General features: G+C 47.6%; 1 protein-coding gene and 1 long non-coding RNA gene across 2 annotated transcripts; one reads left to right on the forward strand and one right to left on the reverse strand.

Moving 5' to 3' along the window:
• The first annotated feature begins 11271 nt into the window (after positions 1 to 11271).
• Positions 11272 to 28867, forward strand: LOC143828855 (potassium channel, subfamily K, member 16-like). Its single transcript, XM_077319028.1, has 6 exons — positions 11272 to 11483; positions 14452 to 14652; positions 20275 to 20383; positions 24503 to 24669; positions 26547 to 26715; positions 28365 to 28867. Exons 1-6 carry the CDS (start codon positions 11364 to 11366, stop codon positions 28649 to 28651), a joined length of 1053 nt encoding a protein of 350 aa, XP_077175143.1. The 5' UTR covers positions 11272 to 11363; the 3' UTR covers positions 28652 to 28867.
• On the reverse strand, positions 26367 to 55403 carry LOC143828856 (uncharacterized). The gene is made up of 3 exons (XR_013227937.1): positions 55298 to 55403; positions 39795 to 39852; positions 26367 to 26647 (listed from the first exon to the last, which is right to left on the reverse strand). It is a non-coding gene; the product is annotated as an uncharacterized LOC143828856 (long non-coding RNA).
• Positions 55404 to 71303: the final 15900 nt, after the last annotated feature.

Below are 71303 nucleotides of genomic sequence, written 5' to 3' on the forward strand. Positions count from 1 at the left end.
CAACAACGTTCTATTCTGAGTATTTCATGTGCACACGCTCTTTTCCAGATACCAACAAAATTTTATTCTGGGCATCAGCTTGCATGTACACACAGTTCTTCACATATTTGAAGAACTGTGCGTGCACAGGAAAACCCTTGCCAAGAATGCATCTCTGTTCGTCTTAAAGTTGCCACCAGATTCAAACTTGGTTCTGTTGCTTCAGACCCAGAAGAGATTTGATTATTATATTTTTATTTTTTTTAATTTTCAGTAAAAAAAATACAATAAAGCCCCATAAAACACCCCTTACGAAAAATAGACAAAATAGAAAAAATAGATGGCAACCTCTTATTCAACCTTCTCTAGTACCCATCTCCTCCCTCCCATTCAGCCAGAGGGCCAAGCCTTCTTCCACTGGGAATGAGGAGCCAAATCTAATAGGTATAAAGGGGAAGAAGGGCTGGGTTTTTATACTTTTCACTGCCCGAAAGAGCCTCGAAGCGGCCTACAATCACCTTCCCTTCCTCTCCCCACCACAGATGTCCTGCGAGGTAGGAGAGGAGGAGAGAGGTCTAACAGAACTGGTCTGTGAGAACAAGCCTGTGACTAGCCCAAGGTCACCTAGCTGGCTGCGTGGGGCGGAGTGGGGAGTCAAACCCAACTCTCCAGATTACAGGCTGCTGCTCTGCACCACGACTCCACATTGGCTGTCCCAGCTCTCCACAAACACCAGCCCACCTCAATCACTCCCACAGCCTGCAGTTCTTGCGTTCCAGGGTGTGTTTTACAGACTAGGGATAAGTGGCAGTGCAGAGCAAACAGTGGGCTGTGTGACCTCCTCCATGATTTATGAGCATGAAGAGAGCTCCAAGGACCTGTTTTGCCAGCGAGGAGAGGAGCAAAGGGTCAGTTCTCTCGTTCATATCCCTTTCCACAGTTCTAATTAAACTTTGCTAACAGACGTAGTGGGACCTGTCAGGTCGCTCCCAAACCACTGGTTCTTTGGGGAAAATCATGTGTCTTTGTTGTATTTTGCTACCACCCCCAGTTTAGGGGCATACGCTCCCAGGAGCCCCCCCCCCCTCCCGCGACAAAGCAAATTTAATACATTTGGTGCCATTTTTAAATTACCTCTTAAATGAGGACCTCTTTTGAAGCAGGCATTGTCTGTGTTTATTGCAGGGGTAGTCAAACTGCGGCCCTCCAGATGTTCATGGACTACAATTCCCAGGAGCCCCCTGCCAGCGAATGCTGGCAGGGGGCTCCTGGGAATTGTAGTCCATGGACATCTGGAGGGCCGCAGTTTGACTACCCCTGGTTTATTGTATGTGCTGCCAGATCGCCAGGCAAGCTAGGCAGTGGGACTCAATAGTATTTGGATGGGAGACCACCAAGGAGATCCAGGGTGGCTACGCAGAGGTAGACAACGGCAAAGCACCTCTGAACTTCTCTTGCCTTGAAAATCCTACGGCAATGTTCCCCCTCCCTCCCCATCCCCTGCTGGCAGCTATGAGAATTAGGACCCATCTCCAGATGATAGAGATCAGTTCCTCAGGAGGAAAGGTCTGGTTGTCTGGGTGGACTCTATGGTGCTACACCCCGCTGGGGACCATCCCACGACCTTTGCTAGGCTCCGCCCCAAATCTTCAAGGACTTCCCACCCCAGAGCTGACAATGTTTGATTCACACCCAATCCACTTTTGTCTCCTCGGTAAATAAAGCAAGAGGAACCACTTGGCTGACTATGCCCCCCCCCCCAAAGGACACCAAGATTGTCCAGCTTGAAGAAATTAGGGATTCCAAAGAAGTACATCTAGCCGCAACCAGGGACAGGGCCTTTTCTGCCCTGGCCCCAACCTGGTGGAATGAGCTCCCGGAAGAGCTAAGGGCCCTGACGGAACTGAGTCAATTCCACAAGGTGTGTAAGTCGGTGCTCTTCTGTCTTTGATTGAGGCCAGGGCTAGTAAGATCTTTGGGCCCTCCTCACCATAGCTGTAACATCAAGCTAAAGGTAAAGGTATCCCCTGTGCAAGCACCGGGTCATGTCTGACTCTTGGGGTGACGCCCTCCAGCGTTTTCATGGCAGACTCAATACGGGGTGGTTTGCCAGTGCCTTCCCCAGTCATTACCACTTACCCCCCAGTACTCATTTTACCGACCTCGGAAGGATGGAAGGCTGAGTCGACCTTGAGCCGGCTGCTGGGATTGAACTCCCAGCTTTACGGGCAGAGCTTTCAGACTGCGTGTCTGCTGCCTTACCACCCTGCGCCACAAGAGGCACTAACATCAAGCTACCTTCCCACTTATCCCCCCTCCCCCCCAAGGCATGGGATGTAGGGATATCTGTCGAGTTGCGGGTAGTGGGAGTGGGCAGGGGGGTTGCATTTGCTGCCGCTACTGTTGCTTTTAAGGGTTGGGGGTTCTTATATTTTATTGTCGGGATTTTTTAACCCGCCATGAGCCGGCTAGCCCAGGAACAGCGGGCAATAAATCAAATAACAAATAAATAAACCTCACATATGAAGCATTTAATTAATGCTTCTTCCTTTTGGGGGTTAAAAGGGTGTGTCGAACACGTCCGACAAATCATCGAAAAGAAATCGTCACAAAAGAATAGAGGAGGCCCCTAAGACCACGAGGCCCTTCCTGTTCCCCATGACATGCATAATGCTTTATGTGGGTGAAAAATGGGGTTCCCATGACTCCTTATCAGGGATCGTGTGTGCGCGCATGACATTTTAATGTGGCAGGAGAGAAGCATGTGCTGAATGATTGATCTGTTTGTGGTACCTACAGATGGCCTTCCCCCCCATTGAACGGCTGGCTTATTTCTGGACGGCTGCTTTGCCCTCTCGGGTGCTTTCAGCAAGAGGCCTCTAGCTGGCAAAACAACACAGGGATCATTTTCATTCAATTGTCTGGGACGGCGGGGGACCCTTGGAAAACGGGAGGAAGGATTCGGAGCCTGCCCAAAGAGAGTCGATAGCCACCGTCTGCAAAGTCCTCCGAAGAATTCTTTCGGATTGCCAGCCGCTGGCCTAAACAATTCCAGTATTAAATAAACAAACCAACCTGCCTATCCACAGGATGGGTGCAACCAGCTTTTCTGCTGCAAAAAAAGGGAGGATGAGGTTCTTTTGGGCCAGTATTAATACGGTTGCCAGCTCCAAGTCAGCATCGTAGAATCATAGAGTTGGAAGGGTCATCTTGGGTCATCTAGTCCAACCCCCTGCACTATGCAGGACACTCACCACCCTCTCGCTCACCCACTGTCACCTGCCACCCCCTGAACCTTCACAGAATCAGCCTCCATTTAAAAAGTTCCAAATACGGAGAACCCACCACCTCCTGAGGAAGCCTCTTCCACTGAGGAACCACTCTCACTGTCAGGAGCTTCTTCCGGAGGTTTAGACGGAATTTAGAATCCTAGAATCATAGAGTTGGAAGGGACCTCCTGGGTCATCTAGTCCAACCCCCTGCACTATGCAGGACACTCCCAACCCTCTCGCTCATCCACTGTCACCTGCCACCTCTTGAACCTTCACAGAATCAGCCTCTCCATCAGATGGCTCTCCAGCCTCTGTTTTAAAATCTCAAAAGATGGAGAACCCACCACCTCCCGAGGAAGCCGCTCTAACTGTCAGGAACTTCTTCCGGAGGTCTAGACGGAATTTCTTTTGAATTAATTTCATCCCATTGGACGGAATATAGAATCATAGAATCATGGAGTTCAAAGGGACTTTCTGGGTCATCTAGTCCAACCTCCTGCCTCATGCAGGATAGTTATAACCCTGTCACCTGCCACCGCTCCCCTCCCTTATTGCCCTCCCCAATTCTGTGAGTTGCCAGTTGCTAATAGGCAATTCTAGTGATATGGCGGAATGGACCATCATGGACCAAGGGATGTGTACCTTGCTGTTAGTTGTCCAGTATTTTTGTGTCTTCAAAACGTATTCTATATCCAGCTTGGTTTAGAGCATGTCCCACTACTGCTGATTTCTCAGGTTGTTTTGGTCGGCTGTGCCTTTCGTGTTCTTTTATTCTTCTCTGAGGTGGCCAAACTGTGGCTCTCCAGGTGTCCATGGACTACAATTACCAGGAACCCCTGCCAGCATGGCCAGTGGGCAGGGGCTCATGGGAACTATAGTCCATGGACATTTGGAGAAGCCACAGTTCGGCCACCCCTACACTAAAATCATTTGCAACATTACAAATGTATGTATCAAAGCAACTAAAAGAGTTTTTTCCTATGCAACCGCTGCAGATAGGTTAATAGTAGCAGCGAAATGAAAGCAAAAGGGTGCCATATAGATAGAGGATGTAGCAGAGTTGTTGTCTCTTGCCCCGGAGGGACAGACCAGAACGAATGGGATGAAATTAATTCAAAAGAAATTCTGTCTCAACATCCGGAAGAAGTTCCTGACAGTTAGAGTGCTTCCTCAGTGGAACAGGCTTCCTCGGGAGGTGGTGGGTTCTCCATCTTTGGAGATGTTTAAGCAGAGGCTGGATAGTCATCTGACGGAGAGGCTGATTCTGTGAAGGTTCAAGGGGGTGGCAGGTGACAGTGGATGAGCGAGAGGGTTGTGAGTGTCCTGAATAGTGCAGGGGGTTGGACTAGATCAGTGGTCCCCAATCCGCGGGCCACGGCCCGGTGCCGGGCCACGAAGGCCTTGGCGCCGGGCCGCGGCTCCTTCTTCCCTCCCCCCCGAAGCGAGAAGCTCGCGGCCCAGCAAGCTTCTTGTTTCGGGAGGGGGGGGAAGAGAAGCTTGCCGAGCCGCAAGCTAATCGGCTGTTTTGGCGGCTGATTTGCTCGCGGCCCGGAGGGGCCGGGAGGGGGAGCCGCGGCCACCGGCATGGCACCGGCGCAAACGTGCATGCGCAGACTGCTGCAGAAGTCCGCGCACGCATGTTCGCGCTGGGGCTGCCGCGCGTGCGCGGAACCCCGGACCGCCCACTCCCCCCACTCCGAAACAGCGGTCCGCAGCAGCCAAAAGGTTGCGGACCGCTGGACTAGATGACCCATGAGGTCCCTTCCAAATCTAGGATTCTATGATTCTACCAGTCCCAGAAGTTGAATAATGGTTGGACAAGATGGGACATTTTGTATCGATGGCAAGGCTGACCAGCACAGTACGCAAAGAACCTCCAGAGAAGTTTCAAAACCACTGGAAATGCTTTCTGGATTATCAAGAGACAAAACTATCCATAGAAATACATAATCACTGTAATTAACTAACTAGTAGACTGAATGTTAAGATGAGACTGTATTTGAAATATTGACTTTTCCCCCTTTTCCTCCTCCCCAGCACTGTATACTGTATATCAACCTCTTCACTCCCCTTCCTTTCTATGAAATAAGAAGAAGAGGAAGAATAGTTGGTTCTTATATGCTGCTTTTCTCTACCCGAAGGAGTCTCAAAGCGGCTTCCAGTCACCTTCCCATTCCTCTCCCCACAACAGACACCCTGTGAGGGAGGTGAGGCTGAGAGAGCCCTGAGATTACTGAAGAAGAAGAAGAGCTGGTTCTTGGGTGCCGCTTATCTCTACCCAAAGGAGGCTCAAAGCGGCTTACAGTCACCTTCCCTTTCCTCTCCCCACAACAGACACCCTGTGAGGGAGGGGAGGCTGAGAGAGCCCTGAGATTACTGAAGAAGAAGAATTGGTTCTTAGATGCCGCTTTTCCCTACCCGAAGGAGGCTCAAAGCGGCTTACATTTGCCTTCCCTTTCCTCTCCCCACAACAGACACCCTGTGGGGTGGGTGAGGCTGAGAGAGCCCTGATATCACTGCTCGGTCAGAACAGTTTTATCAGTGCCGTGGGGAGCCCAAGGTCACCCAGCTGGCTGCATGTGGGGAAGCGCAGAATCGAACCTGGCATGCCAGATTAGAAGTCCGCACTCCTAACCACTACACCAAACTAAATAAAATTGTTTATTGAAAAAAACATTACGAATGTATGAGGGAAAATATTTTTGCTCTTCCTTGTTGCATCTCTAAGAATCGTACTGTTAAGCATTAACTTCAGTCTGGTAAATTCCTTCTAGTTATTTTTTTTTAAATGTATTCAGAGACCCCCACATAACCTGGGGCCTTAAACTGTAGTGTACTTAGTGCCTGCATTCATTCTGATCTGCTTGAAGCAGCTCCTGGCAATTCTGATCCCCCCCACACAAACCGGAACTTTGTCTAACCGGAAGGAAGGAAGGAAAGTGAAAAGACAGAGAAAGAAAGACAGGAAGGAAAGGAGGGAGGAAGCAGAGAAGGCTGAAATGTCTACAAAAGGGAGGGTGACGGAGGGAGGAGCGTTCATGTTCTTATTTTATCTCTCCTCCCTCCCTTCATCAATTTATTCTTAGAGAAAACAGATTACCTGGCTTCTTATTAACTGCTAAAGAGGATCAATTCCCACGACACCATGGTGATCCATGGTGCAAAACGTCATCAATCTGCATATCAGAGTAAACCTCATTGTAGGTTTTAAGTTTATTTGATTATAGCTGCAGGGCTTTATATTGAGGCTACATCTTGTTTGGTTGCTCCGAATTTTGTTTAGGAAGGGAGATAAAATAGCAACAAGTCCAGACATCTCCTGGAAGTGATATCAGTGTCTCCATGTTGTCCACATCCCCAACCTTCCCACTGGTTGCCAGTCTTGGCCCAGCAGCCATAATCTCTCTGCAATGCCCTAGTCTTGCAGCCGAACACATGGACATAGGAATTGTGCTGTGGCTTTCACAAGCTTACATCTGAATAATGTGGGGTTTTCCATGGATTTCCCATTGATCCTGGGCTGTGCGTGTCAGAAAATGCAAGATCCACCATGTGCATGATTCAAAAGTTAAAGGTAAAGGTATCCCCTGTGCAAGCACCGGGTCATGTCTGACCCTTGGGGTGACGCTGTCCAGCATTTTCATGGCAGACTCAATATGGGGTGGTTTGCCAGTGACTTCCCCAGTCATTACCGTTTACCCCCCAGCTGCAAGCTGGGTACTCATTTTACCGACCTCGGAAGGATGGAAGGCTGAGTCAGCCTTGAGCCGGCTGCTGGGATCGAACTCCCAGCCTCATGGGCAGAGCTTCAGACTGCATGTCTGCTGCCTTACCACTCTGCGCCACAAGAGGCATGACTCAAAAGCACATGAATAATATCCTACAGGGGACATGGAGGTGGTGCGTATTTAGCATAGCTAGATTAGGGACGTCCTGGTATTTCTCAAATGCCCGAACTTCCACAATTCTGCAGGGCCTGCAAAAGGGAGCTCCTCCACCAGGCATTCGCTTGAGGCCGACCAACTCGGAACATCTGCTGGCCCCCCCGCCCTCCGACACCCTTCCATGATTGAACAATTTGATCTCCCCGGTGTTGTTGTTATTCATGTTGTGTTGTGATTGTTACCTGATAGATTATTGTGATGGACTATTGAAATTTGTATAATGTTATAGATTGTTATTCCTGAAGATGAAACTCAAATACTTTGGCCACCTCATGAGAAGGAAGGACTCCCTGGAGAAGAGCCTAATGCTGGGAGCGATCGAGGGCCAAAGAAGAAGGGGACGACAGAGAACGAGGCGTCTGGATGGGGTTACTGAAGCAGTCGGTGCAAACTTAAATGGACTCCGGGGAATGGGAGAGGACAGGAAGGCCTGGAGGATCATTGTCCGTGGGGTCACGATGGGTCGGACACGACTTCGCACCTAACAACAACAACAACATAGATTGTTATAATGTTCCATGTACATTTATGCAATGTTCCATGGAAACTGCCCAGAGCTGTAAAGAATGGGCGGTATAAAAATCCAAATAAACAAACAAAAAAACTCTCCTCCAGTGTCCTTATTGGATCAGTTGGAGACTTCTTTCTCCTCTGAGCACACTTCCTCCCTGATTGCCTCCAGAACAACAGTTAGTCAGTTAGACTGTTAGGACTATCCCTCTCCTCCCTTCTTTGCAAGGTTGTTTCTCTTCTCAATGAAACTATTTATTAAGCAGCTGGTGCTTTGTACGTCCCTTGCATGATATAAACTCTGCCAACAGTGCGCATATGAGCCCCCTCCACCTAATTGTAGGCAAGGGAACAGAGAGACCGTCCCAAGACACTTAATCATGCAATCAGAGGTTGGCACCAGAGAAATGGAAGGGAATAGTAGGTATCTTCTAGGGGGGAAGGGGAGAGTTGGGGGAAAAGCCTGGAGAGGACAGGGGCCTCAGTGGGGGGCAATGCTCCAAAGCAGGGGAAATGATCTCTGCAGTTTCTGGGGATGAGTTGTCATTCCAGGTCTCACCTGGTGGCTGGACTCCCCCCTAATATCTTTTGGCTGTTTTGAAACTTCCCTGCAAAACAGGGCAGGATATCATAGGGAAAACAAGTGCTTGCCTTTTGTGCTTGTATTTATACCCCACATTTCTCTTCAGTGGGGACTAGAGTTGCCAGCTTCAGGGAGATTTCGGGTGGGTGGAGCCTCAGGGAGGCAGAGTTTGGTGAAGAAGAAGAAGAGGAGGAGGAGGAGGAGGAGGAGGAGGAGTTGGTTCTTATATGCTGCTTTTCTCTACAAAGCGGCTTACATTCACTGTCCGTTTCCTGACCCCACAACAGACACCCTGTGAGGGAGGGGAAGATGAGAGAGCCCTGAGATTACTGAAGAAGAAGAGTTGGTTCTTATATGCCGCTTTTCTCTACCCGAAGGAGTCTCAAAGTGGCTTACAGTCGCCTTCCCTTTCCTCTCCCCACAACAGACACCCTGTGAGGGAGGGGAGGCTGAGAGAGCCCTGAGATTACTGAAGAAGAAGAAGAGTTAGTTCTTAGATGCCGCTTTTCTCTACCCGAAGGAGTCTCAAACAGCTTACAATCCCCTTCCTTTCCTCACCCCATAACAGATACCCTGTGAGGGAGGTGGGGCTGAGAGAGCGCTGATATTACTGAAGAAGAAGAGTTGGTTCTTATATGCTGCTTTTTTCTACCCGAAGGAGTCTCAAAGCGGCTTCCAGTCACCTTCCCTTCCTCTCCCCACAACAGACACCCTGTGGGGTGGGTGAGGCTGAGAGAGCCCTAATATCACTGTTTGGTCAGAGCACTTTTCTCAGTGCCGTGGCGAGCCCAAGGTCACCCCGCTGGTTGCATGTGGGGGAGCGCAGAATCAAACCCAGCACACCAGATTAGAAGTCCACACTCCTAACCACTACACCAAGCTGAGTTCTCTTTAAATGCCGTTCTTATCTTACTTTTGAGGGGAGTGGGAAATGCTTTCCAGAGTGACTGTGCGTGCTTAAATTTGGGGTCAGAAAAGTAATGCTAGAGAATTTAGAAACGAAAAGGACAGCCAAGGTCTCTTGGCACTTATGCTAGGCAAAGCCTGAGAAATCCCAAGTTTTCAAACCTCTGGCCTCGGGGGGGTGGGGGGGATGGACACCATATAAAGATGAGAATCTAAATATAGCTTTTATCTCAGGGATATATGCTTGAGTATCTATGCAAACAGAGCCTCTTGTGGCGCAGAGTGGTAAGGCAGCAGGCATGCAGTCTGAAAGCTCTGACCAGGAGGCTGGGAGTTCAATCCCAGCAGCTGGCTCAAGGTTGATTCAGCCTTCCATCCTTCCTTGGTCGGTAAAATGAGTACCCAGCTTGCTGAGGGGTAAACGGTAATGACTGGGGAAGGCACTGGCAAACCACCCCGTATTGAGTCTGCCATGAAAACGCTAGAGGGCGTCACCCCAAGGGTCAGGCATGATCCAGTGCTTGCACAGGGGATACCTTTACCTTTACCTTTACCTTTATCTATGCAAACACAAGCATTTTTAACGTCTTACATCCATGCCACAGAAGAAATGCCTTTAGTTACAATTCAAGAGGCAGAAGGATAGTTCTACTTGTCTCTAATAATTACGGACAGAAGAGCCCCTTAAAAGTATTAACAGGAAAACAGACAACATGGGATTTTAAGAAAATATGGGAAGCCATTTTGGATCAAGCTAATGGTCCATCCAGTCCCATACTCTGTGTCACACAGTGGCCAAAACTCAGGGGTCATCTGGAGGTCCACCAGCAGGGCCAGAAATGGTACATTTTGATGGCCCATTTGGATGGACCATTAACTGTAATTTCCATCAAACACACACACACACAAAAAACACTTTATTGTGATTGGAATTTCCAGGCCTAGGCACGAAGGAGCAGCACTTATATTTTCAGTCCAACAAAAGAGTCAATGATGTGAGGAAAATCTGGGACTTCTCATTTCGGAAAGGAGAGGAACACAATTAGAGTTGGCAGCTCTAGGTGGGGAAATATCTGGAGATTTGGGAACTGTAATTTGGGGAGGGCCTGGAGAAAATGGCCACATAGGAAGGAGGACTTTCTGGCATTATAACCACAAATCTCCAGTTATTTCCCAATCTGCAGCTGGCAAACCTTCTCAATAATCTCTTAGGAGTGTCATATCAACACAGCCCCACCTGCTTTGTTCATGTAGCTCCACCAACGGAGACGAGAAACACCCAAAGATAATTAGCAGGGTTTCTGGATTTGACAGGCTGGATCAGAGACTGGCAAATTGCAAAGTGCAACATTTGAACTGACTGAGATGATTTTTAATCAATGAACCAATTTGGGTTGCCAAACTACTGGATGAAAAGGTTTGCTTATCAAATCTGTCTTCTCTTTTACCAGATAAAACCCTGGTCATCATTCTAGTTAAACGCTGCCACCTGCTGGTGATTATGGGCACTACATATTTTCTGTTCTTGTTTTGTCAAGTCATGTCTAACTTACGGCGACCCCTGGCAGGGTTTTCAAGGCAAAAAATATTCAGAGGCACTTTGCTACTGCCTCTGCGTAGCAACCCTGGACTTTCCTATCGGGCTCCCATCCAAATACTGTCCTTATCTGATGATAATTCATCAAAATTCATTGTGCGACCAGAACATATTTGATGGACTGTGCGTGCACACAAAAGCTCACACCTTGAATAAATCTTTGTTTGTGTTAAATTGTGCCACTGGATTCAAAATTTGTTCTGCGACTTCAGACCAACACAGCTACCTACCTAAGACTGTAAATCTGTGTCAACGTAAACTAGAGAAAATAAAGATGGATGTTCACCCATATACTCATTTCCCTCCCAATTTAAAAATTCTGGTTACGGGCCCAGGAAACAACCTTTTCTCTGGCCCACAGGCTTGTAAGTAACCCAGCTGGTCCAGAGGGGTGAGGTCACAGAGGCTAGGGCACAACCACCAAACTAGATTATGTACCCACGACCTCACAGAGCCCCCTTGGATAAGATGAGCTGTCCCTCCCCAAAGAGTTGAAAGGAGGTGCTAAGTCTGCTGACAGAAAACCGAGGCTGAAGAGAGCAGGTAATTCGGAAACTTCTGGGTATTGTTGGATGGAGACACAGAGGAACGGAGGATGGGAGTGCAGAGCGCAGAGCGTCAGCCAGGACATGTACAAGAGCCATGTTCAATTTTCTGCTCTTGCAGAGGAAGAAGAGTTTTCACCCGTGGAGGTAGGAAAATAGGTTGTAAGATGGCAAATGGGCTTTGTGTGGCAGTTCTGTGTTAGGATATACCTGGAGACTTTGGGGGTGGATCTGGCAGTAGGTGGGCTTTGGGCTGGGCTGGGACCTCAGTGGCATACATTGCTATGGAGTCCACTCTCCAAAGCAGCCATTCTCCAGGGGAATTGATCTCTTTATCTGAAGAAGAGCTATAATCCCAGGGAATCCCCAGGCCACACCTGGAGGCTGGCATCCCTGAGTCCCCCCTCCCAAGCAGCCCTTTCCTCCAGGGGAACCGTTCTCTGCAGTCTGGAGAGGAGCTGTCATTCCAGGGGATCCCCAGGCCCCACCTGGAGGCTGGCATCCCTGAGTCCCCCCTCCCAAGCAGCCCTTTCCTCCAGGGGAACTGATCTCTGCAGTCTGGAGAGGAGCTGTCATTCCAGGGGATCCCCAGGCCCCACCTGGAGGCTGGCATCCCTGAGTCCCCCCTCCCAAGCAGCCCTTTCCTCCAGGGGAACTGATCTCTGCAGCCTGGAGAGGAGCTGTCATTCCAGGGGATCCCCAGGCCCCACCTGGAGGCTGGCATCCCTGAGTCCCCCCTCCCAAGCAGCCCTTTTCTCCAGGGGAACCGTTCTCTGCAGTCTGGAGATGAGCTGTCATTCCAGGGAATCTCCAGGCCCCACCTGGAGGCTGGCATCCCTGAGTCCCCCCTCCCAAGCAGCCCTTTTCTCCAGGGGAACTGATCTCTGAAGTCTGGAGAGGAGCTGTCATTCCAGGGGATCCCCAGGCCCCACCTGGAGGCTGGCATCCCTGAGTCCCCCCTCCCAAGCAGCCCCTTCCTCCAGGGGAACTGATCTCTGCAGTCTGGAGAGGAGCTGTCATTCCAGGGGATCCCCAGACCCCACCTGGAGGCTGGCATCCCTGAGTCCCCCCTCCCAAGCAGCCCTTTCCTCCAGGGGAATCTATCTTTAATTTGGAGATAAGATATAAAACTGGTGTGTGTGTGTGTGGGGGGGGGGAATCCCATCACTAGAACAGAGTACTTGTGGATTGTAAGGTAAACATGAGCAGGCAGTGTGATGCAGCGGTAAAAAAGGCAAATGCCATTTTGGGCTGTATCAACAGGGGCATCACATCAAAATCATAAGATGTCATAGTCCCATTGTATACAGCACTGGTCAGACCACACCTGGAGTACTGTGTGCAGTTCTGGAGGCCTCACTTCAAGAAGGACGTAGATAAAATTGAAAGGGTACAGAGGAGAGCGACGAAGATGATCTGGGGCCAAGGGACCAAGCCCTATGAAGATAGGTTGAGGGACTTGGGAATGTTCAGCCTGGAGAAAAGGAGGTTGAGAGGGGACATGATAGCCCTCTTTAAGTATTTGAAAGGTTGTCACTTGGAGGAGGGCAGGATGCTGTTTCTGTTGGCTGCAGAGGAGAGGACGCGCAGTAATGGGTTTAAACTACAATGATATAGGCTAGATATCAGGAAAAAATTTTTCACAGTCAGAGTAGTTCAGCAGTGGAATAGGCTGCCTAAGGAGGTGGTGAGCTCCCCCTCACTGGCAGTCTTCAAGAGAAGGTTGGATACACACTTTTCTTGGATGCTTTAGGATGCTTACGGCTGATCCTGCGTTGAGCAGGAGGTTGGACTAGATGGCCTGTATGGCCCCTTCCAACTCTATGATTCTGTGAGTCTGGGAGGAGAAGGTGATGAGCAGGGATGTCATTTGGTAGAGTCCCCTGGTTATTTTCTACAGGGGAACTGATCTCTGTCTTCTGAAATCAGTTGTAATTCAAGGAGAACTCCAGCTCCACCTAGAGGTTGGTGACCCTAAATGGGGTGTCCAAACAGGTCAGTGAAATCAGGTAATTTGATTGCTCACTTCTCCACGTGCAGCCAGCTGGGTGATCTTGGGCTAGTCACAGTCCTGTTACAGCTGTTCTCACAAAGCAGTTCTCTCAGAACTGCCCCGCCTACTTCACAGGGTGTCTGTTGCAGGGAAGGGAAGGGGAGGCAATTGTAAACCACTTTGAGGCTCCTATGGGCAGTGAAAAGCAGGGTCTAAAAGCCAGCTCTTTTTCGTCTTCCCTGGCTTGGTTCCCTTGGAAGAAAACACACTGGAGACTTAAAGCAGATACTCTCAAATGAGTTAAGAATATATGGGTTGAACACAGATGCAAGTACACCTACGAGGGAGGAGATTGCTCGATTAACCTTTGAGTTAGGGCCATAAGTAATAGCAGCACAAGGACCGAGGCCCTGTAAAGCAGTGGTCCCCAACCCGCGGGCCGCGGCCCGTTGCCGGGCCGCAAAGGCCTTGGTCCCGGGCCACGGCTCCCTCTCCCCGCCCCCCCACAGTAAAAAACTTCTCAGGCCGCAAGCTTGCGGCCCGGGAAGCTTCTTACTGCGGGAGGGGGGGGAGAGGGAATCAGGGCCGTGCCCACGCATCGCGCATGCGTGGCCGAAATCGCGCATTCGTGGCACTTCCGTGCATGCGTGAAAGTTCCGCGCATGCGCGATTTCGGCCACGCATGCGCAATGCGTGGGCGCGGCCCGGGTGCGCATGCACAATACGCGGGCGTGCTTTGCGCGGCATGCGCAGGTGGGCAGTTGCCCTGCCGGTCCCCAGCCTCAAAAAGGTTGGGGACCACTGCTGTAAAGAACGAAAGGAGATCTGTGCCAAAAAAACCCCCACATGTTTTATGGTGTGTCTAACACTCCGAATGCCTTCCCTGAGGAGGTGAGCTTTGTGTGAAGTGGGAAATCCTGCGCTACTATTATGATGTCTTCTCCCTTATATGTGCCTTTGGGAGGACTGGCACAAAGGTCAGTCTGAGTTCCCAGAGGAAATGGAAGCCATCCAACTCTGACTTCCCGCTCTGGTGTTTGGCGTCAAGGGGAAATACAAATAAGGGCTTGTTGACCGACCGGAATCCGGCCTGCTCCTTCCTTGGCTCCCGTTCCCGTGCAGATAGCCATGATCCACAGCAAGCTGCAGAGCTCCCTCCTGGTCGCTGGCTACCTCACTTACCTCCTGATCGGAGCCAGGATCTTCCTGGTGCTGGAGAAGGATGAAGAAATAAGACAGCAAGCCGCCGTGGTCAGGATGAAGGAGGATTTCCTGCAGAACTTCACTTCTCTCTGTCCCGCGGAGGTGGAAATGTTTGTGAAGGTAAGGTGCCCCAAAACTGCTAGACTGACAGCCGGTCTCCTCCTCCAAATTATTATTTTATTTATTATTTAGACTTTTATTCCATCCGGTCTCAAAAGATTCAGGGCGGATTAATTTCATTTATTTACTTGTGTTCAAGTGTTCTTTTACGTTGTTTGGAAGCATAGACTCATAGAGTTGGAAGGGAACTCCAGGGTCATCTAGCCCAACCCCCACAGAATGTAGGGAATTCACAACTACCTGCCCACCCACAGTGATCCCAATTCCATGCCCCGATGATGCCCCCCAACCCCCCCCCGAATCTCTGACCAGTCTGGCCTGGAGGAAATTTGCCTCCTGACCCCAAAGTGGTGAATGGTATTTCCCTGGGCATGCAAGAAAGGACCACAAGAGCCAAGCACCGATACAGTCTCTTCTGCCCACCCACTCACAATCTGTCTAATTTTACAGAATTAGCATTTCTGATGGACGGCTATCGAGACTTCCAAAGACGGAGAACCCACCACCTGCCGAGGAAGCCTGTTCCTCCGAGGAACCGCTCTAACAGTCAGGAACTTCTTAGAAAAAGAAGAGTGGGGTTTTATACTCTGCTTTTCACTACCCAAAGGAGTCTCAAAGTGGCTTACAATTGCCTTCCTTTCCTCTCCCCACAACAGGCACCTTGTGAAGTGGGGGGGGCTGAGCAAATGTGGAAAGAACTGGCCCAAGATCTCCCAGCAGGATTCTTATGGAGGAGGAGTGGGGAATCGAACCCAGTTCTCCAGATTAGAAGAGTTGGGTTTTATACCCCACTTTTCTCTACCTGAAGGAGTCTCAAAGTGGCTGCCAATCACCTTCCTTTCCTCTCCCCTCAACAGACATCTTGCGAAGCAGGTGGGGGTGAGAGAGCTCAGAGAGAACCGTGACTGGCCAAGGTCACCCAGCTGGCTTACGAAGAAGAAGAAGAATGAGTTGGTTTTTATATCTCACTTTTGTCTACCTTAAGGAGTCCCAATCATCTTCCCTTCCTTTCCCCGCAATATGTACCTACTGAGACTATTGGGGGCTGAGAGGGCTCTGAGAGAACTGGGACCGACCCAAGGCCACCCATCTCCTGTAGAAGGGAATGGGGAATCAAACCCTGCTATCCAGATTATAGTCCCACTGTTCTTAACCATGACGTCACCTTGGCTCTCCATGGAGACTCAAAGTGGCTTACCTCATTCTTCCTGCCTTCATTTTATCCTCACGACAACCCTGTGAGGTAGGTTCATCTTAGAGCCCAAGGCCACCCGGCAATCTTCTATAGCAAAGTGTGGATTTGAACCCAGATCCAACCTTGCTTACAGGTCTGAGTGGGAAAACTCCATGTAGGGTGACTGCAGAGTTTTCTGCTCTAACTGGGCCAGACCCACTCATAAACCTGTCTCACTGTCAGCCTGTTGTGAGGATAAAATGTCAGAGAGGAGAAAGAGGTAAGGCCCTACAAGGTCCCCGCTGGGGAGGAAGGCAGAGTATACCTTATCTAGTAATTTATAGTCCACCTTTGCATTCAGATTAGGATTACAGAATAAATGCATTCTGACTAGGATTACAGAATTAATGCATTCTGACTAGGATTACAGAATTAATGCACTTGGACTAGGATTGCAGAATTAATGCATTTGGACAAGATTACAGAATTAATGCATTCTGACTCGGATTACAGAACTAATACATTTGGACTATGATTACAGAATTAATGATTACAGAATTCGGAATAGGCTTACAGAATTAATGCGTTTGGCCTATGATTACAGAATTAATGAGTTGTTGTTAGGTGCGAAGTCGTGTCCGACCCATCGTGACCCCATGGACAATGGACAATGAATTAATGAGTACAGACTAGGATTACAGAATTAATGAGAGATTCAAATGGGTAGCCATGTTGGTCTGAAGTAGCACAATAAAATCAGAGTCCAGTGGCACTTTTAAGACCAACAAAGATTTATTCAAGGTGTGAGCTTTCGAGTGCAAGCACTCTTCGTCAGACTATGAATCTACCATCATAACAGTAAGAATATATAAGCAAAAGTCAATCCGGTTACATTAGTAAACTGTGTCACAGCATCCAAACACAGCCACATGATAATTCCCTGCCAAACCAGGCTTTGACAGTTTTATTTCTGATATATGTCTTTGCGAACTACAAATGGTCTTTGTAGGTCTTTGCGAACTACAAATGGGTTCGAGAGATTAACTTTTGCTTATATATTCCTACTGTTACGATGGTCAGTTCATGTATTGTTCTTATGTTCTATGTAAACGGCCCTGAGCCTCCGGGGAGGGCGCTATATAAATATAATAAATAAATAAAAATAATAAATAAATAATACTCTGAGGAAGAGTGCTTGAACTCGAAAGCTCACACCTTGAATAAATCTTTGTTGGTCTTCAAGGTGCTATCTGGACTCTGATTTTATAGAATTAATGAGTACAGATTAGTGTTACAGAATTAGGTAAATACCTTGTGCTGCTGGTGGTGGTGTAAACCAGGGGTAGTCATACTGCGGCCCTCCAGATGTCCATGGACTACAATTCCCAGGAGCCCCCTGCCAGCTGGCAGGGGGCTCCTGGGAATTGTAGTCCATGGACATCTGGAGGGCCGCAGTTTGACTACCCCTGGTGTAAACAAACAAGTCTCCGCCAACTTGTGATGACCCATATGGTTTCCAAAGCGAGACACTTTTAGAGACAGCTTGTTAGTTACTGCCTCCCTCTGTGAAGCAACCCTGAACTTCCTTGGTGGTCTTCCATCCCAATACTAGCCAGGGTTTAACCTGCTTAGCTTTGGAGATCTGATAAGATCAGATTTGCCTGGGCCATCCGTGTCCTGTCAAAAGTCACTCAGAGAGGGTTTTCCATTGCTTGCCTCTCAATATTGACTTTGGAATCCCTTGGTGGTCCAAGTACTTGCCAGAGCCTACCTTACTTAGCTTCTGAGATCTGATCAAGCTAGCCTGGTCTAGATCTGGTCAAGCTAGCCTGGACCATTCAGGTCTGGACAGGTAGAAAATGCCATCTAGTGGCTGCCCAGGGAGGTGGTGAGCTCCCCCTCACTGGCCGTCTTCAAGCAGTGGCTGGACAGGTGCTTCTCATGAATGCTTCAGGCTGATCCTGCACTGAGCTGGGATTGGACTACATGGCCTCTGAGGCCCCTTCCAACCCTATCATTCTAAGCTGCAGCCAAATTATGGTGACCCAGTGGACCTTTCAAGTCAAGAGAAGTTCAGCGGTGATGTGCTATTACCTGCCTCGGACTGACAATCCTGGGCTTGGTGGTCTTCATTGGCTGCCAATTTGCTTCTGGATCAAGTTCAAGGTTTTAGTTTTGACCATTCAGGCTATACTCGGCTTGGGCCCTGCCTACCTTTGGGACCGCCTGCCTCCTTATGCCCCCCACAGAGCACTTTGCTCTGCAGGTATGAATCTGCTGAAGGTCCCGGGGCCTCAGGAGGCCCACCTGGCCTCGACCAGGGCCAGGGCCTTTTTGGTCCTGGCGCCTACCAGGTAGAATGAGCTCCCAGGTGTGCTGCCAGCCCTGTCGGGACTCTGAGTTCCCCGGAACCTGCAAAACGGAGCTCTTCCGCCAGGTGTTTGGTTGAGGCCGGGTGGGAGTACCGGGGTTTTCGATCGGGTTCCCCCACCCTCCTAAGGCCCTATTGAACTGCAGTACAAGACTACTGAGGGGCCTATTTTCATCCTCTAGTCAGTTTATTCCATCTTATGTTATGCTTTCAGCTGCTATTTCATCTACACTGACCAATGCCTGGAATAGGGGGGACGGTTATATTAGGTCGCCACCATTGGCTATATGATCTAAACTGTTTTAATTGTTTTATTGTTTTATGGGGATTTTAAACTGTATGGATGTTTCTATTTTGTTAACCGCCGCACCGGTATAAAAATCAAATAAATAATAATAATGATGAAGAAGAGTTGGTTCTTATATGCTGCTTTTCCCTACCTGAAGGAGTCTCAAAGCGCTTACATTGGCCTTACCTTTCCTCTCCCCGCAACAGACACCCTGTGAGGGAGGGGAGGCTGAGTGAGCCCTGAGATTGCTGAAGAAGAACAAGAGTTGGTTCTTATATGCCACTTTTCTCTACCCGAAGGAGGCTCAAAGCAGCTTACAGTCGCCATCCCTTTCCTCTCCCCACAGCAGATACCCTGTGAGGTGGGTGAGGCTGAGAGAGCCCTGATATTCCTGCTCGGTCAGAACAGTTTTATCAGTGCTGTGACTATCCCAAGGTCACCCAGCTAGCTGCATGTGGGGGAGTGCAGAATCAAACCTGGTATGCCAGATTAGAAGTCCACACTCCTAACCTGGTATGCAGGTATGTAGGTAAGTACTAAGAGTGCCATCTTGGTGTGGTAGTCAAAAGTGGTGGAGAGCTGGATTTGATTCCCCACTCCTCCCCTAAATGCAGTCTCAGTTCTCTCAGAGTTCTCTCAGTCCCACCTGTCTCACAAGGGCCCATTCTGCACCAGGATCAATGTGGCAAATTGGTTTCGGAAAGAAAAAACCCAATTTTAAATAGTGGAATTCATCATTATGCATATCTGCCTTTGTAGTGGAATCCAGTTGCGTTTCAATCATTTCCCAATCAGGTTTCCAGTCTCGGCAAAAATTGCTAGGAAGGAAACGATATTTGCCGTGCTTTGTCCCGCCCCTGGCCGTCAATCAAACGAGCAGCCAATGGGCGGTTGCTACCATGCTCCGAAAAAGCCCCTTTAAGAACAGGTTTAAAAAACAACAACATTGCAACGAATCTGCATTGATTCGTTGCAACGAGAGACCCATCTAGCTGGCAGGTGGTGTCTGAGCTGGTGATTCATTGTTGCCACGCTCCCCCGTGCACGGGTGCGATTTTCTGCCGAAAATAAAGGGAACTAGCAAACGGGGCTTGTGTTGTGCTTGGTGACTTGAGCCAAGTTTTAAAGCAGCTCTGTGTAGGGACTGAAGCCGGAGAAGCCTCGCTGGATGAATGAAGGCTCGCCGGTTCGTTGCTCTCCACTCGCTCCGAGAAAAAAAATGGCGATCGCTTCGCCAGAAGTTCAGAGGAGAGAGCCAGGGGGAGGGACTTTGCTGAAACCGCAACAATGGGAATGCACAGGTCTTTTTCGGAACTGTTGCAGATTGCTTACAAGAGTGTAGCACTTTTCGGAGGGTGAATCCACCTTTTGGGATTTCCCTTTAAGCGCTACAAAGAAACGCTTTTAGCTGATCGTTTGCAGGTGTGTGGCAGTTTGTGTGCGACGTTGTGCATAACTGCAAATTAGTAGCGATGACAATTTGCCACACTCCTGTGGCAGGGTATCTGCTGTGGGGAGAGGAACAGAAGGCGATTGTGAGTCACTTTGAGACACGGGAAGCCTGCTGGTTGACTTTGGGCCAGTCACAGTTCCTTTAGAGCAGGGGTAGTCAACCCTGGTCTGATTCAGCAGGGCTCTCCTGATGTTCTTAAGGGCCTGAATCACAAAGTTAAACATGACAGAATGGTGCTATTTTCGTTAGAGACATATGTAGGTATTTTGATCCCTGTTGGCTGGGTGAGTCTTGGTTGCTGAAACCTCCCAACAGAACTCTGCCTTCCTTTACAGAATCTCATTAAAGCCATCCGGATGGGGATGGATCCGACGGGAGAGGAGAACAGCGACTGGGATTTCAGCAACTCCTTCTTCTTCGTGGGTTCTATGTTATCCACGATAGGTAAATCTACAGACAAACGTTCCAATTGCCCAACTCCTTCCCCTTTAAGGTCTCCCAAATGACATGCAGCCCGCCTTCAAGATTTTACTTTCCTTCCCAACTTTCCTTCCCCATTGTCCTTCCCATCTTACTTCTCCTATTCCCCCCTCACTCTTTGTGGCTGCAGAAAGAACAGTTTGTTGTCTGCGCTGATAAGAGCCTTGCTTCCCTGTCCTTCTCATGGCTCTGGTTGCGAATATTACGAATCTTTCCCAAGGGTCCCTGTCAGATCATAAAAACTGGGGGTGGAGGAAGGTGAGGCAGAGAATCTATCCCCTTGCCGGAAATCACTGAAATCTTGTTGTTTTCGTTCACACGCGGAAGGGTTTGCCTTATCAGCGGCAAAAATGAAAAAATGCGAAGCCATGGAAAAGAGACTCTCTTTTAATAAAATATCACTATGCAGTGTTTTTCTTAAATGCCCACAGTCATCTGGAGTCTGGTTCTAAAAATAAGAAGTCAAGAATGTCTAGTTTCTAAATGTCGGCTATATTATAAGTGGGTTTGGGCAGATTTCTTCCCATACGGAACAGCACCGTTCCTTGCTGTCGTTTTCATGGGTCTTGGCAGAAGCCTCTGAGATTAAAAAGGGCTTAGAGGATGCCAAATATGCATATTGTTAATATTAATAATGTCATTTCCCTCTCTCTGTTTCTCCAAGGAGAGCTGTAGGTTCAGGTTTCCTTCTTAATCTGTCCCACTGGCTCTTTGAAGTGAGCCAGGCTGTGTTCTAATCAAGTCCTGGGTCATTCAAAGCGTATTGTGCCTGGATGGAAATTCAAACTCAGGCATTCTCCGATCCACATCCAACACTGTCTAGTATATTATAGCAGACCAGCATACTGGCAGACAAAACCACAACAGTTTACGCAGAACAGATCTTTTCTCCGCTGTGCATGGGAGTATCTGCTCCTCCGTTGCCACCAAATTTTTCTGATGGGTTGTGTGCAGAATGTCATCAAGTGTCACCAAGGCATTTGGTTGAGGTTGACCAAACCACCGCTTTCAGTTGGCCCTCAAGCTCCCCCCCCCTCTACAACCCTAATCGGTTGCCCACAGGGTCCAGTAAGAGCTGAGCTGAGGCTCTCACAATTTCTAGTTTATGGTGTTATTGTTATGATCTTGTTAAGTTATTATTGTTATTACAGCTGTTACTGTTACCTGTTACCATGTGTTAATTGTATCTTTCCCTGTTTTCTGTAAACCGCCCTGAGCCCTCGGGGAGGGCGGTATATAAATATAATAATAAATAATAAATAAATAAGTTGCGATCCTATGAATTAATGTCCTTTGTGCCTTTGCGCAGGTCTTGCAAGTTAAGGGCTGTGAGTGACTCCCTTGACTGAGTCCATCCATCTGCCTGTTTTCCGGATGCTTTCCACTTTTGCTAGCATGATAGTCTTTTCCTGAACAAAGTTCAAAACCTGTGGCAACTTTAATACCTCACCTTTAAGACCAACAAAGTTTATTTCCGGGTATAAGTTTGTGTGTGCATGCACACTTCTTGAGATACTGCACCTTTAAGACCAGCAAATTTTATTTCTGGGTATAATACCGAGATATCTGAAGAAGTGTATGTACACACGAAATCTTATATTGAGAAATAAACTTTGTTGGTCTTAAAAGTACTACTGGACTCAAGCTTTGTTCCGCTGCTTCAGATCAACACAACGACTCACCTGAATGTATCTGATGAACTATGCTTGCCTATACCTTGTGTTAAATCCACAGGTTTGAAGTATGCCAGGGCAGAGTCTGCACTTACTTTGTTTATTCCATTGTCAATCCTGCTGAATTCAGATTGCTTTGACCTCGAGTCTTCCTCTCCCCCTCCTCCCCATTGAAACAGGAAAGTCTTCTGCACGTGGTTAGGGAGGCTCAGAAGAGGGGGGGGGAGGCAAATGGAAACTCTTTCTTTGTTTTCTTGAAGGGGGGAGAGGATCCAAGAAGTCAGAGGAGGGAGGAAAAAATCCTTTCTTTTCTTGAAGGGGGGGGGGGGGTAAGAGGATCGAAGAAGGCAGAAAAAAAAAATCCAAGACCAACAGAAGTTGAGAGAAATTAGGGGCTTCTCCTTTAAGGCAGGCTTGTCACATGACCACTTGTGGCCAATCATGGGTTCCCTACCACGGAGGAGAGCCCAGATTCAAAACAATGCAATTTTAAAATATATTGAGCATTAAAAGCACTCCAAGATATCGCACAATAAAGGTAGGGTCACTCTGGATCAATCCTTCTTGCTGCAGAAGGAAAATTTAAATCGCCCCAAATCAAAACGGAAATCGCATTCTGTGTAGAGGGCAGGGACTGAATCGACCTGGGGTTGGAATAAAAGCTCCGTGCAGTTTACACCCAGGACACTGGGAGTTCAATCAGCTCTTTATTGTGATCTCAGTCTGATGTCATAAGAGGTAAAACTGAACTGAGAACTTTTATACATAAACAAAAATTGGATCTTCCCACCAGCTTGTTCTAGTGGTTAGGAGTGTGGACTTCTAATCTGGCAAGCCGGGTTTGATTCTGCGCTCCCCCACATGCAGCCAGCTGGGTGACCTTGGGCTCGCCATGGCACTGATAAAACTGTTCTGACCGAGCAGGAATCTCAGGGCTCTCTCAGCCTCACCCACCCCACAGGGTGTCTGTTGTGGGGAGAGGAATGGGAAGGCGACTGTAAGCCGCTTTGAGCCTCCTTTGGGTAGAGAAAAGTGGCATATAAGAACCAACTCTTCTTCTTTTTCTTCTTCTTTTGGTCAATTTCAGGTTTAAACTGATTCGATCTGACAGAGGGGATCTAGCCATGCATTGGTCAGTTACATTGCTCACTTCGATCTGGCCTTGGACCTCAAACAAGGTGCTTGGCAGATCTGCGAACACACCACCTAGTATAAAGCTTTGTGGGTCTGAAAGGTGCCCCTGGACTCAAACTTTTGTCCTTTTGTTTCAGACCAAAATGGCCGTCCATCTGAATTTGTCTTTTCCAGTGAGTCTTGTCTCCCCACAATGTAACCCAAGTACGATAGCCTTAGTTTAGTCGTTATTTCAGGGAGAGGTCAAGCTCGGCTAGAACGAGAAAGCTCTTATTTATCCGATAAGCGCCTGTAAAAGTTGATTAAAATATATTAGGGACCAATTAATCTGTGCCAAGGAATCTTGGAATGAATGCCATATCACAGTGTAGAATACCCAAGGATTCGGTTTGTCTGGCTCTCATGTGAGACAAACAGCTTGGCTTTGGATTTGACACAGTGCAGGCTATCTTTCTTGGCTTGGTACCGCAGTGGATTTGGAGGAGCAGATAACATTTTTTTTTTTGGTTTCGTGATTATTCTGGTGTGCCTGCTAAATCTTCATGGATTCAAGCCGAGAACAACACAGCCTGGCCCTGAAACGATGTGAAATGTGTCACTTATTCCAGCCACATACCAAGGCGGGTGAGTGAGGGAGGGGGGAATCCATCAGATTTTGTGTGAGAAACCTTCCAGTGTGAGAAAGTCCTGGTGACATGAATATGAGAATGTGGCCCTTCGCATATAAATTTTAAGTAAATTAATGCACGGGAGATGGAGGATTTATCCAGTCTAAGGAGCAGGGAGGTGAATCAGGAAGGATCGGGTAAACTAGCCGGCCTTGGTGTTTGGTTATGTCAGCAGAGTTGAAATCTGCAAAGGCATGAAGCACCAGACTGCTTATCATAATTTTATTATGGAGCAATTATGTGTAGAAAGAGGAAAGAAGGGAGTTCTAACTGTTCTAACTGTTCTCTGCAGTCCTTCTGTCTGTTTGTTTTGGAGGCAAGCGGGGAGGAAGTATACTTAAAGGAGCAGGAAGTCTCCCACTGAGCCAATCAGAATGCCAGAGGGAATAATTTGAAAAATATTGGGAAGTTCCTGATCTAACTATGCTAAAAGCACATCTCCTCCGATGCCCCCTGCAGGACATTCTTTATATTCTGCTCAATCATGCACAATGCAGAGCTTGCACGTTCCAACAGGTTAGGACCGTACTCCATAGCTTTTGCAGGATAATGATAAATCCAGGATGGTTTATGCAACTTTCTGTGTGTGTCTCTCCCCCCCCCAACAGGCTATGGAAATCTTTCTCCCAAAACAGCAGGGGGCCAGCTCTTCTGTGTCGTTTTCTCTCTCTTCGGCATCCCCCTGAACATCGTTTTTTTACACCACATTGGCAAGATGCTCTCGTTGCTCTGTGAAAGGCTTGCAAAATGCTTGTTCAGGAAGGGCGTGAAGAAGGTAAGGAGCTCTGCTGATATATCCCAGGATGATTGAGTTTCTTTACAGCAGCCATGAAAGTTTACTGTGTTAGTCAATTCCTTCATTCTGCAGGGGGTCAGACTAGATGACCCAGGAAGTCCCTTCCAACTAGATGTACCTCTTGGGTCATCTAGTCCAACCCCCCCCCCCACACACACACAATGCAGGACACTCTCAACCCTCTCACTCATCCACTGTCACCTGCCACCCCCTTGAGCCTTCACAGAATCAGCCTCTCCGTCAGATGGCTCTCCAGCCTCTGCTTAAAAATCTCCAAAGATGGAGAACCCACCACCTCCCGAGGAAGCCTGTTCCACTGAGGAACTGCTCTAACGTTCAGGATCGGATGTTTAGATGGAATTTCTTTTGCATTAATTTCATCCCCTTGGTTCTGGTCCGTCCCTCTGGGGCAAGAGAGAACAACTCTGTTCCATCCTCGATATGGCAGCCTTTTAAATACTTGAAAATGGCTATCAGATCCCCTCTCAGTCGTCTCCTCTCCAGGCTAAACAGACCAACTTTTCCTCCTACGCCTTGGTCACCAAACCCCTCACCATCTTTGTTTCCCTCCTCTGGACACGCTCCAGTTTGTCTACATCCGTCTTCAACTGGGGTGCCCAAAACTGAACACAGGACGCCAAGTGAGGCCCAAACAGAACTCTATGGTTCTGTGATTCTAGCCAACTTCTCTTACAGTAGTCAACCATGGCAGACGGGGGATCTGCTGTTTATGATTAAGCTGAGGCTCAGTGAACAGAGCACCTGCTTAGGATTGCAGAGGGTCCCAGGTTCCATCCCTGGCATCTCCAAAAGGACCAAAAGGGGTAGGTGTTATGAAAAACCTCTGCTAGCAACAATGGAGAGCAGCTGCCAGCCTGAGTAGTCAATACTGACCTTGAAGGACTCAGTTAAGAAGTCAGCTTCATGTCTTTACCACTGAAGATCATTGTCCAGAATATACAAATATAGAAGTACTAGCTTCAAAGCCTGTTCCTAAGAACGGGCCTTGAAAGGGTCCCCTCCCCTGGCCCCTGGCCAGGCAGCTTAAAGTGGCTTTGGGCCACTGCTCGCAGCCAGATCAAGTGGGGCGGGCGGGGCTGGGCAGCTCATTAGCAGGGCTGGGACAGAGCTCCTTAGCAGGCAGTCAGCAGGCTGGGAGGCCCTTGTCAGCAGGCTCAGCCTAGCAGGCCGGGAGGCCCTCATTAGCAAGCCCAGCCTAGCAGGCCAAGAAGTCCTCGTTAGCAAGGCCTCCACCATGACCCTTTGCCCAAGGCCCTCTCCCCTTACCTGCTGCTGGCTCCAGGCACTGAGGCGTCTGAGAGCAAAGAGGCTAGAGTCCAGGGACGGAGGGCAGGAGCTGCAGGGGCAGGGCCAATCAGGAAAAAGCTGTCTGCACCCTGATTGGCCCTATTCCAACTTGGACAGCCAGACACGTCCCACCCCCTAGGCTGTTTCATAAATATATAGAGGAACAACAATGGATAAGGATAAGGATTGTTCTAGAAACATTTATGGCTACTGATTATGGGTAAGGTCAAGATGAAAAAAACAACACCTACTGCCCTCTTGGTAAAGATGCCCCACTGCTGTGCCCCCCCCAGTCTAGCTCTGGGAGACCTTATGATGACCCAACCCAGGACTGCTAATGCTGGTACAATTGTCGACACCGACTTAAATTGTCGCTTCAATTTAATTTTAAATGTTCCATTTTTTAGAAATTGAATTGAATGGCTCAATATTTTATGTTATGATTTTTGTTTGATGTTTTAATATGAGCCGGCTTGCTGGGAGGCCGGTATATGCCATCTTGGACAGTTCAGATGCATCGAATTTGCCATTTTCGTTTTGTCTTCAAGAAAACGACGAGGTTTCTGACTCTCCTGTTCTTCCTGGTGATGGGGATCCTCGTCTTCATTTGCGTGCCATCCGCTATCTTCCAAGTGATGGAGGACTGGACCTATGGCGAAGCAATCTATTTTGCCTTTATTACCCTCAGCACCATTGGTTTTGGGGATTACATCATAGGTAAGGCTTCATTGAGCAGCCTAATGAATAACAGACCTACAGAGGATTTCTAAGAACTATGTTGGTTCTACACAGACTATATTAGACGGTATAGTTGGTGGGTTCTCCATCTTTTGAGATTTTTAAACAGAGGCTGGAGAGCCATCTAACAGAGAGGCTGATTCTGTGAAGGGTCAAGGGGTGGCAGGTGACAGTGGATGAGCGACAGGGTTGTGAGTGTCCTGTGTAGTGCAGGGGGTTGGACTAGATGAGCCAGGATGTCCCTTCCAACTCTATGATTCTAGGATTCTGAATTCCGTCTCAACATCCGAAAGAAGTTCCTGACAGTCAGAGTGGGTCCTCAGTCGGACAGGCTTCCTGGGGAGGTAGTGGGTTCTCCATCTTTTGAGATTTTCAAACAGAGGCTGGAGAGCCATCTGACGAAGAGACTGATTCTGTGAAGGCTCAAGGGGGTGGCAGGTCCCTTCCAACTCTATGATTCAACTCTATGATTCAACTCTATGATTCTATGTCCATTTATCTGTCTCCTTCCGCATGGCTGCTAAGAAATTCCAGCAGCTTCTATCCAGGTATGAAAGCAAATAAAAACTAAATAAACACATAAACACATAAACACACAAACACACAAACAAACAAACAAACAAATAGATGAGGTCCCAACTCTGGGTTGAAATACTATTGTTGTAGGTCTTGCATTATATATAGTGCATTTATTGTGCACAATACATGTTAATTTGTATATTTAGGTTTTGTGGGTGGAGCCTGATGGAGTGGAGTTTGAGGAGGGGAGGGGCTTCAGTGGGGTGTCATGCCATGGAATCCACCTTCCAAAATGTCCATTTTCTCCAGGTTAACTGATTTCTGTTACCAAGAGTTGTCATCCCAGGTAATCTGCGGCTACCACCTGGAGGTTGGTAACCCTAATACCAGCCCTAACAGCTACATCCGGTGACACATTTGAGCCCCATTAAACATGAACATTCAGGTAAAATGAACTGGCTTTCCCCCCAGATTTGCCTGTTGCTCTATGCCCCTCTCTGGGCCTTGTGCACTGCGGGTACCAACTTGTTGGTTGTTCCCGGCCCTAGAGAAGCTTGCCTGGCCTCAACCAGGGCGAGGATCTTTTCGGTCCTGGCCCCTGCCTGGTGGAACAACCTCCTAGGAGAGCTGCAGGCCCTGCGGGAGCTTTTGGCATTCCACAGGGTCTGCAAGATGGAGCTCTTCTGCCAGGTTTATGGTTGAGGCTTCGGTCCGAGGGGAAGATCTGGTTCCCCTTCCCTTGGTGTTAAAGGCAGCAGTACTCCAGGGTAATCTCTTGGCATTGGGTTATGGCTCCCTCTCGCTACCACTCATTGGATGTTATTATGGGGAGAATGGGATAGTTGATTATACCACCATGTTTCTTACTCATATGTTGTAATTTTAATAGGGTTTTGTTGGGTTTTATATTAATGGACTGTTGTAATCTGCCAAGAGCCGTTCCCGGGAGTGGCGGGGAATAAAAATCTAAATAATAATGGTAATAATGATAGTGATGATGATATTTAATTATTTAATAATAATTTAATTATTAATTATTAATAAAATTAATAATAATAATAATTATTATTATCATCTTACCACATGTTATCTTTTCTCTGTTCCTCCAGGGAGACAGCACAGCAAGAGATATTTTCCCTATTACCGAGTTTTTGTAGCGATCTGGATTATTTTTGGGCTTGCATGGATAGCCCTGCTGTTTAATCTACTGACAAATTTATTTGAAGACCCGGATATGAAGCCGATAGGAGATCTTCTTCCGATCGAGACAGTGAGGAGAAAAAAGAGGAAGTCAGGACAGAGCCCGCCTACGCAGTTGAACACAGTTTGTCATGACGTCCCAAACAACATGAACAGGAAAACGAGTTACAGAAGCAAGGAAACTCTGACTTTTTGAAGTCAAACATCATTGAGTGATTACTCTGGGGGTTTGCTGAACACTGACCAAGTTGATGATGTTAGACATTATTCAATTTCAAATAAAATTTGTGTTTTTATGGAACATTGGACTGTTTTTCGGCTGAATCTCTCCTGACTTCACAACACTGTCAACACTGCTTTGCCCAAGATGTCTTATTTGGAATCTCAGATTTCAGGATTTATTTACATTTAGAGTAAATAAATGCTTTTTAAATATTCTTTAATTTGGAGTCGGTAGATTTGTTATAAGGAGTCAGTCCCCTCCTTCCCCCCCTTGCCCAATTGTTCTGGAAATTCAAATATCAAATTATGGGCTCAAGACCTCTCATTGAAGATGCTTACTGTTGATAAAGGAGACAAATATCAAACAAGGCAGGAAACATATTCGTATGTAATACGGACCTATTGTCACACAGTGGACAACCAGTTTACTCTATTAGTGCATTTTAAAATAACTTGACCACTGAGGGAAGTCCCTTTGGGTCGAAACACATTTGGTCTCAGTTCCATGTGTTATTGTGAAATGTATATACAGTATATAATTATGATTTATTGATCTTTTAAATTTTTTATTTCACCCTGGATAATGTAGGGTTGTGGTCCCACTGCAATACAGGCCACGCCATTTAAAAAATGGAGAGGGGAGGGCAGGAGCAAGGAAAGGACAAAGCTGACGAGACTATCGTGCGTTTCCCCCTCCATAATGGACTTATCCCTAGTTGCTCACTGGTTGCTCACCGGCGGTTTGCGCGATTTAAGGTGTTAAATCCAATTTTCTGGATTCCCAAAATCGCAATTCAAAAATGGCCAAATTGCGACCCGGCTACTGGACAGCCTTGGGATGTTCGTGACATCATGTGGAAATAGCTATATATGCTGCCAACACTTGAAGGCCATCCAGGAATATTTTCCTCATGCGGAAATGGCCTACATTTCACTTGTAGCTCAACCTTTTAGTAATTCTATGCTAGACCACTGAAGAAGGCCATTTGGCTGAAATGTACAGTCAGTGTCATAATAGAAGAAGAAGAGTTGGTTCTTATATTAGGTGTATGTCTGATATAAACGTATGATTTTAATCAATTTGAGGCTATTATCGGGGCCTATGTTTTTAATTTATCTGTAATAAATACATGTATTTCCCTGTACTTGATAACATAGATTCAAGCAGATACTTGATAACTTGATAACTGTACTTGATAACATAGATTCAGACCCTGTTGGTCTGAAGCAGCAGAACAAAGTTCGAGTCCTGTAGCACAAAGTTTTATTAAAGATAAAAACATTTCTGTGCAAGCACACCAGATATATGAATTGTTTTTGCACATGAAAAGCTTGTATGTTGAATAAAACTTGGTCTTAAAGGTGCCCCGGGACTCAAACTTTTTAATGTTTGTTGTATTGTTATATTTTGTTATATAATGAGCTACAGCATTACTGGGCCCTTAAATCTGGATTTTTTTTTAACATTCTAGTTCATAATTCGACTTTGGGGTTAAGTTTCCCCCCCTCCCCTCCTTTCTTTGTGTTTTGTTGTTCAGCATCGCCAACTCCCCCTAGCAGCTAAGAAGAGAAATAGAGATGAGGCCAATACCTCCTCTGAGCATAATTCTCTGGGAATTCTTAGAGGTGTTGAATGAGGCAGCGGTACCTACGCTGCTGAAGAATTAATCTTCGGATCTGCAGAAACCCGCCAACTACCATCCCATCTTGCACTTAGTGTTTCTAGGGAAAGTGTTGGTAAGGGCTGCTGTGGATCACATATAAACATTCCTGGATGAAGCTTGAGTCTTAGATCCGTCTCTAAGCCCTGCAGGAGCTAGCACATTTCTGCAGGGCTTGCAAAATGGAGCTCTTCCACCAAGCCTTTGGGTAGGGCCAATGACCTGATAACCTCCCCTGGCCCCTCCGGAACCCCCTTCCTATTCAGAAACCTCCACTGGATACATCACAGGGCAATCTTTGGCCGGCCGATCTGTTTGGGTTATGGTCCAACGTTAACTGGTTAATGTTAACTGTTAGTGCTGTGTGGGGTCAAACTTGAAATGATTAAAGAGTTATGGTTAAATGTTTAATTGTATTAATACAGTTCACTGAGTCTGATTCCCCGAGTAGGGCTGTACCGACTCTTGCTGGAATGATTTACGTAAACCATGGTAGCCCACAGTGCCTCCCTCCATTAGGAAGGAACCCACAGTGGGGAGGGTATAAAAATGCAAATGAATCGCTGTTGTAGATCGGCCGTTAATTAAAGCTCTCGTTGAGCTCATTATGGACTCTTGTGCCTTTGTTCTGGGATGTTGTGGCCGCTTAAGTGCCAACTATCATTTCCTTAGCAAGCCCCCTTGTGTTCCTGAATCCTATGGGGAGCAGTTGATTTATTTCTGGGGAAGCTGTGTGTTGTGCATGGAATTTCAACAGTGTTGCTTCTAACCTCCATGCAAACGAAGGAACATGAATCAGCAAATCGTAGACTCTTACAGAATGGACTTATGGACCAATGATGAACTCCTGTTAAGGACCAATCAGGTCCTTTGATGGGCTTGTACAAGTGTATATAAGTTCGAGGTGTTCCATAGATCAGTGTTCCTAGTTGGTGTTGGGTTTGCTGCCAGTGGAAGGGCATGTGAGCGGGCAGCAGAAGGATACACAGGGGGCACATGGGTGGGTTGGTATTCCTGGGTAACCTTGTCCTGAACTTCCTTAAAAGCTTCTTCCACCAAGCTTTTGGTGGGGGCCAATGATCCAACACCATCGAATTCCATCTCCCCCAACAGAAACTTCTGTGGAGAACATAAAATATGTTCCTATATTAGAAATAATGGTGACTATACCAGTGGTACTGCTGAATGTAAATTTAATCATGTGGCGTAATTTTAAGTGGTTTTTAAATGTTTTAATGTTAATTTGTTTGCTTGTTATTTTTACTGATGATGTAAACAGCCGATGATGATGATGATAAAGAGCAATCTGGGATTACAAGCACCAGAGTGGGAAAAACTTGGAAAAATTGGGGGTGGAGCCTATAGAGAGTGGAGTTTAGGGAGGGATTTCAAATGCCATATAGTTTACCTTCTAAGCGGCCATTTTCTCCCAGGATGGCTAGAATTAGACCTGTCTCCTGAATTACGATGGAAGAATTAGGAATTCTAGGACATTCTAGGACAGATAACAATGCAAGAGGGCTAACAAGCAGGATTCTCTACCTAGGTATATGAAAAGAGTATTGGAATCGTAAAATCCTATAGTTAGAAGGGGCCATACAGGCCATCTAGCCCCCTGCTCAGTGCAGGATCAGCCTAAAGCTTCCAGGATATGTCCAGCCACTGCTTGAAGACTGCCAGTGAGGGCGAGCTCACCACCTACTTAGCCGATTTCACTGCTGAACTACTTGGACTGTGAACATTTTCCTCTTGATATCTAGCTGATATCGTTCTACATGTAGTTTAAAGCCATTCCTGCAGGTCCTATCTTCTGATGCCAACAGGAACAACTCCCGGCGTCAAAGGGATAATCTTTCAAGTACTTAAAGACAGAAATCCTGTCTCCTCTCAACCTCTTCTTCTCCAGGCTGCACAAACGACTCCAGGTGAGATCAGACCAATGCAGTATATGACGGGACTCTGACCTTGTTATTCTGATGGGATGCCTCTGTTGGTACAGCCCAAGACTGCATTTGCCTTCTTTACCACCACATCACACTGTCTGCTCATGTTTAGCTTTGTTGTTGTTAGGTGCAAAGTTGTGTCCGACCCATTGCGACCCCATGGACAATGATCCTCCAGGCCTTCCTGTCCTCTACCATTCCCCGGAGTGCATTTAAGTTTGCACCGACTGCTTCAGGGACTCCATCCAGCCACCTCATTCTCTGTCGCCCCCTTCTTCTTTTGCCCTCAATCGCTCCCAGCATTAGGCTCTTCTCCAGGGAGTCCTTCCTTCTCATGAGGTGGCCAAAGTATTTGAGTTTCATCTTCAGGATCTGGCCTTCTAAAGAGCAGTCAGGGTTGATCTCCTCTAGGACTGACCGGTTTGTTCGCCTTGCAGTCCAAGGGACTCGCAAGAGTCTTCTCCAGCACCAGAGTTCAAAAGCCTCAATTCTTTGACGCTCAGCCTTCCTTATGGTCCTACTTTCGCAGCCATACATTGCAACTGGGAAGACCATAGCCTTGACTAGACGCACTTTTGTTGGCAGATTGATGTCTCTGCTTTTTAGGATGCTGTCTAGATTTGCCATAGCTTTCCTCCCCAGGAGCAAGCGTCTTTTAAATTCTTTCCTGCAGTCCCCATCTGCAGTGATCTTGGAGCCCAGGAAAATAAAATCTGTCACTATCTCCATTTCTTCCCTATCTATTTGCCAGGAATTGAGCAGGTCGGATGCCATGATCTTTGTTTTCTTGATGTTGAGTTTCAAGCCAACCTTTGCACTCTCCTCTTTCACCCGCATCAACAGGCTCTTTAGTTCCTCTTCACTTTCTGCCATTAGAGTGGTATCATCTGCATATCTGAGGTTGTTGATATTTCTCCCTGCAATCTTGATCCCAATTTGTGACTCCTCTAATCCCGCTTTTCTCATGATGTTCTCAAGTTAAATAGGCAAGGTGACAGTATACAGCCTTGCCGAACTCCTTTCTCAATTTTGAACCAATCAGTGATTCCATGTTCAGTTCTCACTGTTGCTTCTTGACCTGCATATAAGTTTCTCAAGAGACAGATAAGGTGCTCTGATATTCCCATCTCTTTAAGAACTTGCCACAATTTGTTGTGCTCCACACAATCAAAGGCTTTAGCACAGTCAATGAAGCAGAAGTAGATGTTCTTCTGGAACTCCCTAGCTTTCTCCATGATCCAGCATATGTTGGCAATTTGATCTCTAGTTCCTCTGCCTCTTCGAAATCCTGCCTGTACTTTTGGAAGCTCTCGGTCCAGGGGGGGGGGGGGAGTCCAAAGAGCCAAACACGAGAACGAAGATGAGGAGTTTCTGGTTTATTTTTAGAACCAATTTGGAAGGGATCAGGCCGGGCGTGGAAGCCCTGAGACAATGTTTGATAGGATTCAGTGGGAAACTGTCAAAAAGTGTTGATGGCACATTAATGGGTGAACTAGGCCTTGACAATGAAGTTATTTCTGTCCAAATTGCTCTTAGGCTGGGTGTGCTTATTTTTGATGAGACTGTGCAAATGTTTGGCATCCGGGCAACACAAGAGTGGATCGACCTGTAGACTATAATCATGGCTTCACAGAGGACCATAAAAGTCAAGGATGGACAAATGACCTACCTAAACCTCTTGGCAATAAAACCGAAAAGGGTTTACTTAAAATATTGGTTTGCCCAGTGCTTAGATTTTCCAAGGCCATTTTTATTGTGTTGTACACTTTAAAAGCTAAGACTTTCACATAATATCACAGCAGTCTATTCAGCTGTAGAGGTTAAGCAATCTGTTGTCTGGCCTTCAGTATTTTTTTCCCCACCCAGAAAACACTTTCTTCTCAAGCTCCTCTCCTGCCCCCCCTTCTTGTAACCCTCTCTAAACTCTCCTTAAACCAGGCTATCTCAATTGGGGTTTCTTGATGGCCCTGGGAGAGTTTCCTGAATGGATGGGAGGTAATTAATTCTTAATGTATTTCATTAATTTGTTAAACGTATATTATGATGGTCATATCGACCAGCCCTTTCCTCCCAAAATGGCCAATGAGGGGCCTGGAGGGGGTGGGAAGGGGAGGGTCCCAAGTTGGGCATGTCCACAGCTCTGCTTCCCAATCATATTCTGCACGATCGCGCCACTTCTGGGGTTTCTTGAAACCTGAAGAAAGTTTCAAGGGTTTCTCAATGGTAAAAAAAGTTGAGAAAGGCCGATCTAAACAACGGTCATTTTGTTTTCAGTCCATTTCCTCATCGTTCCCAGCATAGAATCCTGCAGTAATCTCATAATGATCCCTTCCCAACCGGCCTGCGCCAATCTACATCACAGGTGTGAATTACGGAGAACTTCTCCAAAGCAAGCTACAGGCCATGTGCAATGGAAGACTGAAGAATATTTCAGGGGTTTCTCAACAGTAAAAAAGTTGAGGAAGGCTGTCTTAAAACCTTTGTCACTTCACTCGTATCTTTCCCTTTCACAATTATTTAATTTTTGTGATAACCCAAAGCTCTGTTTGGCTCCACGCCCCCCCGCCCCGCCCCAATATATGCCACTCCCTGTATAACACCTGTATTTTATGCAGCTTAAAGAATACAAGAGCTTTATGGAGACTTGAACCAACTTGAGAGAGAGAGAGAGAGAGAGCAGTCTAACGGACTAACTGTTCTTCTTTATCTGAAGGCAAACAGAGAGGAAGTGGGATCAAAGGATCAGGAAGTCTCCAACTGAGCCAATCAGAACACAAGAGGAAATAATTTGAACGTACAGGGAAGTTCCTGTTTGAACTATGCTAAATACATATCTCCTCCAACGTCCCCTGTAGAATATTCTTCATATTCCTCTGAATCATGCACACCTCAGTTGTTTCATGTTTCAATCTTTTTAGACAGCCTTTCCACTCAAAAGATTTTCAAGACAATGCACAACGAATGAAAGCATCTGCACCATTAAATTATAAAGTCACTCCAGAAGAACATAAAACCAACAGCTAACAACAGTTGCCTTGGGGGAACAGCGCTGGCATGCTGCAAATATTGGGTTTGATCTGTACTTACGAAATGTATAGGCCATAAGATAAGCTGCCCATCCGTCCCGACTCCTGCGGGACACTCGTGCTTTCCTGGTCTTCGTCCCAGGTCTCGCCCGGGTCCTTAAAAGTCCCGCCAGCCAGAGCCCCCTCCCTGCCTCCCTCCCTCCCTCCCTGCCTCCTGGCCAGCAGGATAGCTAGCAGCGGCGCTCCGTCCTGGCTGGCCCTGTGGCTGGCCTGCGCAGGCGTGCAAGGCAGAGGCCCGCCCTCGGCCCCCACCTGCCCTGCGCCGCCATGTAGGTGCACAAGACTGGCTTGTGGGAGAGGTGTGCGGGAGGCGAGGTGAGCCCAGTCGGAGGGAGGGAGGGAGGGGCACCCCACCAGCGCACCCCACCTTTGGGCCCTTAATTCTGGTCACCCTACCATAAGACCTTTTTTTTTTTTTTTAAAGAGCAGAGATAATTAGAATGCTGATTTCGGCCTGCTACTTCTTATTCAGACGTCAGGAATCAAACCCCCCCCCCCCATGCCCCACACAGAGCTCTGCACTCTGCGAATTCTAACAGGTTGGTGATTCCTGGCTCACGTGAGGTATGCCTGGCCTTGACCAGGGCCAGGGCCTTTTCGGTCCTGGCCCCACCTGGTGGGTTACTAATTAGCAGGGGCAATGACTCTGAGAATGGTTCCCTTAGAGCAGAGGTGGCTGAAGTGTGGCTCTCCATGGACTACAATAACCATGAGCCCCTGCAAGTCCATGGAATCTGGAGAGAATAGTTTGGCCACTCCTGCATTAAAGGAGTGTTTGAAATAAAAAGAAAAGGGATTGCGGCTGGGATGTTCTGCATTAGGAGCAAATTCCCTGCCACTGAGCCATGGTCCCTTTTTCCTATCAGATTGAGGGATGTTGCCCAGAATGAGTCATAGAAATATAGAGTTGGAAGAGACCATCCAGGCCATTTCGTCCAACCCCTTGCTCAATGCAGGATCAGCCTAATAAATCATCCATGATATCTGTCCAGCCACTTCTTGAAGGTCACCCAGTGATCAGGTCACTATGGTCACTATGGCAGAGTGGGGATTTGAACTTAGGCTGTATCCTGACACTCTATAACTATCTCCAAGATAACCATCTCCAAGATAACCATCTTAAAAGGTTGCCGTGTAGAGGATGGAGAAGGGCTGTTCTCTCTTGCCCCGGAGGGACACAAGAGAACCAATGGGATGAAATTAATTCAAAAGGAATTCTGTCTAAACATCCAGAAGAAGTTCCTGACAGTGGTTTCTCAGTGGAACAGGCTTCCTCGGGAGGTGGTGGGTTCTCCATCTTTGGAGATATTTAAGCAGAGGCTGGAGAGCCATCTGACAGAGAGGCTGATTCTGTGAAGGTTCAAGGGGGTGGCAGGTGACAGTGGATGAGCGAGAGGGTTGTGGGTATCCTGCATAGTGCAGGGGGTTGGACTAGATGACCCAGGAGATCCCTTCCAACTCAGTTATTCTATGATTCTATGATTCTAACCCCTTCTCCACTGTGGCTCTCCATATGAGAAAGAAGAAGAAGGGTTAGGTTTTATACTCCGCTTTTCACGGCCTGAAGGATTCTGAAAGCGGTTGACTATCGCCTGTCCTTCCTCTCCCCACAAAGCGAGGCAGGTGGGGCTGAGAGGAAATAAGAGAGAAAACAGGTTACTAGCAACCCACTTTCAGCTCAACATGCCTATCAGGGTTGTTGTGAGGATAAATACAGAGTCAAGGAGCCTCTTTGGGTCCTAACTGGGGGAAAGGCAGTATATAAATGAAGTAAATAAGTTTTGAAAACCCTTTATCCATCACAGAGAAATTCTGATTCTGTCATGTCACACCTTCACCTGTAGATGACAGTATAAGCTCAATTAATAGTCCTGCCTTCCTAGTTGAACAGCCGACTTCCCAAGCAAATCCCTTCTCTGGGGTAAGGTTTCGCTTAGGCACTTGGGAAGATGCTTCATGAGGCTGTTTGCCTCTGTGTGCTGCAGATTTTAATGGGCCTAGCAGAAGGCTTAGAGGCGAACTGATCGAAAGCTGCTTGGTGGCAGCCTGGAGATTTGTTATTTGCTATTTGGTCCATCGATAATGTGAGAGACTCTAAGCTGAAATGGCCTGACTCTTCTCCCATTCCAGTCCCTTGGTTCCTATCCACTCTACCTAGTGTTGTTGTTAGGTGCGAAGTCGTGTCCGACCCATCGCGACCCCATGGACAATGATCCTCCAGGCCTTCCTGTCCTCTACCATTCCTCGGAGTCCATTTAAGTTTGCACCGACTGCTTCTGTGACTCCATCCAGCCACCTCATTCTCTGTCGTCCCCTTCTTCTTTTCCCCTCGATCGCTCCCAGCATTAGGCTCTTCTCCAGGGAGTCCTTCCTTCTCATGAGGTGGCCAAAGTATTTGAGTTTCATCTTCAGGATCTGGCCTTCTAAAGAGCAGTCAGGGCTGATCTCCTCTAGGACTGACTGGTTTGTTCGCCTTGCAATCCAAGGGACTCGCAAGAGTCTTCTCCAGCACCAGAGTTCAAAAGCCTCAATTCTTTGACGCTCGGCCTTCCTTATGGTCCAACTTTCGCAGCCATACATTGCAACTGGGAATACCATAGCCTTGACTAAACGCACTTTTGTTGGCAGGGTGATGTCTCTGCTTTTTAGGATGCTGTCTAGATTTGCCATAGCTTTCCTCCCCAGGAGCAAGCGTCTTTTAATTTCTTTGCTGCAGTCCCCATCTGCAGAGATCTTGGAGCCCAGGAAAATAAAATCTGTCACTATCTCCATTTCTTCCCCATCTATTTGCCAGGACCCCATGTAGAGAGCAGGAATTCAAGAATGCCAGATAAAGAGCAGAAAGAACGGGAGAGAGAGGATCACAAGGAATGATATCTGGAATATCGGGATAGACCATCCTTTCTCAACTTTTTTACCATCAAGAAACCCCTGAAGCATTCTCCACAGTTCAAGAACGCCCAGAAGTGGTGTGATCCTGCAGAATATGGTTGGGAAACAGAGCTGTGGACACGCCCACCCAGTGCCCCACCCCTTCCCACCCTCTCCAGGCCCTTCATTGGCTGTTTTGGGAGGGGGGGCAGATCAACATAACCATATATGATTGAATCAACTGATAAATATTTAACAAATTTAAAAATATATGGACTCCGGGGAATGGTAGAGGACAGGAAGGCTTGGAGGATCATTGTCCATGGGGTCGCAATGGGTCAGACACGACTTCGCACCTAACAACAACATATATTTTTAAATTTGTTAAATATTTATCAGTTGATTATCAGAGTCCACAAGAAACTTCACAAAACTCTGGTTGATAAAGTATGGTGTAGACACAAACTTGGCCAGTTTTTTGGGGATGAGGTGAGAGCTGGGAATCTTACATTCTTGCTGAATTAGGAAATTTTCCCCACTTGGTTAGAAAATAATTTTTAAAAGGGCTCCGGTGCTGAATTGGCTTGACCTGGATGGCTCAGGTCAGCCTGAGCAGGAACCTAGAAAGCTGAGCAGCTAAAACATAGGAGGACATCACGGAGTCAGAGTGGTTAAAGGGTGGCAGCCTCTAATCTGGAGAACCCGGTTTGATTCCCTCCTCCTCCTCCTCCTCCACTAACTGGGTGACCCTGGGCCACTCCCAGTTCTCTCAGAGCTCCCTCAGCCTCACGGACATCACAGGATGTCTGGTGCAGGGAGAGGAGGGGAAGGTGATTGTAAGCCCGTCTGAGACACAGGAAGCCCGCTGGGTGACCTTGGTCCATCACAGTTTTCTCAGAGCTCTCTCAGCCCCACCTACTTCGCAGGGGGTCTGTTGTGAGGAGAGGAAGGGAAGGCTATTGTAAACCGCTTTGAGACTCCTTCTGGTAGTAAAAAAAAGTGCAGTACAAAAACTAACTCTTTTTCTTTTTCTTCTTGGCTTATGATGCTTTGCTTTAGGATGCTTTGGGCTGATCCTGCATTGAGCAGAGGGTTGGACTAGATGGCCTGTATGGCCCCTTCCCACTCTATGATTCTATGATTCTATGATGGATTTTTTGTTTACATGCTTGCATGCACACTTTCGGATGCTAGACAAGGAGACTGATGGGAAAATTCCAAAGCTGTTGAGTTTTTGACAGTGACAGTTTGTGAGTGAGTGCCTCTCCTCTGTTCATGATTCAATCAACCTCTCTGCATATATGTTTTGCGTATTACAGAAACAGGTGAGCAGAACAGAAATGTAATGTAACATCACCAGAAGAAATTGTACCTTTGGATAAGATTTATCCCAGAGGAAACAGTTTATGTGAAATCTTTATGTTCAAACCTTTGACGCAAGGTAAGTATATAACTTTAATTCTTAACAAAAGGAAGACTATACATTTATTTAACAAGAAGAAAAACAACCAAGAAAGGGCAGCTTTATCTTAACAGTTAGAGCCAAATTTTCTTACCTCCCTCCTAATTCTGCCTGGGATGTCACTAGCGTAATAGCTTTCACCCAGATTGCACCTATTTTAACAAAGATAGTGACAGAAATCAGGAACCCAGCAAAATACTCGATATTTACAACAGCATGTGGCAACAAATCTAAGTTACACATACCGCTGACTCATGAGCACACGCTGTGAATACAGTAATGGCCAAGAACAGACCAGTTGTACAAAGTTATTATGCCGTATATGCAGGCCTAATTGACAGCAAAACTTTATAACAATTCCATTGATTCATATACTAACTGCCTTGCCTGGAACAGGTATTTTATCCTTTCAGGGTGTGTTGTTATTATTTAGAAGGACGCTCAGGGCTGGGAATGCATCTGGTCTAGTGATTATTGTATGTATAGAAGGGTGGTATAGAAATATCAATCAATCAATCAATATTTTGGTCTAGTGTATGTGTCATTTAGAGCCTCTTGTGGCACAGGGTGGTAAGGCAGCAGACATGCAGTCTGAAGCTCTGCCCATGAGGCTGGGAGTTCAAGCCCAGCAGCTGGCTCAAGGTTGACTCAGCCTTCCATCCTTCCGAGGTCGGTCAAATGAGTACCCAGCTTGCTGGGGGGTAAACGGTAATGACTGGGGAAGGCACTGGCAAACCACCCTGTATTGAGTCTGCCATGAAAACGCTAGAGGGCGTCACCCCAAGGGTCAGACATGACCCGGTGCTTGCACAGGGGATACCTTTACCTTTACCTTTATGTGTCATTTATATTTGTTGCTGTATGCAGTATCTTAATGGATGTGACGTTATACCTGCAGCTTCATTTTTACTTGGGGAGCAAAGAATCTTGTTTTTAATTAATAGTTCCTGGGCACTTTGCAACCAAAAGATACATTTTGGTCTGTGTTTTAGCCAGCATGGTGTCATGGTTAAGAGCAGCGGCTTCTAATCTGTCTAGATGGGTTTGATTCCCTGCTCCTCCACGTGCAGCCAGCTGGGTGATCTTGGGCTAGTCACAGTTCTGTCAGAGCTCTCTCAGCCCCACCTCCCTCTCGGGGTGTCTGTTGTGGGGAGTGGAAGGGAAGGTGATTGTAAGCTGCTTTGAGACTCCTTTTGCTTGTAAAATTTAGGGCAAAAAAAGGCTTCTTCCCCCTTCCTCTCCAGCAACATATGCTCTGCCAGAGCCATCCTTTGACCCCCCCCCCCTTCCCCATCTCATGCTTGTCAGAATGACCCATCATCAATTTCCCTTCTTCCTGAAAGCTTTTTTAAATTACTTCTATGCGCCTTCTTGGTGTTTCTAGCATTCTCCCCGGTCTGCCTTCCGTATAATTTCCGGTTCCCTTTATGCGTGTGTTGAATTGTTACGAGTTAATGAGCCCAGGCTGTCTCCCTTAGCATTAATATAGAAATAGGGATTCCCAGAACAGTTTCCACACTGTAGAAAGGAGAGGGTTTTGTCTTTACTTAAATGAGCTTCAGTAGAATGTTTATTAGGGCAGGAAGGGAAAATCCCCAAAGGGACATCTGAGGCAGCATCGTGGAAGGGCACAAGAATGTAAGAGAAGTCGCCTTCGATCAGGCCAGTGGCTCATCCAGGAAATGGCTGCCTTACCTCAGGTTGGTCTCCTTAGTAGGACTGCCAGGTCCCCCTGGGGCACTGGCAAGGTATGGGGGTGTAGTTGCTGGATCCTGTTTGGGATACCCCTGGCGATTTGAGGAAGACAAGGACCTTAGTGGGGCAGGGAGCAATAGAGTCCACCTTCCAAGGCCTTCATTCTCTCCTGGGGAACTGATCTCTGCAGTCTGGAGACGAGCTGTCATTCCAGGGGATCCCCAGGCCCCATCTGGAGGCTGGCATCCCTCAGTCCTCCCTCCCAAGCAGCCCTTTCCTCTAGGGGAACTGATCTCTGCAGTCTGGAGAGGAGCTGTCATTCCAGGGGATCCCCAGGCCCCACCTGGAGGCTGGCATCCCTGAGTCCCCCCTCCCAAGCAGCCCTTTCCTCCAGGGGAACTGATCTCTGCAGTCTGGAGAGGAGCTGTCATTCCAGGGGATCCCCAGGCCCCACCTGGAGGCTGGCATCCCTGAGTCCCCCCTCCCAAGCAGCCCTTACCTCCTGGGGAACTGATCTCTGCAGTCTGGAGAGGAGCTGTCATTCCAGGGGATCCCCAGGCCCCACCTGGAGGCTGGCATCCCTGAGTCCCCCCTCCCAAGCAGCCCTTTTCTCCAGGGGAACTGATCTCTGCAGTCTGGAGAGGAGCTGTCATTCCAGGGGATCCCCAGGCCCCACCTGGAGGCTGGCATCCCTAAGTCCCCCCTCCCAAGCAGCCCTTTCCTCCAGGGGAACTGATCTCTGCAGTCTGGAGAGGAGCTGTCATTCCAGGGGATCCCCAGGCCCCTCCTGGAGGCTGGCATCCCTGAGTCCCCCCTCCCAAGCAGCCCTTTCCTCCAGGGGAACTGATCTCTGCAGTCTGGAGAGGAGCTGTCATTCCAGGGGATCCCCAGGCCCCTCCTGGAGGCTGGCATCCCTGAGTCCCCCCTCCCAAGCAGCCCTTTTCTCCAGGGGAACTGATCTCTGCAGTCTGGAGAGGAGCTGTCATTCCAGGGGATCCCCAGGCCCCGCCTGGAGGCTGGCATCCCTGAGTCCCCCCTCCCAAGCAGCCCTTTCCTCCAGGGGAATTGATCTCTGCAGTCTGGAGAGGAGCTGTCATTCCAGGGGATCCCCAGGCCCCACCTGGAGGCTGGCATCCGTGAGTCCCCCCTCCCAAGCAGCCCTTTTCTCCAGGGGAACTGATCTCTGCAGTCTGGAGAGGAGCTGTCATTCCAGGGGCTCCCCAGGCCCCGCCTGAAGGCTGGCATCCCTGAGTTCTGGGGGGGGGGCAGGGACCTCAATGGGGCACAATGCCTGAGAGTCCCCCTTCCAAATCAGCCCTTTTCTCCTGGGCAGCTGCTCTCTGTAGTCTGGAAGTGAGCTGTAATTCTGAGGGGTCCTCATGTCCCACATGGACGTTGGCATCCCTGAGGGACAGGGACCGCAGTGGGGTACATTGTCCAAGAGTCCAGCCTCCAAAGCATCCAATTCCCCCATGGGATCTGATCTCTGGAGATGAGCTGTGAAACCGGGGGAATCCCCAGGTCCCACCTGGAGGCTGGCCTGTCTAACCCTGAGGGCTTTATACTAGGGACACCAGATAGGACCCCTGAGGCTTTCACTGCCCATCTCCAAATTAATGCCAGGAGGCCATACCAGGCAGCAATCAGACCTAGCAAAGCCAGGAATGCCGGAAATTATTCTCTACAGCTCAGCAAGCACGAGGCCTAGGTGTTAGGAAAGAAGTTTGAAAAGATTCGGGAGGGGTGCTTCACCGAATGAACGGGTCAGGGACGATGGAGTTGTTTTGGGAAGGCCTGGTGGAACGTATTCCTTGGCAGGCCGTCAGGGAGGAGGGCATGGAAGGGTCTGGAAACTGTCCATTGCTCCAGTTTTTCTTTTTCCGTGTGAGTGGAGTGTGTGCCTTGGAATGTGTAAACATTCAGGGAACGAACATTGATCTGGCTGCACAATGTTCCTGCTTGGGCTGGCACCATTCAAGCGGGGCACATTGGGTTGGATCTCGCCGTCTCTTGTGTGGCGTCTGATGTGGCCAGCCTCCCTCTACCTCCGCAGAAGGATCGTTCTGAAGAGGCTTGCCAGTCCCTAGTTGGGGGTGGGGGATCCCCAGGCTTGGAGTCTCTCCCCATTTCAGAATTCCGAGTACCCCCACCCAAAAAAAAACAGCCGAGAAGCCGGAGGTAAATGTGATGTGCTTGCATCACCCAGAAGTGACATAGACACATTGGTGATGTGTGTGTGTGTGGGTAGAATGCTCTGTTTTGGGGGCAGAACTCTATGGTAAGAAGCTAACTCTACCATAGAGTTTTGCCCAAAAACTAGAGTGTCATGCACACCCCCTGACAGGTTCAATGTGCCCATGTCACTTCTGGGTGATGTAGCAATGCCACATTTACTTCCAGGTACTTCCCTTCCCTCATTTCCTGCGGGCTGATCCAACAGAGCTGACAATCCTACTTCTGAATTTTACATGTGGGGAAGACTACACTGGAATGGGCACAGACGTCCTGTGAGGTAGTTGGGGCTGAGAGAGCTCTGAGAGAACTGTGACTGGCTCAAGGTCACCCAACTGGTTGCATATAAAGGAGCAGGGAATCAAACCTGGTTCTTCAGATTAGAGTCCGTTGCTCTTAACCACCATACTACGCTGGCTGTCCCATAATGGGCACCATGTGAGGTAGATGGGGCTGAGAGAGCTCTGAGAGAACTGTGACTGGCCCAAGGTCACCCAGCTGGCTGCATGTGGAGGGGCAGAGGGGAATCAGACCCGGTTCTCTGTATTAGAAGTGCTGCTTTTAACCACTGCCCCATGCTGTAACTTATGCACAGATACATCCTTTAAATCCATTCAGTTATCATCTGAGATGTGGCGTTATCGCTAAACTGGTGCTTGAACTTTTGAAACATAGGTGGCAGTGTGCCCTTAGGAAAAACCCGCAGTTCTTTCTTTTTAAAAAAAAGTTCTTTTTTACTTTACTTATTTGCATTCTGCTGTCCTCAGTGGCCATCACGAAGGGGTGTGCTCCTTAACAGGAGTATCACGAAAGACAGCTCCCCGCCTCAAACCGTCTAACCTCTCATGTTTTGACGGCGAATTGAAACGAGAAAAGCAGCAGAGGGAAATAATGCAGACAGGGCCTTGTCCTTCAGCTAAGCTGTGCACACAACAGTTTGGGGAGGGGAGAAACCTCAGAAAGGGTATAATGCCAAAGAGGGATATAATGCCTTTTTTAGAAGAAGAAGAAGAAGAAGAAGAAGAAGAAGGAGAAGAAGGAGAAGAAGAAGAAGAAGAAGAAGAAGAAGAAGAAGAGTTGGTTCTTATATGTTGCTTTTCTCTACCCAAAGGAGGCTCAAAGCGGCTTACAGTCGCCTTCCCTTTCCTCTCCCCACAACAGACACCCTGTGAGGTGGGTGAGGCTGAAAGAGCCCTGATATCACTCCCGGTCAGAACAGTTTTATCGGTGCCGTGGCGAGCCCAAGGTCACCCAGCTGGCTGCATGTGGGGGAGCGCAGGATCAAACCTGGCATGCCAGATTAGAAGTCCACACTCCTAACCACTACACCAAACTGGCTCTCTTTTTTTTATCCAAGAAGAAGAGCTGTTTTTTATAATACCCCACTTTTCTTTCCCCAAAGGAGTCTCAAAGCAGCTTACAATCGCCTGCCCTTCCTTTCCCCACAATAGAAACCCTAGAATCATAGAGTTGGAAGGGACCTCCAGGGTCATCTAGTCCGACTTCCTACAGAATGCAGGAAATGGCCACCGGAGCCCTGTGAGGTAGGTGGGGCTGGGAGAGCTCTGAGAGAACTGGGACTGGTCCAAGGTCAGCCAGCAGGCTGCTTATAGAAGTGAAGCAGGGAATCAAACCCGGTTCTCCGGACTGGAGGCCACCACTCTTGACCACTACACCACGCTGGAGCTCTGACCTCTGTAGTCTGAGATCAGTTGTAATTCCAGGAGGTCTGCAGGCTCCACCTTCTTTTATACCCAAAATTCAATTCAAAGTCCAAAATCACAAATGGAGGCAAATTTCCTCCTGACCAGAGTGGCCAGGTATTCCGGGTTTTTTTTGTGTGTGGGGAGGGGCATCATCTGGGCATGGAATTGGGGTCACTGTGGGGAGCAGGTAGTTGTGAATTTCCTGCATTCTGCAGGGGGTTGGACTAGATGACTCTGGAGGTCCCTTGCCACGCTATGATTCTAGGGTGTAAACTGCACGGAGCTTTTATTCCAACCCAGGATCGATTCAGTCCCTGCCCTTTACACAGAATGTGATTTCCGTTTGGATTTTGGGCGATTTTAATTTTCCTTCTGCAGCAAGAAGGACTGATCCGGAGTGACACTACCTTTATTGTGCGATATCTTGGAGTGCTTTTAATCCTCAATATCCATTTGGGAAAGAAAGCTCCGTGGTAGAGAACTTCTGATCATGTGCTACACCTGGTCATGTGACACGCTAGCCTTAAAGGAGAAGCCCCTAACTTCTCTCAACTTCTGTCGGTCCTGGATTTCTCCTCCCTCTTCTGCCTTTTTCGATCCTCTCCCCCTCCCCGCCAAGAAAAGAAAGAGGCTCCCTGCCTGGCTTCTCCCCCCCCCCCTTCAAGAAAAGAAAGAAAGAGCCCCCCCTCTTCTGAGCCTCCCTAACCACGTGCAGAAGACTTTCCTGTTTCAATGGGGAGGAGGGGAAGAGGAAGACCCGAGTTCAAAGCGAACTGAATTCAACAGGATTGACAATGGAATAAAGAAAGTAAGTGCAGACTCTGCCTAGGATTTTAACATGCAAAGCACTGCTTATGCATCTTGGCTCGGCACCTGCTCCTCAAACTAAATTTTGTCATTGAAGAATGGCTGAAATCACAAAAGATGGCAACATGACCAAATTCCCCATGGAAAGCCAACAAAATTCTGTTTCTTTACATATACACTGCAGAATCAGGTGAGTGGCTGTGTTGGTCTGAAGCAACAGAACAAAGGAGTCCAGTGGATTCCTAAGGGAGGCAAGCCATCCAACTTGCTGAAATCGATTGCAGCCATCTTGGGCTGACAGCAGGGCATGTATACCTATCTGCTGACAGGGTAAAATGGCTGCCAGCCGAACCCCCGAAATGAACTGGACAAAGGTCTGTGAAATCTATGGGACACACAAACTGGGGGCATTCTTGTGAGAAAATTTGGTTTGTGCCCCACTTTATGCCCAATCCCTCGCAATCTTGCCTTTTAAATAAATTCATTTCTGGGCAAGTACAATCGCTCAATAAAAAGTAATACAATCAACAGAAGTAAACAAAAAAAAAACATTAAAAATGATAAAACGTAAAGCAACCCCCCCCCCCGCCCTAAAGCCAGTGGTGAGAACCAGTGCATCCTGGATAACCGGGTTTCATTCTCCCCTCCTCCAAGGAAGGGGCACAAGAGACAAACACTGGCACATCCCTTCCTGCCCACCCACTCACAATCTGCCGGAGTTCATTTCTGTAAGATAAATATCTAGCCTCTGCTGAAAAACTTCCAAGGAAGGAGAACCCATCACCTCCCAAGGAAGCCTGTTCCACTGAGAAACCGTACTAACTGTCAGGAACTTCTTCTGGAGGTTGAGACGGAATTTAGAATCATAGAATCATAGAGTTGGAAGGGACCTCCTGGGCCATCTAGTCCAACCCCCTGCACTATGCAGGACACTCCCAACCCTCTCGCTCACCCACTGTCACCTGCCACCCCCTTGAACCTTCACAGAATCAGCCTCTCCCTCAGATGGCTCTCCAGCCTCTGCTTAAAAATCTCTAAAGATGGAGAACCCACCACCTCCCGAGGAAGCCTGTTCCACTGAGAAACTGCTCTAACTGTCAGGAACTTCTTCCGAAGGTTTAGATGGAATTTAGAATCATAGAATTGGAAGGGACCTCCTGGGTCATCTAGTCCAACCCCCTGCACTATGCAGGACACTCACAGACCTCTCGCTCACCCACTGTCACCTGCCACCCCCTTGAACCTTCACAGAATCAGCCTCTCCGCCAGATGGCTCTCCAGCCTCTGTTTAAAAATCTCCAAAGATGGAGAACCCACCACCTCCCGAGGAAGCCTGTTCCACTGAGAAACCGCTCTGACTGTCAGGAACTTCTTCTGGAGGTTTAGATGGAATTTAGAATCATAGAATCCTAGAGTTGGAAGGGGCCTCCTGGGTCATCTAGTCCAACCCCCTGCACTATGCAGGACACTCACAATCCTATCGCTCATCCACTGTCACCTGCCACCCCCTTGAACCTTCTCAGAATCAGCTTCTCTCTCAGATGGCTCTCCAGCCTCTGTTTAAAAATCTCCAAAGATGGAGAACCCACCACCTCCCGAGGAAGCCTGTTCCACTGAGAAACCGCTCCAACTGTGAGGAACTTCTTCCGGATGTTTAGAATAAAATGTGTGTAATGTAGGCAGGAGATCCTAAGATTGTCTGGCTGCCAGGCAAGAGATGTTTGGAGGTGGTTTGCGTTTACCTGCCATGGCCCTGGTGTTCCCTGGAGGTCGTCCTTCCAAGTCCTAGCCAGGGTTAATAGCTGCTGAGAGCTGGACCAGCTATCTGGCAGGGACTGGGGCTTTTACAGTCTATTTCGAGGGGGTGGCAGGGGGGAGATTTGGGGGGGGGGACTTTTAAAATCTCCCTGAGTCAGGATCTTGCAGCGTGTCCTTTCCGCACAATCTGTGACAAGCATGTCAAGGGACTTGCTGAGTCCTTTTAAACTCAGAGGAGCTGATGTCACTACAAATGAACCCTTGCTTCTACCCCCTCTGTGCCTGCTGACACCTTCATGCATAATACATGCCTCGTCGGCAGGGGAGGTGAGAAAGCGGGTGGGTGGGTGGGTGGCGTGTGGGGGAATCAGCACTTTTCAGGCCATCCCTGCGTTTCTGCCTTCATTAGAGATGAATCTGCAGAGCATTTGCATAGCAGCGGGAGATTCTGTTTCCAAGCTGGCAGGCAAACTACTCCGATGCCATACGAATACTTCCCTCGCCATTCCAAAAAAGTTCCTCCGATATGTTTTGTACCTCTGAGCTCATTATGGATAAGACCGACTACTGGGAACTACCAGAGATGATTTGAAGGAACTCAATGACTCATTTACACCAGGGCCCATTCCGCACACATAGGATAATGCACTTTCAAAGTTCTTTAGCAGCTTGATTTTCCCGTGCGGAACAGGAAAATCTACTTCTAAAGTGCATTATCTATTGTGTGCAGAATAGGCCTAGGTTTTAATTTGTACAGGCCTGACCTGGGCTGATACTGCATGTAGTTTATTTATTCCATTGTGGATCCTGCTGAATTCACAACGATTTGAACTTGGGTCTTCCTCTACCCCCCCCCCCTCCACACACACAATTGAACCAGAAAGTGTTCTGCACTGGACTGTGAAAGCTCAGAGCGGGGAGGGGAGCGCAGCAGGAGTCTCTTTCTTTCTTTTCTTGAACAGGGGAGGGGCAGGGAGGTTGGAGACAGCAGAGGAGGGGGGGGGGAAACCAAGAGGTAAATCTCTACTGAGAGAAGTTGGGGCTTCTGGAGCACAGTCACTTTAAGGTAAGCCTTGCAACTGGGAACCAGGAAGTCTTTGAACTGACTACCTGGCCAGTCAGGGAAGACTTCCTTGCTACAATGTTGGAGGCACCAGGAACGAGGCATAGTTATTTTGCAAAGAGCAGAGATCTGCACATTTACTCATGGCGGTTCTTGAAATATTGAGGCTTATATCCACTCCAGGGCAGAGTCTGCACTTACTTTGTTTATTCCATTGTCAATCCTGTAGAATCCAGATCGCTTTGAACTCGGGTCTGCCTCTTCCTCCCCTCCCCCCCCCCCCCGCATTGAAACAGGAAAGTGGTTAGGGAAGCTCAGAAGGGGAGTGGGGAGCCAAGCTTCTTTCTTTCTTTTCTTGAAGGGGGAGAGGAGCCAAGTAGGGAGCCTGTTTCTTTTCTTGGGGGGGGGGGGGAGGATTGAAGAAGGCAGAGAAGGGAGAAAAAAATCCAGGACCAACAGAAGTTGAGAGAAATTAGGGGCTTCTCCTTTAAGACGAGCTTGTCACATTACCAGGTGTGACCTATCAGAGGTTCTCTACCAGGGAGCTTTCTTTCCCAATCTGGATTTGAAAAATATTGAGCCTTAAAAGCACTCTATTGCACAATAAAGGTAGGGTCACTCCTGATCAATCCTTGCTGCAGAAGGAAAATTTAAATCGCCCAAAATTCAAACGGAAATCGCATTCTGTGTAGACGGCAGGGACTGAATCAACATGGGTCTGGAATAAAAGCTCCGTGCAGTTTACACCTGGGATATCGCAGGGAAAAGGTAGGGTCACCACAAATCAATCATGCATGTTGCAGAGGGAAAATCTAAAGCACCCAAAATTAAAATGCAAATCGAATTCATTGTAGACAGGAGAGAGATTCATTTGAACTAGAACTGGGTAAAAAGCCCCTTGCGGACTACACCCTGGATGGCCCAGATTGGCCAGATCTGTTCAGAACTTAGAAGCCAAGCTGGATTGATTCTGGTTAGCCGGGTAGGAAAGCCAGGGTTGCTACACAGAAGCAGGCAATGGAAAACTATATTGGTCTCCTGCTTTGACCTGGCTGCCCCAGGAAGTAGAGCCAAGCATGAAGTTCAGCAGCTGAACTTCCGTCATACCAGAAAAATTGACTCCAATAGCACCTTTAAGGTAAAGGTATCCCCTGTGCAAGCACCGGGTCATGTCTGACCCTTGGGGTGATGGCCTCCAGCGTTTTCATGGCAGACTCAATACGGGGTGGTTTGCCAGTGCCTTCCCCAGTCATTACCGTTTACCCCCCAGCAAGCTGGGTGCTCATTTTACCGACCTCGGAAGGATGGAAGGCTGAGTCAACCTTGAGCCGGCTGCTGGGATCGAACTCCCAGCCTCATGGGCAGAGCTTTCAGACTGCATGTCTGCTGACTTACCACTCTGCGCCACAAGAGGCTCCTTTAAGACCAACAAATATTCATTCAATGCGTGAGTTTTCGAGTGCACACACCCTTCCTCAGACTAAATGGAACAAGGATCCTAAGCGTACAGATATAAGGCAAAAGTAAATTGTGGCAAATTAGTAATTAGTAAACTGTGTCATACTATCCAAATGAAACCATATCATGCCATATGATTATTCTTTGCTGAAACAGCTAAACAGGGTGGGGTTGGATGGGGCCAGCAACTAGTCTCTTTTAATGATTTCTTTCCACAACTGGGAAAGTGTCTGCCATTAATTACTAACATGGACAGTTTTATTTCTCCAATGTTATTGTGAACGACCGCTAAACTCAAAATGGGATATTATGGCGCAGTTTACTATTTTGCCATTATTTACCTTTGCCTTTTGTCCATAGAGTTTTCATGGCAATGATACTGGAGTGGTTTGCCATTTCCTTCTCCAGTGGATCACCTTTTGTCAGAGTTCTCTGCTATGACCTGTCCGTCTTGGGTGGCCCTGCACGGCATAGCTCATAGCTTCACCGAGCTACGCAAGCCCCTTTGCCACGACAAGGAAGTGATCCTTGAAGGGGATCAGATACTTTGGCCACCTCATGAGAAGGAAGGACTCCCTGGAGAAGAGCCTAATGCTGGGAGCGATTGAGGGCAAAAGAAGAAGGGGACGACAGAGAATGAGGCGGCTGGATGGAGTCACTGAAGCAAACTTAAATGGACTCCAGGGAATGGGAGAGGACAGGAAGGCCTGGAGGATCATTGTCCGTGGGGTCGTGATCGGTCAGACACGACTTTACAACAAACAACAACAACTTTTGCTTTATATCTGCACGCTTATGATCTTTGTTCCATTTAGTCTGACTAAAAGTGCCTGCACATGAAAGCTCATGCCTTGAATAAATCTTTTTTGGCCTTAAAGGTGCCGCTGGAATCAATGTTTGTTGAGCTACTTCAGACCAACACGGCTGCCCACTTGATTCTGTCATAGAAGGATTTTGTGATGTGATGGCAGAGCGGCTGCTGCTGACACAACATTATGAAAAACATTGTACAGCCAATCAGATCTGCATTGGCTGGTCAGGACACTCAGTAGGCACCAGAAAAGGAGTTGGTGACCCCCCGCACTAGGTAGACTGGGAGAAGAGCTGTTTCTTTTAATACCCTGCATTTCACTCCCAGAAGGAGTCCCAAAATGGCTTCCAAACACCTTTCCCTTCCTCTCCCCACAACAGACACCCTTGGAGGCAGGTGGGCCTGAGAGAGCTCTAGCAAACCTGCTCTGTGAGAACAGCTCTGAAAGAACTGTGACTAGCCCAAGGTCGCCCAGCTGGCTGCATGTGGAGGAGGAGTGGGGAACCAAACCTGGCTCTCCAGATTAAAGTTTGCCACTATGAACGATGATGCCCTTTCTGTGTGATCAAGGGCTGGTTCCACAAACACATTGTCTGTCTTAGGAGGCCAACACAGATCTAACACCATTGTTTAAGGGGATGGCAGGTGACAGTGGATGAGCGATGGGGTTGTGAGTGTCCTGCATAGTGCAGGGGGTTGGACTAGATGACCCAGGAGGTCCCTTCCAACTCTAGGATTCTATGATTCTAAATTCCAACTCAACCTTCGGAAGAAGTTCCTGACAGAGCGGTTTCTCAGTGGAACAGGCTTCCTTGGGAGGTGGAGGGTTCTCCATCTTTGGAGGTTTTTAAACAGAGGCTGGAGAGCCATCTGACAGAGAGGCTGATTCTATGAAGGCTCAAGGGGGTGGCAGGTGACAGTGGATGAGCGAGAGGGTGGGGAGTGTCCTGCACAGTGCAGGGGGTTGGACTAGATGACCCAGGAGGTCCTTTGCAACTCTATGATTCTATGATTCTATGATTCTATGATCCAAACTATATTTTGTAATGCTGGGGTAGGAGTCTTGGATAATACATTTTGCTTGATTGTTTTGTTGTTGTCGAGCAGAGTTTGCAAGCTTTCCAGTTAGGCAGACGCCTTTGCCGGAACTGCAGCAGACAAAGCCTTTGCTTTGAGTTTTGCTGACTCCTGTCCGCCGTGAATGCAGCAACGAGGAGCTGGGCTTAGGGCATTGGTCGTTCTGCGAAATAAGCTGGCAAAATATATCTGATGCTTTAAAAAGAGAGAGAGAGAGAGAGAGAGAGAGAGACCTCCTGGGAAGGCTTTGAAAACAAAACCTCAAATTCCAGGGCAAGTAGAAAGTCCTCCAGGCCTTGCTGGTGAAAGCTTCCTCCCAGCCGTATTCCCTGAGGTGGAATAGAGTCCACCTTTTTCCTCCTCTTAAACGCATTAGGAAGAGGGTCAGGTTTCATGGGATGTATTTCTCCTAATGCTTCTGTTTGCACTGTTATGAAATAAGGGATTTCCTTTCCCTTTGTTTCCATTCCGTCTCCTCCTCAATTTCTCCTCCCTTGTTCCCCCTTACAAAAAGAAAATCCCTTATGCTTTTTTCCCCCCAGTTGTTTTTGAAATAGCCAGCCTCTTGCCAGGAAGGCAAAGGAATTATATACCTCAAATGCACCCGTGTTATGGCTCTGTTTCTCCCAAAACAAACAGAAGTTCTGTGATACTTTAAAGGTGTAGGGAAATCATTGTGAGCAAGTGACAGCGGAAAACTCTTCCCCTGCCACAAATCTTCTTGGTCTTTCAGGTGTTTCTGGACTCTTGCTGCTTTCTGTTGCTACAGACAGACTTGCTGCTTTTTATTGCTACAGGGCCACCCATCTGGATCTGTCTCCTTCTGTCATACAGAATGGAAATCCATCTACCTTGTGATATAAGGACAGATGGACACACATTCTAGTTGTACCTGAAGGAGGGAGCCGTGGCCCACGAAAGCTCCTGCCCTGCCACAAATATTATTAGTCTTTTGGGTGCTGCTGGACTCTTGATTCTATTATCTCTATTATCCAGTAGCAGCAACAGCTGTTCAAGGAAGAAGTTGGTAATACCTGATAGCCATCTTCAAGAATTTAAAAGGCTGCCGTGTAGAGGATGGAGCAGAGTTCTTGCCCGGGAGGGACGGACCAGAACCAATGGGATGAAATAAATTCAGAAGAAATTCTGTCTAAACCTCCCGAAGAAGTTCCTGACAGAGTGGTTTCTCAGTGGAACAGGCTTCCTCGGGAGGTGGTGGGTTCTCCATCTTTGGAGATTTTTAAACAGAGGCTGGAGAGCCACCTGACGGAGAGGCTGATTCTGTGAAGGTTCAAGGGGGTGGCAGGTGACAGTGGGTGAGAGAGAGGGTTGTGAGTGTCCTGCACAGTGCAGGGGGTTGGACTAGATGACCCAGGAGGTCCCTTCCAACTTCCAATCATTCTGTGATTCTAACATGTAATCCTGCACCCACAACTGCTATCTAGGTATCTTGGAGCAATGAATCTGGGTTGTTCCTGCAGTGACTTAACATTTTGCAACAGCACTCTTTTAGCTCAGCGGAATTTCTTCAGTTTCACACCAGAATTGGGCTCCTAAGGTGCAGATTCAGAGGAAAAGTTTCTTTGTGATGCAGTTTTTGAGTCCCAAGAAATAGTGAATTCTCTTCCTTCCTGGGGAGACAATTCACAGGAATCCAATGAATGGAATCAGCATCTGCAGTGGTTTCTTTCTTCTTTCCTTGGCATCAACATGCTTTCGTGGGCCTGTGAGCCCACCTACCTGCTTCTCTGCCTCCCATTTCATTCCCTCTGCAGTTTGCTGCCATTAAAAATATATATATATATATTTCTTTTTGTGTTTTGACACATGATCGTGTTAGGAATTAACGCTCCCACAGGGAAAAAAAAACCCTCCTTATCTCCATTTAGCGACTAACCTCGACTTAGAATGACCATATAATGTGTGTTCTGAACTCTTAGGAACCCCCATAATCTCCCCCCCCAAGCAATTTCACTCAAAGTGTTTTATTCATAGCACTAAATGCGGGGTTTCCGATATACACTTTCCTTGGCTTTTTGTCTCTCTCTGATTGCATTATGACTCATGATTGTAATTATGATTGCATGCCAGAAAAACAGGTCCTTTAAGAGCCAGCTTGGTGTAGTGGTTAGAAGTCTGGACTAGACTTCTAGTCTTGGGAGCCGGTTTGATTCCCCACTCCTACACATGCAGCCAGCTGTGTGACCTTGGGCTCACCACAGCACTAATAAAGCTGTTCTGACCGAGCAGGAATCTCAGGGCTCTCTAAGCCTCACCTCCCTCACAGGGTGTCTGTTGTGGGGAGAGGAAAGGGAGGGCGACTGTAAGCTGCTTTGAGACTCCTTCGGGTAGAGAAAAGCGGCATATAAGGACCATCTCTTCTTCTTCAGTAATCTCAGGGCTCTCTCAGCCTTACCCACCTCACAGGGTGTCTGTTGTGGGGAGAGGAAAGGGAAGGCGAATGTAAGCCGCTTTGAGACTCCTTCAGGTAGGGAAAAGCAGCATATAAGAACCAACTCTTCTTCTTCTTCAGTAATCTCAGGGCTCTCTCAGCCTCACCCACCTCACAGGGTGTCTGTTGTGGGGAGAGGAAAGGGAAGGCGATTTGAAGCCGCTTTGAGACTCCTTTGGGTAGGGAAAAGCGGCATATAAGAACCAACTCTTCTTCTTCTTCTTCAACATCCCACAGATGTTAAAGACTGTGGAAACCCTATAAAAGCTTATAAAAGATATCCCTTATAGAAGTACCCTGCAAGAACAGTAGTTTCCTTCCTGACCTCTTCAACTAAGACAATTGGCTTCATCCAAAAATGGCTGGCGTTTACCACCCACTACTCTCTCAATTTCCTTACCCTACAGAAAAAACAGAGTAAAAACTCTCCAGTAATCTCCTAGGTCAGTAGAATCTAATGGTGGCTTTTCCAACAGGGACCTAATTATTCCCTTTTCCAAGGCAGGCGGTATGTATCTCTATGCAAAGGTGTACTCACCGACCAAGCCAGCAAAAATTTCCCAGCTGACAGGTACCAAGGGGCAGGGGTCAAAAGGCCACATCATTGCATGGACGTTCCCATGACCATTGTTGATGTATTCTAGTGCAATCAAGTTAAATCCATGCAAGCAACCGCGGAGTCCTGGGGGGGAATTCCAGCCAGAATTTGAGGTTACTGTGACGTCCAATTTGTGAATGCAATGCACTAAGGGAAACTGTTTTGCAAGACAAGATGTTTAAACAGACACACACACAGAATAAAACCACAGCTGTACTATATAAAAGTCAACTGGATGAAGTAACTGAGGTTCAATCACAAGGAATAATCAAACCCGCAGACAGATTGGGATGTGATTATAGTTGTGATCTGGGGCTAAATTGGTGGTAGTTCCAATTTGTTTAAATCAAGGCCGATGTGAAATGGTAAATTGGGACGACCTTGCAATAATCAAAGTGCCTCAGGAATGAAAGCTGGAAGGAGGCTGCTGGTTTGCTAGTTTGCCAAGCTTTTATCTTCAAGCTTTTATTTACTTTAAATCCTCATGTTTTTAAGGTGGAGACTGGTAGAATGGACAAGATCTGTGGTGTGCATGATTCAGCAGAATGAGAAGAACATCATGCAGGGCAGGGGGCATCGAAGGAGATGTGCAGTTAAGATATTGAGACCAGGAATGTCCTTATTTGCAAATGATTGCCTCCAATTGGCTCAGCTGGCGACTTCCTGCTCCTTTGAGCCCACTTCCTCTTTGCATTCCATCCACAAATGTTAGTCAGTCAGACTGTTAGGACTATCTCTCTCCCCTTTACATAGTTGTTTGCCTTCTTAATAAAACTAATTTATTCTTTAAGCAGCCAGTGCTTTGCCCCTCCATTGTGCATTTAAACTCTGCCCACAGAGAAAGCAGAAGATTTTGGTCGTAAATTAATGGTTGAAATGAAGGTTCCTGGAGGTAGTGATTTTTAGAATCATGGATCAGGATTTCTTGAGGATTATTTACTTGGGTTGTGATGGGCTCCACCTTCCGAGGATGGGGAGGACTGTATTTCGGTCCGATTTTGGCTACATTCATTGGGAGAGTTTAAATTGACATTTGACTAAGAGGAGTTGGTTTGTATCCTCATTTTTCTTTATCCCAAGGAGTCTCAAAGCGGCTCACAACTGTCTTTCCCTTCCTCTCTGTGCAACAGGCGTCTTGTGAGGCAGGTGGGGCTGAGAGAGCTCTGAGAGAACTGTGACCGGCACAAGGTCACTCCGCAGGCTTTACGTGCAGGAGGAGTGGGGAATCAAACCCAGCTCTCTAGAATAGATTCTGCCACTCTCAACCACTACACCCTTCTGGGGGTTGAAGATGTCTATTGGGGGGCTTTGGACTCAGGGAGGGATTTGATATTAGGGAGGCATTTGGAAAGCAGATGGAGAGCTCCTGCTGATGGTGGTGGGGGGTGGGGGTGTCTGGAAACCCTGCCATAGGCAAATGGGAGGCTATAGCGATCAGTGACTATCAGGTGGTTAAATGGAACTTCCAGCTTCAGAGGCAGTGTACCTCTGGATAGCAGCTCCAGCAGACAAAAGCCAGAAAGGGTTGTTGCCTCCGTACTCTGCCTGTAAACTTTTTTTTTGGAGGGGGGGCTATCTTCTTGGCTGATGGGGGTGGGGAACCAGGATGCTGGAGGAGATGAACCCTTGATCTGAGCACATTTCTTTCTGTGCTGTGACTGAAATAGTCTATTTCATCTGCAATAAGGGGCTTTTATCGGCGCTTGCAAAAATGCTTAAAGGGAAATGCGGAGATCGGCCCGAACATTTGGTTCCTCCCGCACACAGCCGAAGCCCTGGCTAAGCTGCCGTTAGAGTCTGCTCAAGAGGGATTAAATGAATGTGTGGAATGTTTAGGGAAAGAACTGTGGCCTTGGCTTTCTTCTTTCGCCCAGCCGTTTCTTGGAAATCCAATGAAGAAGAAGAAGAAGAAGAAGAGTTGGTTCTTATATGCCGCTTTTCCCTACCCGAAGGAGGCTCAAAGCGGCTTCCACTCTCCTTCCCATTCCTCTCCCCACAACAGACACCCTGTGGGGTGGGTGAGGCTGAGAGAGCCCTGTTATCACTGCCCGGTCAGAACAGTTTTATCAGTGCTGTGACTAGCCCAAGGTCACCCAGCTGATTGCATGTGGGGGAGCGGGGAATCAAACCTGGCATGCCAGATTAGAAGTCCGCACTCCTAACCACTACACCAAACTGACAGTAGCTAGAAGAAGAAGCAGTTTTTTGTACCCTGTTTTTTACTACCTGAAGGAGTCTCAAAGCGACTTACAATCGCCTCCTCTTCCTCTCCACAACCTGTGAGGTAAAAGGCGAAAGATTTATGCGATCTGAAGAGGAACCAGAGACTGGATCTTTAATAGTGATGCCATATTGGACAGACAAACAATAATAAAATATAATTTTCCCCCTTTGTTTAAACTATCCAAAAAAGTCCATCTCAGATCTGACTATTTAGTAACCATTTCTGTGCCAAAACGTCGAATGGCTTTTGCCCATTTATGCTTTCAAGCTATGCCATCAGCCCTACTTTTAGGCCGTTTTTCTGATGTATCATTTGACCTCCGCCTATGTATCTGTGGAGAACCTGCTTTTGAAGATCTCTATCGTTATGTTTTGGATTGTCCACTATACTTGGAGCCGAGAACCAAATATATTGAGAGAGTTTTGAATAGCCACAACTTCCCTGCAAATTTAGACAAAATGGTCTTTTTCTTGGCCAAGGGACCAAGCGCTATGAAGAGAGGTTGAGGGACTTGGGAATGTTCAGCCTGGAGAAAAGGAGGTTGAGAGGGGACATGATAGCCCTCTTTAAGTATTTGAAGGGTTGTCACTTGGAGGAGGGCAGGATGCTGTTTCTGCTGGCTGCAGAGGAGAGGACATGCAGTAATGGGTTTAAACTTCAAGTACAACGATATAGGCTAGATATCAGGAAAAAAATTTTCACAGTCAGAGTAGTTCAGCAGTGGAATAGGCTGCCTAAGGAGTTGGTGAGCTCCCCCTCACTGGCAGTCTTCAAGCAAAGGTTGGATACACACTTTTCTTGGATGCTTTAGGATGCTTAGGGCTGATCCTGCATTGAGCGGGGGGTTGGACTAGATGGCCTGTATGGCCCCTCCCCTTCTATGATTCTGTGATTCTATGATTCTATGATTCTTATCGGATACCAACTCCCTAATCAGTTATAATGTCTTATTATTTGCACTAGCAGCAAGGAAAATTCGAGCCAAATTCTTATCGTCTTTTATTATCTACGGACCACTGCATATATTGTTTTAATTGTTTTACTGATCTTTGATATTAACTGGTATGATTGCTAACATTGTAATGGCCTATGGCTGGAAACAATAAAGTATCATACATACATACATACATACATACATACATACATACATACATACATACATACATACCTGTGAGGTAGGGGAGGCTGAGAGCTCTAAAAGAACTGCTCTGGGAGAACAAATCTAACAGAACTGTGACTTGCCCAAGGTCACCCAGCTGACTGCACGGAGAGGAGGAGTGAGGAATCAAACCTGGCTCTGCAGATTAGAGGCCACCATCCTTAGCCACAACACCACGCTGGCTCTCAGGAAAGAAGAGTTGGTTTTTATACCTTTTCACTTCCCAAAGGAATCTCCAAAAAGCTTCCAAACCCCTTTCCCTCTCCCTACAACAGACATCCTGTGAGGAAATCTCAGGTTTTCACGAAACTCTGGTTGAGAAAGACTGCTCTAGACAGATGGGGTTGAGAGAGCTCGAAGAAAACTGCTTTGCAAGGACAGCTCTCAGAGAACTGTGACTAGCCCAAGGTCACTCAGCTGGCTGCAGGTGGAGGAGCGGTGAATCAAAGCCAGTTCTTTCTTATTTATTTATTTCAGTTTATTACCCACCACTCCCAAGAGGCTCCTGGTGGGTTACAATAGTCTGAATAAAATCCCCCATAAAAAACCCCTTAAAACCCCAGACATAAAACACAGAGATCCAAATCACAAATCAAGAAAATATACGGCGGAAAAAAACAATTTCAACAATCAATCCATTCCTCCCACTAGCAATCTCATAAAGGGAGGAGGGAAGGGGGGGGCAGATAGAACCCGAAGCCGCCATACATAATGCTCTATCCTGCAAGGGGGGGGGGCATGCAGATCTTCCTTGGCGCACCGGACTCAACCATAGACCTGGTGGAAGAGCTCACAGTTTTGCAGGCTCTGCAGAATGCTGAAAGTTCCCGCAGGGCCCCTGGCTCCTCCGGGATCTCATTCCAGCAGATAGGGGCCAGGACCGAAAAGGCCCTGGCCCTAGTTGAGGCCAGGCGCACTTCCCTGGGGTCAGATTAAAGGACCAGATTAAAGAACCATCTTTGTACCATCTTGCAACACTTATGGCAAATAGGAACCTAGAAAGCACGTCAGAGAGGCTGTGTTCTGAAGGGGACCTTCCTCCAGAAGAGAGAATCCAAAATCAGTCCCCCCCTTTCAGCAGCTTTGACATCAGATCTTATCGCCCGACCGTAAACAGAAAGGAGGAGACCGATGTCTCTTTCCTCTTCCCAGGCCGGAGGACTTGCGGGCTCCCATTTGTCTAGCTTTTGGCCCTCGCAGGGTTATTTTTAGCTCTGAGTTTGGACGCTGGCGACATCAGGAGGCGTAACATGTTTGGAGCACATGTTCTCCAAATCCCGTCTGAGATCTGAATCGCCCTTGGCCACCAACAAGTAGCAGAAGGGAAGGGGGAGGCAGAGAATGTTTTGTGAACAGCTCCAACAAAACAGTTCCAATATTCTAATTTATTGCAACCGTTGTGTGTGCATTGGATACCAAAGGGCTGGGGGCGGGGGGGGGGGGAGAGGACAGAGGCTTAGTTCTCAGTCCAAAATAAACCGGCGAATTAAAAGCCCTGGATGAAAAGTGTCTTGCTGGCCGGCCTGTTCCTTGTTTCCATTAATCCTCCCGTGCAGGATGTTATTTTTACAGTTCAAGGATTAATTCTTCATTTCCAGTCCTAGGAAACGGATTGGATTTCAAAGCTGCTGTCGGAGAACACTGAACTACTCAAGTCCTCGTGCTTTGAGGGCTCAACCGTCTTTGCGGCCTTTTGATTTCGGTCGCATCTGTGGGCACGAGGCAGCGGGCGGAAGGCAGGAAGGGCTGAGGTCTGGTTTAACCCTTCCCTTCTGAAACTCATCTCCACAGTGGCTTCGTGGCCCAAGTAGGCTGAGAAAAGCTTTTTCTTCCTCCCCCGCTCTCTTTTCCTCACCACTTAGACTGAAATCGTCTGACTGACCCAAGGGCACATAGAATCTTAGAATAATACAGTTGGAAGGAACCTACTGGGTCATCTAGAAGAAGAAGAAGAAGAGTTGGATCTTATATGCCGCTTTTCTCTACCCGAAGAAGGCTCAAAGTGGCTTACAGTCGCCTTCCCATTCCTCTCCCCACAACAGACACCCTGTGGGGTGGGTGAGGCTGAGAGAGCCCTGATATCACCACTCGGACAGAACAGTTTTATCAGTGCCGTGGCGAGTGCCGTGGCGAGCCCAAGGTCACCCAGCTGGTTGCATGTGGGGGAGCGCAGAATCGAACCCGGCATGCCAGATTAGAAGTCCGCACTCCTAACCACTACACCATACTGGCTCTTACCAATCTAGTCCAACCCCCTGCACTATGTAGGACACTCCCAACCCTCTTGCTCATCCACTGTCACCTGCCAGCCCCTTGAACCTTCACAGAATCAGCCTCTCCGTCAGATGGCTCTCCAGCCTCTGTTTAAAAATCTCCAAAGACGGAGCACTCACCACCTCCCGAGGAAGCCTGTTCCACTGAGGAACCACTCTAACTGTCAGGAACTTCTTCCGGAGGTTTAGACAGAATTTAGAATCATAGAGTTGGAATGGACCTCCTGGGTCATCTAGCCCAACCCCCTGCACTATGCAGGACACTCACCACCCTATCGCTCCTCCACTGTCACCTGCCACCTTTCCAACTCTGTTATTCTATGATTCTATTGGTCATGGGGGGGTCGACATGACCATATATGGTCATATCACCCAATAAATGTTTGACAAATTAAAAATATATATTGAAAATTAATTAATTCCCACCCATTCGAGAAACCCTTCCAGGGCTGACAAGAAATCTCAGGTACCTGATCCTAAAGAGGAGAGCTCCTGCCTCGACCAATGCCAGGGCTTTTTCAAGCCTGGCCCCAATCTGGTGAAAAACTCTCCCTGCTGAGAATTTAAAACAGTTCCAGAGGACTAGGGCTGAATTTGTACACAGCTTTTATTCCAATCCCAGGTCGATTCAATCCCTGCCGTCTCCACTGAATGCGATTTCCATTTTGATTTTGGGCGATGTAAATTTTCCTTCTGCAACAGGCAGGATTGATTTGGAGTGACCTTACTTTCCCCCTGCGATATCCTGGAGTGGATATAACCCTTAATATCTGAAAATTCAGCATGCATAAAGGTACAGCTCTCTGCATGTCCCAAACTAACTTGCTGTCTTGATCCTCCAATGCTGAACATCTCAAATCTCACTGTCATCAGCTTCCATCCCCAAATCCCCAGAAATTTCCTGGTATGAATTTGACAGCCCCAAGTCTAATGCAGTCTAATGCAGATTCACTGATTCATATTTTTTAACCACATTCTGTGTTTTACAGGTAAGCCCCTATCAAAGAAACCATTCACAATAAGTCTCCATCCAGCGTGTCTCCCCGCAAGGCCCATGTGACCTTCCCGGTTTCCCTTATCTAAACTTGAAGTTTGCCCCAGTTCCTGCCCATCAGACCACTTGTGGTTCAGCAGTACGTTTTTATATGGCTGTAATAAAACGTCATCTTTAAAGACAAACTGCCGTGAACTCACTGAACTTTTTTTGCGCGCAAGTAATGCTTTCATCTCTCGCGTTTGGGGGGCATTGGTATGCAGAATTTGATTTTCTAAAGGCTTTTATATCTTGCTTCTGCCTGAAATTAAGTTTCTCAAGTGATGAATCACAGCTTAAAAAAATGTTATTATTTTACAGAATGGTGCGCTTTGTTTTACCATTGGGGGGGGGGAAGCCATTTAGAACTCTTGGAGAGGACCGTTTGGAGGATCGAATATGCTTCAGAAAGCTTTACGAAATACTGAAATACCTGAGGGGCCCTGAGGAGGGTGTGTTCACAGCTCTGCTTCCCAATGATATTGTGCATGATCGCCCCACTTCTGGGGTTTCTTGAAGCCCGAAGAATGTTTCAGGGGTTTCTCATGTAAAGTAGTTGAGATAGGATGGATTAAATTCTCCAGAAGGTCTGCCTATACAGGTAAAAAAGTTGAGAAAGGTTGCAGTAGCTTCTAGAATAGAAGTGGGCAGACAAAATTGAGGCCCATTCCGCACACAGAAGATAATGCACTTTCAATGTGCTTTGGCTTCTGGATTTTCCTGTGCGGAACAGGAAAATCTACTTCGAAAGTGCATTGAAAGTGCATTATCCTATGTGTGCAGAATAGGTCTGACTGTTTGCACAGCAGAGAGAATCCGTTCCCACCCCCATCCCAGTCGGTCTAGGGACTAACGTTCTTCAGCGTGTTCATAAATGAGCGAGTCAGGGGTGGTTAGTCAGGCAGAGGCACACAGATGACCCCGAATTATTTGAGAATTCTTGGAGAGCCCTGATCTCCAGGAACAAGATTTCCATTGAAGATAACTGTCTTCAAGACAGCTTTCACGCTGTATCCATCTTGTCACTGCAAGAGCTGGCAGTATTGTTTCCCCCAAGTCCGAAACAACTTCATTCGCAAACACAAAAACCAAGGCAAAGATCAGGAATATAAAGACATCAAGGCTGAAGATGTTGGCAGCGTTTCAATACGCAGAGAGAGCAGAGCTCCAGAGCTCTACGAAACCATCTCTCCCAACTGAGTGAACGAGCAAGAAAATGACAAATGTGAGATTCAGGGCAAGTGAGGCAAGGTTGAGGGAGGAAATTTTAGATTTCATATATGCACCGATATAGGCCCCTTTCACATTACTGTTCTAAACCGGGTGTTACTGTTGTAATCAGCCAATAATCAGCCATCCTTGAAGCACTGGCCATTTCTAACTCTGCTGCTTCCCCCTTCCCCTTTTCTCCATGCAGTCTGCCTCACCCTGAGTGGTATAGGTCTAAAGCAGGAGTGGCTAAACTGTGGCTCTCCAGACTACAATTCCCATGAGCCCCGGCGCTCATATGTCATATATAATCACGTAGACCAGGGGTAGTCAACCTGTGGTCCTCCAGATGTTCATGGACTACAATTCCCATACGCAGGCCTCGTCACATAAAGAACCGGCAGTGGAGAGAGGGTGGGGAGGAGGATGAGTTAGCGGGGAGGACAATCCTTTGACCTAGATTCAAATGAGTAGCCGTGTTGGTCTGAAGTAGCACAATAAAATCAGAGTCCAGGAGCAACTTTAAGACCAGCACTTGAAAGCTCACGCCTTGAATGAATCTGTGTTAGTCTTTAAGGTGCTACTGGACTCTGATTTTAATCCTTTGAGCTGTCTCTGGAATAGGAGGATAGGGAGGGAAGGAAAGAAAGAAAGAAAGAAAGAAAGAAAGAAAGAAAGAAAGAAAGAAAGAAAGAAAGAAAGAAAGAAAGAAAGAAAGAAAGAAAGAAAGAAAGAAAGAAAGAAAGAAAGAAAGAAAGAGAAGCATGGCCTAAGGCAGGGGTAGTCAAACTGCGGCCCTCCAGATGTCCATGGACTACAATTCCCAGGAGCCCCCTGCCAGCTGGCAGGGGGCTCCTGGGAATTGTAGTCCATGAACATCTGGAGGACCACAGGTTGACTACCCCTAATGTAGACCCACCCTCCCCTCCCAAAATGGCCGATGATGGGCCTTGAGGGGGTGGGGAAGGGAGGGGCCCCAGGTCTGCTTCCTAATCATATTCTGCACCTTTCTGCCACTTCTGGGGTTTCTCGAACCCTGAAGAATATTTCAGAGGTTTCTCAATGGTAAAAAAGTTGAAAAAATCTAAATAGTTGCCTATTGTATTTATATAGCATTCCAAGCATTCTGAAAGCCTGATACAGGCTAGCGAAGTAGGATGAAGTTTAGAATAACTCACTCATTCAATCCACCGCCAGCCTCCTAGTGCTATTTCTAAAGCCAGAGGCGGAATCTTTTGAACTGCAGTCACCCAAAGCATTAAAAATGGCACGACGTTTTAAGGATGCTATGTTTGGTCCTCCAGGGACAGATGGCTGCTATTGCACAGGCAAAGCTGCCAGCTTCTGTCCCTCAACCAAGCATGTGAAATATTGCTAGAGACCCACCAGCGCCTGTTGCACATCCTTTTCCTCCCCCGTAATAATCATTAGGAGAAACACGAGGTCTACAACCTTCTGGAGGCGACAGCTGCCTCCCTAATGCTTCCTAATTGCTTCTCTCCAATTGCTTTGATTGCCTGGCATCAGAGGGAGGGCTGGGGAACAAAATTATAACTTTCATTTTTACCTGCTGGGATCCCGAGTTGTCAAACAGCTGGTGAAATGTCTCCCTCTGAGACAGGAGGAAATCGATCTGTTTCTGGTTTCTCCTGAAGAAGCTTGCTAAGCCCTTGCTTCTTGAAGGAGGTTTTGAGCAAGGGAACTTCACCAACTCTCCAGCGTAGACAGCGTAGCGCAGGGGTATCCAACGGGTAGACCGTGGGCTCCATGGTCCTTGCCGACACCTTTCCTTTTGGCAAACCTATAGAGTCAGAGATTGCTCGAAATAAGTGTTTACGGGGAAACTCTGGAACAAAAGCCTCTCAACATAACGAGTTAGTTAAATCTAGTTAACTTCTATATTATTTATTTATTGTTAGATTTATATCCCGCTCCTATTGGACCTGCCATCTCGGGACGGTTTAAAACACTTAATAGCAAAATTTATTAACATCAACATTTATTAGCATCAGATAGGCCTCCCTCCAGTACTGCAACCCCCCCCCCCCCCAGGGTTCTGGCTTATACCTTTGGGTCAAATTTTTAGATTTTTAGACTGGTTTTAATGTGACCCAATTGTATTATTATATATATATACCAATTGTAATATTATAAATAAATAAATAAATAAATAAATAAAGATAGATAGATAGATAGATAGATAGAGATAGAGATATAGAGATATATAGATAGATATAGATAGATATAGATATAGATAGATAGATATAGATATAGATATAGATATAGATATAGATATAGATATAGATATATGCTGTCCACTGCCCTGAATCCGCTTTGGTGGAGAGAGTGATTTACAAATCCAGCTAAATAAATAAAAATAAATGCATTTGAGTTCCTGTGAAAAGCTTAAGAAACTCTCATTGGCCTGAAACGTGCAAACTAGTTTGTGCATGTACCAGTTTTACTTCAAAATTAAAATGCTACAACAACAAAGTGAGAGACACAGTAGAAAATTACCAACACAATAGAGAAACGGGTGTCTGAAACGGGACAATTTAAAATGCCGTCAACAAACTTGCTTGCTGTCTTTTTCAGCTGCTGCCTGGCAGAAACGATCGTTTTGTTTTTAAATAAAATTAAGAAAAAGACGGCAAGCCAGTTTGTTTATGGCATTTAAAAACTGTCCTGTTTCTGATACAATTTACATCAGAAATTTCAGTCTCTGATTTCACCTGACCTTTCTCCCTTTTAGGTTAAATAAAATGTTTTGTGAATTTAGGAATTCCCTTTTAAGTTGTTTAAGGGACTCTTTGAACCTTCCCTCAGGTTCCTGGGTTGAGCCAATGGCCAAAATATCATGGTGGGACAGGCGAGGCCAGTGAGAATTGTCCAGCAAAGAAGAAAATCGGCTCAGTCAGGAATGGGAAAGAGAAACTGAGGAAAAACCTTGTCTCTGAGGGAGGGAAGTGAACAGGGCTGTCGTATTTGGCGGCAGAGGTTAGATAAGAAAATGACACCCACCACCAGTTTATCTCTCCAAAGAGACAAACTAATTTTTTTTTGATAAATTTGTGAGGAATTACCACAGAATTCCTGTCAGAAATGGCACCACCATGTAGAATTAGAGGAGTGTGAGATCACACATAACTCTACTGGTCATTCTTGAATATCTCAGGCCTGGGTTTTGTTTGACAGTATGACCGACTGTACTTTTTCACGTTCTCGCTCAACTTCCCTCCCTCCCTCCCATGGAGATGAGGTAAACATTGCTGAGGAGAAATTGTGAGGATCAAAACAGGCAAAAACAGAAGCAGACAAAAAAAAAAAAAGGCTGCAACTGAAGCAGGAAAAGGACAACAGTTTGCCAAAATTCTGGGCCATTCCGCACAAGGACCAATGTTGCCAATTGCTTTCACAAAGCGGAAACGCTATTTTAAATAGTGGAATCTCGGCGTTCCACATAACTTCATTTGTAGTGGAATCCAGTAGAGTTTCATTCGTTCTCCACAGGTTTCCGGTCTCGCAGGAATCGCTAGAAAGGAAGCGATTTTTTCTGTGCTTTGTCCCGCCCCTGGCCATCAATCAAACAGAACAGCCAATGGACGGTTGTTATCATGCTCCCGAAAAGCCCCTTTCCCTTTAAGCACAGTTAAAAAACAAACAAACACATACACGTTTCAACAAATATGCCTTGATTCTTCGCAACGGAGAGACCCATCTAGCTGGCGTGTGAGCTGGCGAGTCATCGTTACCACGCTAACCCAGGTGGAAACCCCCACACACACACACACGGGCCCAATTTTTGGCCAAAATTAAAGGGAACTGGCAAACAGGGGGCTGTGTTGTGCTTGGGGACTTAGGGGAGCTTTAAAGCACTTATGCGGAGGGACTGTAGCTGGAGAAGCCTCGCTGGGTGAATGAAGCCTCACTGGTTCGTTGCTTTCCCCGCTCTGAGGGGGAAAAAATGGCGATCACTTCGCCGGAAGTTTGGAGGAGAGAGCCAAGGGGAGGGACTTTGTTGCAACCGCTACATTGAGAACACACAGGTCTTTTTCGCAAGTGTTGCAGGTTGTTGGCAAGAGTGTAGCGATTTTCTGAGGGTGAATCCACTTTTTCCGATTCCCCAGAAATCGCTACAACGAAGCGATTTTGGCACTAGTGTTGCACGAGTGTTGCAGATTGCTCACGACGTCATGCAGAACGTAATTTCAGTGGTGGAAACAAAATGTAAGACTAGTGCTATATTAAAGACGTGCAGAATGGCCCTCAGTCATCCAGGGAAAAAGAAATAGCTAAAAATGGCATGGCAGGAGGGATTGAAGGAAGTTGAGTGGGAATATGAAAAAGGGCAGTCGGGCATACTGTCAAACAAAACCCCGGCCTTAGATGTTCAAGAATGACCAGTAGAGATGTGGGATCTCACGACCTGAGATTGTGGGATTGTCTCACACCACAGCTGAAATTTACCCTGTCAATTCCATGGGGCAGGGACTTTGCCCCCATATTTGTCTGGAAAATGCCAGGTAGAATTATGGCACCAGCAAATGACAGAGGAGAGGGTCGTTCGTCCATTTGGAATTGTCCTTGGTCTTGATCTTCCCGGACTATTATGTACATTCCGTGAACTTCTGTATCAGTGGTTCCCAAACTGTTTCAGGATGCCATCCCCTTGACTCCCAGGCCAAATCCTTATCCCACCCCCCACCCCCTCACACACATACAAACACACACCTCTTTCCCAGTGTGGTCTACTGCAGATTCAAAGCACATTATATTGTATACACTTCCTTTTTGGTTGTTGTGCAGTAGCCATATTTTAGTCTAGAATATGGGGCAAAAGTCAGATGGAGAAAGAAAGAGAGTGGGGGGGAGGGGGGAGAGAAGCAAGCAGTGGAGAATCCCTACCCACTACCCAGAATGTCTCTTGCTAGGAAAACACAGCTGCAGCAGGAAGAGTCAGACTATTGCCCCCCTCCTGCCCCCAGATTCCTCACTGCCCACCTGAATCCTTCCACCAACCCTGGGGGGGGCATACGCCCACTTGGGGACCCCTATTCTATATGAACATAAGAACGCAAGAGAAGCCATATTGGATCAGGCCAATGGCCCATCTAGTCCAAAACTCTGGGTCAACCCAGTGGCCCAAACCCAGGTGCCAAAGTGTTCAGTGGGGCAAAGGAGGTTCAGGAAGTCTAGTGGCCAACCTCCTGGTGAGGTCTGGAGTTTCCCTAGAATTACAATTGCTCCTATATCCAAATGGTAATCCTAAATCCAAATGGTTCTATAACTTGGGCTTCAACAGGTGTTGTAAAGTACCTCAAGGATCTGGCTAGCTATTTTCCCCTTGACCTAAGCGCATCCAGACCTGCCTTCGGTGTTACACCAGGAGTCCCCAAAGGCTCTAGATCAGCAGATAAATGCAATTATCGGACCTCCCTTTGCTTATTGATCGCTGTATATCTGCTGTCAAATTCCATTTTGAAAGGTGTAATTAAAGAGTTTTTGTCTCTGGGGCACTCCCCCAGTCCTCTCTCATGGCCACACAAGTCCCTAAAATAGATAAAGGGAAGATTACAGCTTTCAAGAAGGAATTTGATTCTAAATATATACCAATCCACTGACTGTACACAGTTCCCACAGCTGCCACCCTGGCTGCAGAATCTGACTTTCTGCCCTCTCTCCAACGGTCCTCCTTTCTTCTTATTTCTATTTTGTGGCCTCCTCTAAGCACGATACTAGAGTTGCCAACTGTCAAGGTGACTAAAGGGAACCGCCACACTCAGACACAGTAAACTTTCAAGAGGTAACATCAGGGGCCTGGTTGTTGGCCGTCCAGAGGAACTGGTTGGTCCCAGTTTGAGACACAATGCTGATCCAGCAGGGTTCTTCTTCTTATGAAGGCCTTGACCTCTCTGCCCTGTTGTTGGCTTTTCAGAGGAACTGGTTGGCCCCTGTGTGAGGCAGGAGGCTGGACTAGATATCAACTCCAGATGAGGGAGCTACTGGTGGGTGGGAGAGCCCAACACAAATCTCTTGGCCATATAGGGTTGGCAGTACTGGGTTCAGAAATACCTGGAGATCTATGGGGGGTTCCCGGGACCGTGGAGTTAAAGGGAGATAAGATCATCAGGAGAGCCCTGCTGGGTCAGACCAGGGGTCCCTCCAGTCCAGCCTCCTGTCTCACACAGGGGCCAGCCAGTTCCTCTGGAGGGCCAGCAACAGGGCAGAGAGGCCGAGGCCTTCCTAAGGACATCAGAAGAGCCCTGGTGGGTCAGACCAGGAGTCCCTCCAGTCCAGCCTCCTGTCTCACACAGGGGCCAGCCAGTTCCTCTGGAGGGCCAGCAACAGGGCAGAGAGGCCGAGGCCTTCCTAAGGACATCAGAAGAGCCCTGGTGGGTCAGACCAGGGGTCCATCCAGTCCAGCCTCCTGTCTCTCACAGGGGCCAGCCAGTTCCTCTGGAGGGCCAGCAACAGGGCAGAGAGGCCGAGGCCTTCCTAAGGACATCAGAAGAGCCCTGGTGGGTCAGACCAGGAGTCCCTCCAGTCCAGCCTCCTGCCTCACACAGGGGCCAGCCAGTTCCTCTGGAGGGCCAGCAACAGGGCAGAGAGGCCGAGGCCTTCCTAAGAGCATCAGGAGAGCCCTGCTGGGTCAGACCAGGGGTCCCTCCAGTCCAGCCTCCTGTCTCACTCAGGGGCCAGCCAATTCCTCTGGAGGGCCAGCAACAGAGCAGGGAGGCCGAGGCCTTCCTAAGAGCATCAGGAGAGCCCTGCTGGGTCAGACCAGGGGTCCCTCCAGTCCAGCCTCCCATCTCACACAGGGGCCAGCCGGTTCCTCTGGAGGGCCAACAACAGGGCAGAGAGGCCGAGGCCTTCCTAAGGACATCAGGAGAGCCCTGCTGGGTCAGACCAGGGGTCCCTCCAGTCCAGCCTCCTGTCTCACTCAGGGGCCAGCCAATTCCTCTGGAGGGCCAGCAACAGAGCAGAGAGGCCGAGGCCTTCCTAAGAGCATCAGGAGAGCCCTGCTGGGTCAGACCAGGGGTCCCTCCAGTCCAGCCTCCTGTCTCACACAGGGGCCAGCCAGTTCCTCTGGAGGGCCAGCAACAGGGCAGAGAGGCCGAGGCCTTTCTTAGACCAGGGGTCGATCTAGTCCATGTCTCACACTGTGGCCAATCTAGGGATATCAGCATCCAGGTGGGGCCTGGTGATCTCCACAAAGAGCCCTCCAAGAGTTATGAAGCAGGCTTAGTTGTTCTATCTATCTATCTATCTATCTATCTATCTATCTATCTATCTATCTATCTATCTATCTATCTATCTATCTATCTATCTATCTATCTACCTACCTACCTACCTACCTACCTACCTACCTACCTATCTAATTTGTAGACGGCCGCTCCTGGACCAGCCATCTTATGTCAGTTAACAGCATGATTACATTAAGAATGCAACAGTCTGAAGCGTGTTTCAGGGGTTTCTGAACAGTAAAAAAAGTTGAGAAATGCTGCCTTTAGGAAAGTCCGGTTTCCTTCTTCTTTTGATCAGGCAAGCGCTTGAGTTATGGCCAGTGACCTATAAATATATCCCCCAGGCACATGAATAGTAAGAACAGCTCATTCCCCTTTTAAAAGAAAGAAAGCTAGAAGCAGACTTAAAATGCCAATGGGAGGGTATCAAAAACAAGCCAAAAAATCAGCATCTGAGTTCAAATGAAGATTTTGGGACTCTTCTTGTGAAAGCTGATATATTGTTCTACAGTTCTTGCTGGGGGAGGGGGACTTAATTTCGAGAGGCCAACCCACTAAGAACCAGCTTGTTCTAACAAATCTGCCCAAATGAACTCACCTGCTTCCTTTCCTGCCACCTGGATGAACATTTGTAAGAGGTTAGGTTTTGTAAGGCTTTTCCCTATTGCAATTTGTACAACCTGTCGAGGAAGAGGACACGCAGTAATGGGTTTAAACTTCAAGTACAACGATATAGGCTAGATATCAGGAAAAAAATTTCACAGTCAGAGTAGTTCAGCAGTGGAATAGGCTGCCTAAGGAGGT

Source organism: Paroedura picta, chromosome 2, assembly GCF_049243985.1.
Source record: "Paroedura picta isolate Pp20150507F chromosome 2, Ppicta_v3.0, whole genome shotgun sequence".
In the NCBI taxonomy this organism is placed as follows: domain Eukaryota; kingdom Metazoa; phylum Chordata; class Lepidosauria; order Squamata; family Gekkonidae; genus Paroedura; species Paroedura picta.

Coding starts and splice junctions, on each gene's coding strand:
- LOC143828855 (XM_077319028.1), top strand. CDS start 11,364: ATGGAGACACAGAGGAACGGAGGATGGGAGTGCAGAGCGCAGAGCGTC. Junction 14,653..20,274: donor AGGTGGAAATGTTTGTGAAG/GTAAGGTGCCCC, acceptor CTTCCTTTACAG/AATCTCATTAAAGCCATCCG. Junction 26,716..28,364: donor TTTTGGGGATTACATCATAG/GTAAGGCTTCAT, acceptor CTGTTCCTCCAG/GGAGACAGCACAGCAAGAGA.